The sequence below is a fragment of the Alligator mississippiensis genome, chromosome 1 (genome assembly GCF_030867095.1).
Source record: "Alligator mississippiensis isolate rAllMis1 chromosome 1, rAllMis1, whole genome shotgun sequence".
Classification (NCBI taxonomy): domain Eukaryota; kingdom Metazoa; phylum Chordata; order Crocodylia; family Alligatoridae; genus Alligator; species Alligator mississippiensis.
In genome coordinates this window covers 281,218,349-281,290,437 of record NC_081824.1, presented here as the reverse complement: position 1 = coordinate 281,290,437, position 72,089 = coordinate 281,218,349, and the positions used below count along the sequence as shown (strand labels likewise).

The 72,089-nt window shown below is 42.4% G+C and overlaps 1 long non-coding RNA gene across 2 annotated transcripts; it reads left to right on the top strand.

Moving 5' to 3' along the window:
- The first annotated feature begins 44,077 nt into the window (after positions 1-44,077).
- On the top strand, positions 44,078-71,398 carry LOC132250137 (uncharacterized). 2 transcript variants are annotated; one of them, XR_009461724.1, is made up of 4 exons: positions 44,078-44,137; positions 63,026-63,114; positions 65,423-65,488; positions 69,691-71,398. It is a non-coding gene; the product is annotated as an uncharacterized LOC132250137 (long non-coding RNA). The 2 variants fall into 2 exon arrangements; XR_009461723.1 differs by having other exon boundaries at positions 67,931-71,398.
- The last annotated feature ends 691 nt before the right edge of the window (positions 71,399-72,089 follow it).

The following is a 72,089-nucleotide window of genomic DNA, read 5'->3' as shown; positions in this document are numbered from 1 at the left end:
AATCATCCTATCTGCTGGGAGGGCAATACAGCAGTGCACAGGCAATCCAGAAAGTTTTTTGGAGAATGTTGGGGCCACCTTCCTGGTGCAAGTGTTGGAGAGGACAAATAGGGGTCATGTTCTTCTTGTTCTGATGCTCACAAACACTATACAGACCAGAAGAAATTAGACCAGAATCAATTACCAATACCTGCACACCCAATACACATACACGGATCACTAATTCATATATCATGCACACAGTGACATACATACATATATATTTAGAGAGAGAGAGAGAGAGAGAGAGTTGTACCAATTAGGTGGGTTGTATGTGTGTGAACTGGTGAGTGTGTATATATATATATATTGGGTCTAATTTCTTCTGGTCTGTATAGTGTGTGTAGGTGCTTGAATTGGTGACAGGTGTGCAGTTGCCTAGGCTGGTAATTTTGGATGTGTATGTGCCTGAATTGGTAGTGTGTGTGTGCACACCTGGTGGGGGGTGCATGCACCTAGTGTGTGTGTATGCACCTAGTTGATTTTTGAGTGTGTGCATGTGCAATTGTGCACCACACCCTCCTGTCTAAAAGCTCAATGTTGAGAGTTGTACCAAAAGAAATCTAAGGAAGTTCAGCAAGGACAAGTGCAAAATCCTGCACTTAGGATGGAACGATTCCATGCACTGTTAGTGGCTGAAAACTAACTGGCTTAGCAGAAGCTCTTCAAGATAGGACGTGGGGGTTACAGTGGACAATAGTTGAACATGAGTTAAATGTGCCCTTTTGCAAAGAAAGCTAATAGCATATTGGGTGGGATTAGTAGCAGTATTGGCAGCAAACCAAGGGAAGTGATTATTCCCTTCTATTCAGCACTGGTAATGCCACATCTGTGGAACTGTGCCCAATTGTGGGCCCCTCTACAGAAAGGATGTGGGAAAATTGGAGAGTCCAGCAGAGGGCATCAGAAATGGTTAGGGGTCTGGGGCACATGATGTATGAGGAGAGGCTGAGGGGATTGGGATTATTTAGTCTGAGAGAAGAGAAGACTTAAGAAGGATTTAATAACAGCCTTCAACTACCTGAAGGGTGTTTCCAAAGAGGATGATGTTTGACTGTTCTCAGTGAGAGCAGAAAACAGAACAAGGAGCAATGGTTTCAGCAAAGGAAGTTTACGTTAGATATTTGGAAAAAAAACTCTCTCAAAAGGAAGGTAGTGAAGTACTGGAACAGGTTACCCAGAGAAGTTTTTAAGACCCAGCTGGTCAAAGCCTTTGGTGGGATAATCTAGTTGGGGATGGTCCTGCTTTGAGCAGGGGGTTGGACTAGATGGCCTCCCGAGGTCCCTTCCAACCCTATTTTTCTATGATTCTGTGATAAAAAGTTGAATATTCATTACAAATATACCATACATTAAAACATAAAAAGTCTAATGTAAATATGACAGTAGCTATTCAGAAATACATCAAAAGAATAAATGAATGCTGTCCCAGCATTTATCATTTGAACCATTTCTATCAGAGTCATCACTTGTTAGTTTCAGGATCTGTCTTTCTGTTGTAATTTCCTCTCAGGTATTACACCATCACCTTTTTGCCTTGTCTACTTATCTTTTTTCCTGGTCTTTCATTGGATCTCTTGCCATCAACATGCATCCTCAGTATTCCATGTGGTATCCTGTCCCAACATACTTATTTAAGTCAAATGGTATAGGTTATTAAATACCTTCTCCATATGACTCCTGTACTTAGCACATTGGTTAAAATAAAGGCCTCCAATTCCGAGCCTTATCTCTAAATCATTTTTCTCTGCCAAGCCCTTGCCCTTAGTGTGGTATGTTTAAATATAGATTAATAGAGGGCATGTCTCTCTATTTCAGTCATGTAGCTATTAAGACAGCAAGTATCTTAACAAGAGGAACAGCACTGAAACTCAGTAGAGACACAGTTTACAGTTGGCAAAAAGCAATTTTCATTTTAGTTGAATTCCTGCTGCCTTATGGGTTGTTTATGGCTAGAAGCTCACTGTTTACTCTGCTGAAGATTTGTGGCAATAATTAAGGGATGACTTTCAGGTACCATTGAGCATCCACATAAATAAATATAGCCTATCTCAATAGATACTCAGACAAAATTGAGATATTTATCAAGTGATTTTTTTAAAAATTTATCTGGTACTATAGTAGGACTATCAAACTTATATTTTAACTATTTCTTTTATTTATAAGATGTGTATGTATGTTTTACTTTAGCAGTGGAAGTAAACCAGTGTTTGCAAGTGCATTTGGAAATTTTAAAGAACTGGCTCTTTCTCACCTTTGCCCAGTGTCTCTTTAACAAATCCTCTGGGGCAGTACTGAGAGCAGATTTCAGGATTCAAAAGAAAAGCTTAATTTAATTGCATGTTCTGGGCATAGAGCTACCAAAATAGAAACAGCAGTGATGTCAATGGGATTTTTTGCATGGAGTGGTCTCATGGTCAGTCCCTATAGATTTGGGAAAGATAACTTTCTTGTCCTCTTTTTAAATGTTAAAGATTTTCTTTTTTTTTCTGTAGTTCTTTTTCTTAAATATTGGATTGGGGGGTTGTTTGTTTTGTTTTGTTTTGTTTTACAAGCACACTCACAAGCTTTGAGCTAAATTCCAAAATCAGTTACAGTGATGTAAATCTGAGACTATTCTATTTTGATGGCTTATGTAACTTATTCTGGTTTTCTGCAGGGATAGTCAACCTCACCTTCAGGTAGAGTGAAATTTGGGCAGAACATCTGGGATATGGCCAACGGGAGCGGCATAGAACCTTTGGGGTGTTTGCCACATGGCAGGGGCTGCAATAGGCTGGGGAAGAGCCCAGCAGGGAAGGCAACCAGGTGACGCCCCCCAGATCTCATTCTAAGGAGGTTTGAGCACTTTGAACCTTTGGGGTGCTCACCACTTTAGGGCTCTCACAGGCTCTGAGAGAAGCCTGCTTAGAGGAGCAGCAGGGGAAACATCTCCCATGTACCATTTTAAGTGGGAAGGTGTGTGGCTGGGTGCTGTTGGTGCCTGCCACTTTAAGACCAGAGCCAAGCAGCCAGCAGGTGTTTGATTGATGCAGCCATTTTAGATCCCTGGCTGCCTATATAAACAGTTCAGTTCCCTACTTGCTGGGAAAGTAGTAACATTATCTGGCTGTGAGGTTCTGTGTATCATCTTGGAGGTAAGGGAGGAGCTGTAGGGGATGGACTGGAGGCTCCTGGTCCTGGGCATGACCTAAATCTACACCCTGCTGGGAGTGGGTGGCCTGGGGGGGGGCCAAGAAATGCCAGGCCACATATCACCCAGGTGAAAGGTGGGTAAGGGTGCCTTAACCCTAGCCCTCACCTTTGGGTGTGTTTATGCAATACCAGAGGCAGTTGGGGCCAGGCATGGCTGTGGCCACCTGAGCCCTGTGGGGTGAGAGGCCCTGAGGAGGGAGAGTTGGGGCCAGGCAGGATTATGGCCACCTGAGCCCTGTGGGATGCAAGACTCTGAGAGACCCTGAGGAGGGAGAGTGGGGGCCAGGCATGGCTGTGGCCACCTGAGCCATGTGGGGGTACAAGACCCTGAGAGGGAAAGTTGGGGCCAGGCACAGATATGGCCACCTGAGCCCATCATGGAGTGAAGGGGGTGGTGTGGAGCCCCAAGTGAAGGGGATGGTGTGGAACCCTGAGGGAGGGCATAAGAATGCCCTGGTGAGGGGTGGCCCTAGAAAGGGGCAGAGATGAGGATCCCCTGTGTGGGGAAGGAAAACCAGAGGGCTGAGTGCCCAGTTTGTTTAGGTATATAGAGTTGCCCCTGGAAGGGACTAGAGCAAGCTTAGACCTGGTCAGGTAATTGGCTGGCCACTACCCTGGTGAGGGTCACTGGAGAGGCCCAAAAGATGGTATGTCTGACACCCAAGGGATGGACTAGCTAAGCCAATGGCCTAAGGGGCCCAATCCAAGAGGGAGAAAGGCAGGATGAGTTGCTGAGGTATGAAAGAGACCCTGTGAGAGGGGCCCTAGTGAGAGGAGGGTGGTATGAATGTGTATGGGACTGAGGCCTGACAGTGTGGCCTAAGTTTTGTCTGGCTGTAGGCTGGAAACAGAGTACACTCTGTTTGGTCTGGCTGGAAACATCTGGATGCCATCTGCGAGGCATGGGCTGCAGTGTAGGGGAGGTTCGGAGCCGCAGATGGCGCCCCCTGGCATCAGGGCATAAAATGGGCAGCTTCCTGCCTGAACAACTATTAATTAAGAACAAGGCATAGCAGGTGAGTCAGGTGGGAGCCATACCCAGAGGCAACTGGGGAGCCTAGCACTGTGGCTAGGCAGGGAGTCCCACTTTGCCATACACATGTAGATGTGACCCCAGAGTAATTGGTTATATGGAGAAAGTCCTATAACCCAATGCTGATAAACACCTGCTAACGAAGGGGGCAAGGCAAATAAGGTCATTCTATATTTAAACAAGTAAAATTGACATTGGCTTGGGGGTTGCACCCAGTGAGTGGTGGTGGATGGGTCAGTATTGACCTGGCAGGATGTGGGCAGTGTGGTCCCGCAGGGCTCGATCCTTAGACCTGTTCTCTTAGGTGTCTTAATCAGTGACTTGCATGTGGGTGTGAAGTGTACTCTGTCCAAATTTGCAGATGATACTAAATTGTGGGGTGAAGTGAACACACCGGAGGGTAGGGAATGATTGCAGGCAGACCTGGACAGGTTGGAAAAGTGAGCGGAACACAATAGGATGCAGTTCAACAAGGACAAATGCAGTGCTGCACCTAGGGCATAAAAATATCCAGCACACTTACTGGCTGGAGAATGACCCTCTCAGCAGCACAGAAGCAGAAAGGGATCTCGGAGTCTTAGTGGACTCCAAGATGAACATGAGACATCAGTATGATGAAATCATCAGCAAAGCTAACTGCACTTTATCATGCATCAGCAGATGCATGACAAATAGAACCCAGGAGGTGATACTTCCTCTCTATGGAGCACTGATCACACTGCAGTTGGAGTACTGTATTCAGTTTTGGGCACCATAATTTAAGAAGGATGTCAATAACCTCAAGAGGGTCCAGAGGAGCGCCACTCATATGGCTAATGGTTTGAAGGCCCAGCCCTATGAGGAGAGATGAGGAGACCTGGATCTCTCCAGCCTCTGCAAGAGAAGGCTGAGAGTTGATTTTGTGGCCACCTACAACTTTATTAGGCAGACACAGCAAAGAACCAGAGATGCTCTGTTCACCAGGGCACCTCTTGGGGTAACAAGGAACAATGGTCACAAACTGACAGAGAGCAGATTTAGGCTAGATATCAGGAAAAACTTCTTCATGGTAAGGGTGGCCAAAATCTGGAATGGGCTTCCAAGGGAGGTGGTGCTCTCCCCTACCTTAGTGCTCTTTTAAGAGAAGGCTAGAAAGGCATCTGGCTGGGGTCATCTGACCCCCGCACTCTTTCCTGCTCAGGGTAGGGGGTCGGACTCGATGATCTATTGAGGTCCCTTCTGACCCTAGTATGTATGACATCAGATTATTGGCTTCTATTCTATTGCACATTGTAGCCAGTGTAGTGAAGACATTATTGCTAAGCATGCAAGAACATGATTGGACTGAAATTTCTTGTTACACTGAAGGTCTGTGTGCTTAAGTTCACTCATTTGCTGATGGAAATCTGAGATTAGTCAAGCAAGTAAACCAAATGTAAAAAATTTGAAGGCTCAGTGGCTTCATCATGAAAGTGTTACCCATTTGGCCATACAGCTGAATGGAGACCATATTACTAAGTTTGTATAAACTGAATCATGCCTATTTCTGGATAGATGGAGGGTTGTCTTTGTTTGTTTCTTTCCTTATTCATTTGTTTTTCCTATAGCTGTTGCATCATAGAAGTCTGAACAGAGTGTACTGATTTTCATGCCAAAACATTAGAAACATATTTTCAAGTGTTTGCACAACCCCAGGTAAAACAAGAAGAAGGTGCAGAAATTCAAAGGAAGGTAACTCCATTTTGACAGGGATAGTTTGGGGTGAAATGTCATTCCACGTTTCTGTGATTGCTTTGAGAGTCTAACCTCAAAGTCTTAGATATTGCATTGTAATATAAAAGCTATTCCAAGTATTAATTCACTTAGAGGGGTGGCTATTAATAGTAAGTATTTTTGTATGTAAAATAAAAAAACCTTTCAAAAAAATTATAAGCTGTAGCTTCCTACCTGCCAAATTTGATAGTCACATTATTGTATAATGTGGGAAGTCATCTTAAACTGTCTTATCTGGCAATCAGCTGAGTATCTTTTTTTCTTATTACACAGTTTTAAAATGACTTATGCTCAGTAAAATCCTGCAAATGTGCAGCCTCTTCTAGACTGTAGTTAAGTTCTAGTCAAACCACCTGTGCACCTAGTGGTGCTCTAGTGATTTGGTATATCTACTTGACTTTTTGTTTAAAGCTTTCCTAATCCTACTACAACAGGGGCAGTTCCACTGGTCAAAACAATAGGGAGTAATGCTAAAATAGATAGCCAGCATTAAAAAGAAATATATATCCATATAAAGGAAAGTGCCTCCATCTCTCCTTTGGGACATTTTGCTGCAAGACTCTTATTGTAATCATTCCCAATGTGAACCATGATAGAATTTTAATATTTTCTTTCTGTGGATCCGTGTGTGTGTGTGTGTGTGTGTGTGTGTGCATGCATGCATACATGCATATATGCATGTGTGTCAGGGCAGGGGGTATATTATTTTATTTATTTATTTATTTATTTATTTATTTACTTATAATATATATCTCCATTCATCTAAATGTCCTTGGAGATCAGTGCTTGGGTTAAAATGCCTGCCTATGGTTGCTTTCACCATTCCTACCACTTCCAAAATGGCACCAGCAGCAGCAGTGGGAAATTGTTGAGGGTTGCTACAGAGGAAATAAAAGCAAGAAACATCCTCGCAACGTGACATTATCGTTCATTCTTGTTTTTGCTTTCCTTAACTTGAAATAAATCATTTTGGGCCAAACTTAATCTTTACATTTGGAAATGTTTGTGTTTATAGAAGCAGGCTCCAGGTCATGAGGAGAATATGCTACTGATGCTTCATTTATTATGTCTGTGTCATACTGGGTCTTCCAGGAGTACAGCATGAGTCCATTATGGAGGCAAAGCTGCTTTATTCCTTGAATCAAGTAACTCTGCATTTGAACATACAGTCATTCATAAAGCAAACGAACTGATCGCTATGTTATTGCTGTTTGCACTGTGTTAGTATAGAATTGTGTAAAGCAGACTTTTTTTAAATTGACGGAAGTGCAGTATACGGCAGTGTGGAATTTGAGCAATATCAGTTTGACTCGGCCATTCGCTCAAAATATTTCTCTCCTTTATAAAAGGCTCATTCACTCAATTAAACAATATTCTCTCCTGCTGGCACCAAAGACAGACAGCATTACACATTTGACCAAGGAAGCCCTTTCATATAGTTGCACCCTACCCTGTGGCAAGCAGACATCACAGGTAGGATAGCAGACTTGATGGCAAGTATTTATTCTGCTCATGGAAAACTGACAGAAAAAGGCAGGATACCACATTGTGACCTACTTCAACCACTATGGGTAACACTCCTCTGTCTCTGAACAGAAGGAAAGTTTATTCTGTGCACCCCCTGGCTCCCTTTGCCCATGATGACAATTTATATACTAGCAAGTTTGGGAAACAAACACATATGGCCTCTGGGACAGACCCAGAGGGCGTGAAGTGGCACAGCCACAACCTCCTTTCAAACCACACTGAGGGAGGAGCAGCCAAGAACTTCTTTAAGGTCCCTGAAGCAGGTAAGAATCCACCCCTCCTGGCACCCATTCCCTTCCCCTCTGTATTCAGTGGTGTGTCCCCTCTCCTCCCATTCTTCCCCCTCTTGCCACTGCCACTATCCCCACTTTCTCTGGCTGACATGGGGATGAGGAAGCTTCAAAGACATACCAGTTGGGCTGCACATAGAGTCAAACTCAGATAGGGACAGCAGAAATAGTGGTAGTAGGGGTGTTCTCCCTTCCTGTCCAATCTTCTCCAAATTTTCCCCACTGACCTGAGATCAGAATCAGGGAGGGGGAATCCACCTGATGCTACCACTGTTTCAAGCTAAGCCTGAGTCTCCACACAGCCCATCCTCACAGCCTGGGTTGGCACAGGCCACGAGTGGCTGGGGCAGCAGCAATAGCAGCAGGTGGGTCTCCCTGCACCCAGAGCCATAAGGAGAGAAGACCGAGGTGGTGCCGCTGGGCATGGAGGGGAGAGGCTGCCAAGAAATGAGGGATTCTTACCTGATTAAGGGACTTTAAAATGTCCCTGGCTGCTGCTTCAGCAGCATGGTCTTTCCATCCTGGTGTACAGAAGAGGAAGCTAAGGGCAGAGGTGCAGCCACTCCTGAAGCCCTGGTCAATGCTCCTGCACTTTCCTTTAAAAAATTGTAGATCTACCCATGCATGCCCTGTCCTCACATCAAACATGGTATACTTTCTAGTGCACTTCTGTGCACCAAGACCATCCTTACTTGTCTGTTTGCATGTCCAGAAGAGCCTGTGTTCATCTTCTTTTCCTTGTAACATTTTATATGTCAGTGCGGAAGGATTCCATAGGAGGTATGGACACACAAAGAGAGCAGTGGAAAAGACTTCTTTAATGTAAAATTTATCTTTTTTTTTTTTATCCGTTTTCTATTCTGTTCAGGGTTTTGTATTGCTTCTGTCACTGAGATCTGACCATTTTCACCACAGTCTGAGCTTCCACTAAAGGAGAATTATATTTCTTATTTTTCTCTTGAATACTTTGTCCCCTTTTGGGCTATAAGCAGGGCTACTGCTGTCTTGACTCTGCAATCAGATCTCAACAGGAACCTATGGAATAGTATGAGCTTTATTATTTTATTTTCAAAGTCTATTTTGACTATGTTAGTTTGACTCTTCTTGGCATTACTTATTCAATTTATAATATTAGCCCACAGTACTTAGTGTATATTAATTCATTAACTAGTGGCTAGAAGAACTAACGAGGGAAAAAAAACACCTACTATGCATAAAATCATCCTTTACCTCAAACAGAGTCACTAAACAAGATCTAAGATAAATAATAGTGAGAATAACTTGATCGAGATACAGAAATGTAAACAATAAGATGGATCCAGTTGAAACAAGCCAAGGAAATGAGAAGGAAAAAACTTAGTTTTAGAAAGATTAAGCATTGCAGTGTAGCTACAATTTAAAACTACAAAAATGGGAAGAAGGGGAAGCTGACTGATTATAGCAGAGTCATTGAATATTGTTCCTGGGTACCCACCAAGATTAATCAACTTTAAGCACAATAGAGTTCAACTGCATAATATAACGGAACTGCACATGTTCTCCTTTAACAACTCCATGTTCTTAGATTGCTGCAATAAACACATCATAGCAGCATGGTAATCAACAAAAAATCACGCCCTACAACTGATAATCAAACACAGCTTGGCCAGCATCAAAGTAACACCTTCTAAAGAAATTGGCTTGGTTTTGAGGGTGAATATTTTTTTCCTCCAGGTTAATGTTGTTTAGGCTATATCAGGAAGAACGTATGTGTTTTCCTTAACAAGTAACGTTGAATCATTTCCATAGCTTGACTGTGATACAATTCAATACAAGCTGCAATAACTGCTATGCCCGTTGTGATATATCAAAGGTTTTTCTCCTGAATTCATTCGGTACTCTTTCTGTGAAACAGCCTAAAACCTTTAATGGATTAAAATACTTACAGTTCACCACACAGAAGCAAACTCCCTATTTTATTTTAAACTTGGAGCTGGCTGGTCATGGTAGCATAGATGTTAGAGTGAGTGTGAGATAAACACATGCCTTGTCCTGTGTTATATCCCCTCATCATTAGCAAGGTAACAACTTTTTCCTTTTTCCATAATGTTCAGTAATAGATTAGGCTGCCATGCCTTCCAGGGCTGACCCTGGCCCATTCTAGCTTCTTTACTGCTTCAGCTGAAACTGAGTTATGGACAAACCCACATCTTGTTCTCTTCTGAGTTTGAGGAAAGGAAACAAGGACTACCTGAAAGGGCTTTGCATTCAGGATAGCAGAGGTGGTGCCTGTTTTGAGTTGCTGGTTCCATACGATATGCATCTGATCCTGATCCTATTATTCACTGAGAATGCATTACAAATATTGGTCTCTCTCTTCTGACTAAAAGACTCATTTGTAATGTTTGTGCTTTCTAGAGCTACATTTAGGCCCAAATCTCTGTTGCAATTGGACACTGCATATATTATGAAAATGGGTCTTGGGAACAGTACCAGCATACCAGGCCTCTTCAACCAGCAAAGAGATGCATTAGAGCTCTTAACTGACCTCATCTCACCCTTAACATAGGAAGAATATCAGGAAGTGGGTTCAGATTGGACAGATCTTCCCAGAAGAATACTGTAGCTGACAAGAATGCAGTTTCCATAGGCATTCTTCTGGTGGCCTGTAGAAACCATGAAAAATGGATCATAATTTACAACAGTGCAGAGGCTGCTTTGAATGACACTACTTTCTTCGAAGGCTAAGTTAATAATGTCTGATTTGTTCTAAGTAGATGTTTACTAGTCTTTGGGGCAAAGGTCTGTGAGCACAGGGAAAGAAAGAAAATGAATCACATATATCTTATTTCTTTCACCTACTACTCCAGTTGAGAGAGAGAGAGTGAGAAAGACTGTTTCTATATGGGGAAAGAAGACGCTCAAATAAGAAATAAATAGGGAAGAGTACTAAGTTGCTTTATTTGTTATACAAGTGGCACTCAATCTTTTTGCCTTGTGGGCTGAATGAATAGTGCCTGGTTCAACCACAGGCAGGATTCCGCTGGTGGGCCAGATATGGCACACAAAGCAAGCATGGCTGGGCCTCATTTAGCCCCTGGGAGTGGGGAAAATCCAGCCATGGTCCAACTGCATGGTGGGAGAGGAGTGGCCCAGCCTCTATCCAGCTGCATGGGGGAAAGAGGTATGGCCTGGCTCTAACCTGCTGCACAGAGCTTGGGAATTTGGCAGTGGGTGAGGCAGGGGCGGGCAGTTATTTCAGGCGGAGGGCCGCTTAGTGAGTTTTGGCAAGCCATTGAGGGCTGCATGACAGGCAGCCAGGGGCAGATAAATATTAATTTTCTAAAAATTTTAGGGGCCCCGCAGGCCGGATAGAAGGGCCTGGCAGGCCGGGTTGCATTTTGCCCACCCCTGGTGAGGGATGCAGTATTAATTGCTACTGCTCCCCCTTTGCCAAATTTCCTGATCTGCAGGGTGCCCCACAAGTTGGATACCATGGCTCCAGAGTCTGGATTTGGCTCATAGGCCAGGGGTTGAACACTCCTGTATTTACCATCCATCAGCTATGATCAAGCTTTCCTTCAAGTAAAGAGATCCCCAAGCAACAGCCATGGTTTGGGGGGGGGGGGGGGGGGTTAATGAACTTTGGTCAGTTACAAAATAGAATGACAAAATCTCTGACTTTTCTTTCCCAATTGTACAGCTGGATGGAAAAGCAGAATTAAATTTCAATATCAAATAGATAAATCCATAAATATTGGGTGTTTTTTTTTTTTCAAAATAGCATAATTTGCTTTATGATTCATTCTGATCAGTACCAGATGCATTTTAATGGTTATATATCTACAAAGAATGTAAGCACATAATGGGCATTATACCCACAATGTAGTTACACTATGCATCCTCACAGATCAGGATTTGAATGGGGGTCCTTAATGAGATACTGTAGCTAGGTGGGTAAAAGTGATCCTTAGAGGTATAAACAGAGGAGTAGGGAGTTAGCACTGCCTCCAAATATAACATTTATAAGACTAGTAAAAGAACAGAGTATTCAAATCTAGCGTCCTTGCCTCAAAATGTTAGTTGAAGTAATTGAAATGGTCTTGAGAGAACTATAAGAATGATTCAATACATAGAAATTCTGCATTATAGCAAATACTTAGAAAAGATCAATATCTTTGGTTTATCAAAGAGGGTTAATAGGTAACTTGAGGCCTATAAGTACTTATTGCCAATAGCAGATGGCTCTTTAATCTGAAAGAAAAAAGGTATAAAATCTAAGAGTTGTCCTGTCAGAAAAACAATTCATTAAACATTGATCCATTAGAATTTGACAGTTCAGCAAAACCAGAATGCTTTGCAAGAAATATTCAATTTCAGTGAAGGTTCAACAAAACTCCTGGCAGGTTCTAACAGAAATCTTCCAGCTAGGCAGGATTTGAAAATGCTGAAATCTGCCACAAAACCTTTTCCTGTAAAAAAAAAAATTAATAAATAAATAAAAAAAAAGTGTTCTCTTATTCAAAGCTGAGGGTAAACAAAGCCAGAAATAAAGTAGAACTAAGGTACATTTTTTTTAACTTGTGAAACTAATTAAATATAGTAATGTGGTGTGTCCTCCTCTATTCCATAAAGTATTGATGTTAAAATTGAACACTGTTTTATAGCTCCATTAAAACGCAAGTTTTGGTCTGCTGAAGAAATTGGGTGAGGCTTTGAGACAATTATCATAATCTAGCTTAAAATCTATATCTGAAGTCTATATCACAATTGTGCAGTGAACTAAAATATCTACAGGCACATAAACCCATCTTGCAGATGTTTGAGTTAAGAAAAGTAATTGAATCAAACATCTAAATGAATAAAACCATATTAAAATGCTGATAAATATCTTCTTCATTTTGAAGTTTAGCTTGGCAGCCACAGCTCTCATATGTTAATTAACTTGTACTCATTTTATAAATTTATAATCACGCAGTGGGAATAAAATCACACCAACTTAGTCCACTACAACTTACTCTGACAATAAACTAAGGAACAGCAATCTGTGGGATTTGAAGTGTAGGCTGCAGGGGGTCTTATTGCACTTCTTTTATGAGGACACAAACACTTAACTAAAGATTTGTTTGACATAACCTTAGCGTGGAAATGTGTCTTATGCAGGGAATTAGTACCCAGAGGTATTGGCAAAATCCTGTCTTACAAAAAATCATCAATCACTTGGATGACATACAGTATCCTGGGGAATGCTATTTGGTAGTTAAGGTGATTCTTCCTGACATAAAAAGAATTGAATTAGGTGCCAAACTGGCTTCAAGGAAGGAATGTCTTCCCTCAAGACAGGTGTTTTTCATTCTTCTTTAGAATGAAGAAGAGTTCACAACTGATCAGGTGCTCAGTTCCTCATGATCAGTTTTCCATAATTAAGTGTCAGGCTTTGGGCACACAACCTTCTGGCTTTCTAATTTTTAAACTATATTAAAAACAATAGGGGAACATATCTGCCTGGTATTGCATGTTATAAACACCTGCCCCCTTTTTGGGCAAACCATGGCTAGTCCTGAATTGAAAGTGACAACTCTGACAAATTGTGTGGAGGTCTTTGTGATGTGGACACTCACTAAGCACTGTCTTAAGGCTGGTAAATGCATTTGTCTTGTATCCTAACCAGAATCTGAACATGAATATCCCAGGGGTAGAAAGCTAGAGCATTAACTTTCTACCACTTTCATGTTTAGCTCTTTTTTACGACGACTTTGACTTATGCAGCAAAGAAGTTTAGTAGATTCATTTGCAGTGTTCTCACAAAAATGTAACTCTTGATCAATTACCACCAGCCTGACCTTGAAGTCTTAATTATTAAATTGTTTTATACTATTCCTTGCTGTGATGACACTTAGTCATTAATTTCACTACTTTTCTTTTTCCTAAGATATTTTTCACCAAACAAATAGCAATTTTGTCTGGCTACTATTCTATTGATTTACATGGTAACGTATATAGATTATAGACTGTCGTGATGCAAGGCATTAAAATTTATCACTCAGCTGTAGCAAATAGCTACAAGTGCGTGGTCATTTATTATACTGTAAGTGGTTCTATTTGTCACAGCAATTAGACTATACTAGAGGGATGGGATCCCTGGTTACTGTATATATTTTTCTTTGTAAAATTCTCTTTTAAGCGTAACAGAACTGCATAGCTTTGCCCTCGCTGAATGAAAATGGAAACATAAATAATATTCATATTATATGGTGGTAATCCTGAGGGAAGAACTGGAAGATTTTTGAAGAGTAGGATTGTACAACATATTTGTGTATGTGGGGTGAGAGGGAAGACAATAGAAGTTACAAGAAATTACCACCAGCTGTGGGTCCTGAGGAACCACAACAACAGCCCAAAAAAACCTGATTGAAGGCAGCTGTATTGACAATTGAGATTTATATACATTGGAAATGTATGTTCTGAATTTCCCTTGGTAGCTGCTGTTTCCTGCATTTCCTACTTCTTTGTGAATTCTTTTGGATATAGCAAGCCAGGATTGAGTCATTTCCTCTTGCTTGCCATGCAATATTAAACAGCTCCGCTGAAAAGATTTCACCCAGCCACCCACACATACCCCTCCAGAGACTGGCTCTTTGTTTTCTCTCCTTGAAAACAGCTGTTTCTTTTTCCTTTCTCTCCTCTCTCCCTCCTGTTTTCCCCCATCCTGCCCCCACCCCATGCCACTTTTTCATTTTGCTAGCTCTGTGTCATCCTTCTTCAACATCCAAGGTTAGGCTAAGGCCACTTCCCATTCTTAGTCTAACAGAAGAAGGGGAAAATAATAAGGTTTTTCTGCACATTTCTATTATTTGTAGCTTTATTTGTTATCATGTGACTCCCATCCCTCTCACCCTTCCTTCTAATAGAAGATGCATTACCACACATTAACTGGGGGGTTGGAAAACTCCAGTGTGAGAAGGTCTGTTTCCAAGGATGTTGAATTTGTGTGCATTTATCCTCATCCTTCCATCCTGGAAGCTGAGGGCATTTCACCCTGGGAGAATAACTCACAGGTTTTATCAGAACCACTGTTCCCAGTGGGAAAGTACCTTCATCTGTCCTCTGGGGCAGTGAGCATAGGACTCTTATTTTAATCATACACAATGTAAACCATTCTGGAATATTAATATTTTTCTTTCTGCTGCTTCCTCTGTGGATTCCATTTTTCATATGTCAGATGAAAAAGTATGTTTGTTGAACTTACCTGTTACTATGTGACTGGGTGAGGAGGTTATGAAAATCGCTTACCTACACTTAATGGAGAGTAGTTGCAACCATTTTAAGACTCTCTCATCCATTCAAGTCTAGTCTCATGAATACATTGTGGGCATATAGCAAACAAATCTGAATTTGCCTTTAAACTGCATCAAAGAAAATAGACTTAGAGATTCACTAAAGTTTTTTCTGATAGATCAGGAGTGCCCTCCACAGGGTGAAAATGTATATTTGTGCTACTTAATTTCTTTCATAATCTTGTCTGAAATTATTGCTTTATATTACAGAGAGAGTATGAAATCATAAAGAAATTAAATTTCTTGATTTAGTTGTGATCTAACTTAATTGTTCAAATTACAACTATATATCATGCCTCTCTCTAATTTGACCTCCTACTTTCTGCTGGAACTTGCTGGTAGGCAAAACATGTTATCAGATCTTTGAACAATCAATAGTATCTGAAAACTTAATTGTACAAATATTGTACATTATTCTTCTAACAAAATGAATAATTTATAGAGAATTATTTTAATTATTTTATTTTGTAAATACAGTAGAAGCTTTGTTATCCAGCATGAGTGGGCTAAGGGGGTTGCCGGTTATGTAAAAATTCTGGTTATCTGAGAGTTATACAGAAGAAAGTACCATACTTGTAGTGCAAATACTTGATATGCATGTGCACGCCGGATAGACTCAGCAAAGAGTTTCTAAAGTGAGGATTTGTACTGGGGGACATTGGAAATTCTGGTTAATAGAGCATTCTGGTTAGTAAAATGCTGGTAAACACAGCTTTTATTGTATACAAAAGCAGTTTGTTCGAACCATGCTATTGATACAGAACATGTAGTTTCTGTATTTGTTGAAAGAATCAAGTGCCTCCTACTAATCAAAGTCAAAGTGAGTGCACAGGAAATGAGACTAAAATAGGGGATTTAGAGCTCTGGATTGTCCAGGAAGCTTGACAATGTGCATCAAATACAATTTCTAAAATCAAGCTGATATTCTGCAGACCATACAAAGAGTCATTTCTTCAGGTATTAATCCATAATGTCTCAACTTGTTGTGCTGAGACTCTAATGAAAATAAAATTTGGGGAGGAGTACTGTTTACTTCCTTGAGTAGAGACAGTCCGTTAGAATGACTACAACAGCAGGCTTCCTGGTTACATTTATTCAAGACAACAATGTATTTAAACCATTGAGAATCCTCCATCACACCTTGTTTGAGTGACTGTCTTTTTCATTAACATCCTTAGTATGAATTCATGGACAGTGATGCCTGTAGGCCATAAGGCCAGGTCAGGAAGACTTAGCTTCACAGCCTTACATTCTGTGCAGGGCAGCAGAGTGCATCAAAACATTTAAGACCTGTTCAAGAACATTCTGAGATGGATGGAATCAGTCCCATCTGTGCTAGACAACAGTATATGGGGTGATATGATCAAATCTGAAAAATACAGGCATACTCTAAGTAAATGCCATACTTTCATACACTAAGTAGATACTGTAAGTTCATTAATAATCAGTAAATTGTAATGATGCATGGTTCTATATGGCCAACCAAACATGATTGACCATCTAGAACAATACAACCAAAACTGAGTACAGTAAATATAAAATCCAATGATGATGATCTTAATCAGCAATATTCATTGTATGCCTGATGTAAGCCCTTCTATATAATAAGAAAATAGAAATGCACGTTAGATTGGTGTATGACCCTGCACTATTCCTACTGTCAGCCAGTCTGATCAACTGGCTACATGAAGTTTTGACTCACGGAATCATTACTTTGTGCTTATTTGAACCATGCTGTAGTAGGACCTAAAAGGTCCTTTGGGGGTGGGGAGAGGGACAACAATGCTCTAAATCAGCAGTTCCTCAAATTTAAGAACCCATTTAAAGCATTTGCAGGAAATGGATACTTCAGGACTTTCTTGTAAGTAGACCTACTCAAGGTCCACTGACTCCAAGAAAAATTGCTGCCATCTCTTTCTCTTCTGCCACTTACTTCCACCCTCCCACTCTCTCCATTCTCTCTCGCTGTCCTGTTTCTTCCCATCTTGGTTCCAGATTTCCTATTTCTCTTGGAGCTCGTTTTTTCACTTGTTTGCTTTTTCCCCCTTGTTTGCTTTTTCCCCCCTTAGTGCTTCTGTTTCTCTCCTCCTGCCTATTTATCAATTTTCTAGTTTAATTGGTTCTGCTCATAAAAAGGGGGAGGGAGGGATAAATAGCCCTACCTATGTCACTTTTTCTGCTTATTCTTCTTCTCACTCCATAAATATGTTTTATTCCTAGTGATCTTATAAAGTACAGTTAACCCTCTCCTGATCTTTCTTTGGATTATCCTATCTAGATACAAGTCAAGGGGATCACATTCCATTTTCTGCACTACCAAATCTTATTAGGCAAGTCAAACCTCTAACTAAGAGTGTTTCTGATCCAAATTCCATTTGGTGTGAATCAGAAAAATTTGGAAGAGAGGAAAGTCAGTTGGACAGATTTTTTTTTTTTTATTCTTTTTCAGAATTGGGAGGAAAAAACCCACCATGTAGTGAGAATTTTGATTTCATGAAATCTCATTTAAGTTTCAGTTTTGCAAAAGCAGAGCCAATAGTGGTTCCAGCCACACAGCATAATTATCTTCTGAGATTATTTCTTTGGAAGCAAAGGGCAATCTATTGGCAGCAGGTTATGAAAGCAGTGTTACAATTCAGAAGAGTAGAAGCATATTTACTAATGATAATACATACACAAGAAATCTTCACCTTCAGTGTCAGATTCCAGGCTCAGATCGTAGGGCTGGAGTTTTCAAATAAAGTTAGTAAATTGAGCAGACGTGATCTGGTAAATAATACCAACACAATCTGCAGACCACTTATGGTGTTTTATCCAGTCCCATTTTTTGATTTGTCAAACTGCTGATTACAGTCACATGGGTCAATGCTAAAATAATCCATTGTTTCAAAGATTATTTTCCCTGCTTCATTTCTCACAGAGAATAAATTCCCTAGCATGGGAGTTGTTTGTTTATGCTATTAATCTCTATTAAGTTTGCTGTTAAAATATAGAGGAGAGCTCCAAACTATGAAGCACCAAAAAGGTCTACTTTTGACATTGATTATTTCTTTGCTTTTGTTGTTTCTTTACTATTCCACAGCTGTGAGTGAACCTGCCATCTGTCCACAAAATCACAGCACCTAATGTTTTAGTAGGCTCTTTCTGTACCTTCCTATACTCCTTTCCCTGGACAACTTGCAACTCATTTGGAAAAATGTTAAGTGATGGGTGTTGAAATGAGTTGTATTGATCAGTTATCACCTTGAAATTCCCTGTCTGTATCCATCTAATATCTCTTAGACTCAAATTGTGAACACATTGAGGCATGGATCATCTCTTTTTTTCCTAGGTTTGTACAGCAGTCATCATGGTGGCACCTGGTCCATTATTAAGGCTAATGTCATACAAATTGTAATAATAACATAGTCATTCCTGCAAATATGTACCATTTCCAAGAATATTTCTGAAGGCAAGGGGTATGGAAGTGAAGAAATCTAAGTATTGTAGGAATTTAGACTGGCTTACCTTGGAATAAGTAAAGGTGGCATGTTCTGAGAGGAGGGAATGGATGGGGAACCACTCAGACTCTCCATATTGTATCAACAGCACATGACAAAATACATTACTGTCAGTTTCAAGTTTCATAGTAGCTAGGGTCAGGAGGGACCTGAACAGATCATCTAGCCTGACCCCCTGCCACAGGCAGGAATGAATGCTGGGTTCACAAAACCCCAGACAGGTGATCATCCAACCTCCTCCTGAATATGCCCAAGGTACGTGCAAGGACCATTGTTCCTTGTCACCCCAGGTGGTGCTGGGGAGAAAAGAGCTTTGCCTATTTGCTGTTGATCCCCCTTGATGAGCTTGTAGGCAGCCACCAGGTCCCCCCTCAGCCTCCTCTTACTGAGGCTGAACAGGTTCAGGTCCTTCAGTCTCTCCTCATAGGGCCTGTCCTGCTGTCCTCTCACCAAGCGGGTGGCCCTCCTCTGAACCCTCTTCCCCTTTCCACCTCTGTGCTTTCAAGAAGGGAACTCCCCAGCCTGTATGTATGCTGTGGATTCCTTCTCCCAAGATGCAGCACCCTGCATTTGTTTACGTTGAACCCCATCCTATTCTCGTCTGCCCACTTTTGTAGTCTGCCTAAATCTAGCTGCAGCCTCTCTCTCCCTTTAAGTGTGTCCACCTCGCCCCACATCTTAGTGTCATCAGCAAACTTGGACAGAGTGCTTTCCACCCCCTCGTCCAAGTCGCTGATGAAGATGTTAAACAGTGCAGGCCCGAGGACCGAGCCCTGGGGTACCCCACTGCTCACATCTCGCCAGGTTGAGTACAACCTGTCCACCACTACTCTCTGTGTGCGCCCCATCAACCAATTTTTTACCCATCCAACTGTGTAGGCATCAGTGCTGCAGTCGCTTAATTTATTGATGAGGATGGGGTGAGAGACAGTGTCAAAGGCCTTCTTAAAGTCTAGAAAGACTATGTCCACAGCGACACCATCATCCAAGGATTTAGTTACTTGGTCATAAAAGGCAATCAGGTTGATCTGGCAGGACCTGCCTTTGATGAACCCATGCTGATTGCCCCTGAGCATGATCTCCCCTGCAGGCCCCCCACAGATATGCTACTTGATGATCCTCTCCAAGAGCTTCCCGAGCACCGAGGTGAGGCTTACAGGCCTATAGTTACTTGGGTCCTCCTTCCTCCCCTTCTTAAAAATAGGGACCACGTTAGCCAGTTTCCAATCCCCCGGCACCTGGCCAGATGACCACGAATGCTCATACAGCCAGGCCAAGGGCTCTGCGATGACCCCTGCCAGCTCCCTCAACACCCTTGGGTGGAGGGCATCTGGACTTGCAGATTTAAAAATGTCTAGCCCTTCTAGAAGATCCCTAACTACATCTGCACTGTGATAGAGCTATCTCCAAGATTGTCCCTACCTCTGGTAGGTGGGATATCCTGGTCCCTGTTCAGGAAAACAGAGGCAAAGAAACTGTTAAAAATATCAGCTTTCTTGTCTGGCGTGGCCACCAGATTACCATTTGTGTCTTGCAGGGGCCCTACATTGCCTGGTGCCCTCTTCTTGCTCACAATGTACTTGAAAAAGGACTTCTTGTTGTCCTTAATCCTGGACGCTAGCCAGGAGTTCCATCTCTGCCTTGGCCTTCCTAATAGCCCTCCTACACTCCAGGGCCGAGGAGGAGTACTCCTCCTTGGTGATAGTTCCTCCCTTCCACTGGTTGTATGCCTCCCTTTTAGTCCTCAGGCATTGCTGAATGCCCTTGCTGAGCCAAGGGGGTCTCTGAGCACTCTTACCCCCCTTGCTTCTCTCAGGGACTGTTATCCTTTGGGACTGGAGGATTGCCCCCTTAAGGTACGACCATCCCTTGTGGGCTCCCATCTCCTCTACCTTCTGGGCCCTTATTGCCTCCCCCACTAATCTCATAAGCTCATTGAAGTTGGCCCTTCTGAAGTCAAGGGCTTTAGCCTTGGTGTGAGCCCTAGACACCCTGCGTTAGATAGTGAAATCCAGCAGGTGATGACTGCTATTGCCCAGTGGTCGAGGACCTGCAGTCCCCTCACCAGGTCATCCCCCGTGGCCAGGACCAGGTCCAGCAAGGCGTTACCCCTAGTGGGGCTGTGCAGTTCCTGGATAAGGTGAAGGTCCTGTAATGCAGGCAGGAACCTATGCGAGCGGTCAGACCTGGCTGTCTGCTCCTCCCAGCTAATGTCCTGGTAGTTTAGGTCACCCATGACAATAACACCCCTTGACCTAACTGCCTCCATAAGCTGACTGGAGAAGTCCTGGTCTAGCTCTTCCCCCTGCTTGGGTGGTCTGTAGTAGACACCCACTGTAAGGTCCCTTTCGCCATGTAGTTTGACCCATAGTGTCTTTGCCCGACCCTCCTCTAACCCTAAGCTAATCCTTGATGATGTGAGGTGCTCTTTGACATAGAGCGCAACCCCCCACCTTTCCTCTCTGTCCTGTCTCTTCTATATAGGGTGTACCCCCGAATGCCCACTACCCAGTCATAGGTAGGGTCCCACCAGGTTTCTGTGAGCTCTACTAAGTCTGGGCTCTTACTTACAATCAGGAGGCATAGTTCCTCCGGCTTACACCCAATACTACGAGCATTAGTGTAGAGGCACCTGAGGCCTCCTGAGGGTGCTCGTGCCTTCCTCCCACTCCCAGGACAGTTGTGGCCCCCTGCTCCTCAGACATTGATACTTACCTGTGCTTCCCTTCCTCTTGTCACCCTGCGTGCTGGTGAAGCATCCTCTCCACTTGAAGCGGCCCCTTCCGCCGGTGAAGCTAGTTTAAAGCCTGCCGTACGAGATCAGCCAACCTAGAGGAAAAGATACGTCTGCCATTAGGGGAGAGGTGAATCCCATCCCACCCCAGCATGCCCTCCTTACAAAAACATGAGTCGTTGTCAAAAAACCCAAAGCCTGCCTTGTGGCACCAGCTCCTAAGCTGCCGGTTAACCACGTCAATGCAGGCCTCATGATGCCTACCCCGTCCACTTACCGGGAGAATGGAGGAAAATACCACCCACACTCCCATCCTCTTCAGTTGGTGTCCCAAGGCCTTATAGTCCTCCATGATGTTATCCGGTTTGCCCTTGGATGCATCATTTGTACCCACATGGACCACAACCAGTGGGTAGTAGTCAGAGGGCTTGATGATTTTAGGCATGGTCTCTGTGACATTGCGAATCCTTGCTCCAGGCATGCAGCAGACCTGCCATGACCAGGGCTCCGGATGACAGATTGGTCCATTGGTTCCCCTCAGGATGGAGTCCCCAATGACCAGAACTTTGCATCTCCTTCTTCTCGGGGTATGCCTCTTCTGAGCCAGTGATGCAGGTCGAGCGGCTTCAGTTCCTCTGGGGACCAGTTCTTCTGCCTCCTCCTCGAGGGGGACCAGGGCTGCATACCTGTTCTCAAGGGGTGTCTGGGGAGCAGGCACAGCAGTTGTTCAGACTGCCCTGGCCTTGACAGGAACCTGCTGCCACCGATTAGTTGGGTGCTGTGCATGCGGGGTCTCTCTGGTGGATTCCTGTCCCTGCAGAGAATGGAAATACAGGTTAATTTCATCCTCCACTTCCCAGATCCCCCACAGCATGCTCACCTCAGCCTGGAGCTCTGCCACCTGCCCATCCAGAGCCTGAAGATGCTCACAAGAGGGGCAGGTGGGGGAGTCACCAGACCTCAGGCCCACCCCCAGGGATCCCACCCAGCCACCCCCATAGCTTGGGGGGCAGGTGGTCGCCAGGCACCCCAAGGGCTCCGTCTGGGTGGTAGCCTCAGAGGAGCCCTGGAAGGGTGGCACCATGGAGGCAGGACCCCGAGCAGCACTGCGAGTCCTCACCATGGCTTGCAGGTAGTCCTTACCTCCCTCCATTTTTGGTGGAGTCTGCTCCCTCCTGAGGAAGAGACTCTCTTGCTACCCTGCCTGCTTCTGCCTGTGCGAATGCCAGTGCAAACGCCAGTGCGCCCTTACAGAGCACGCCTGTTTGCGTGCTCTGTTTGCACTCGGCTTGGGAGCGCAGCTGCCTGCCCGGCTCAGCAAAGAGGGATCTAGGGGCTTCCCCTCTGGATCTTCTGCAGCTACGCCGGCTCCTGCCCCACTTACCTTCGGGAAATCAGCTGCTGCTGCCCCCACTTTTGCCTCCTCTTCCTCCTGTTTAATAGACAGAACATAATCACTGAGAATTCTGTCAGCTTTGGGTTTCTGTACAAACCATGTTTCTTGCCTGATTAAATATTAATATGATGAGAGGTCATGCTGTTTTGTGAAATGCCATTAGTAAACTGTAGCTAGTATAAAAAAAAAAATCCCACTTCAGCAATATAGATAATACACACACTTTGGAGCTGTATGGAGAAATTACACTGTTTTAGCACTCTGTCCCATGAAGGTAGATTGCAGTTTCCCCCCACAACCCTTCTGGGCACAAGTTTGAAGGACATGTCAGAGCTAAAACATAAGCCTAATATTAAGAACAGTTGTGAAGCAAATGTGATTTGGAAAGGACCTCCGACTTGTTCTTCAGGGCAACTAGTAAGCAATATGAAACAGACTCTTTCACCAGAATTTCAGAAGGTGCCACATCTATATTAACCTTCAGCACTGATCTTCCTTGGCTTGATTATGAAACAGTATGGGGATCTTTCTTAGTAGCCTGTGCTTTGAGCGTAATAAATATTATTTATAAACATTTGCATATATTTCTATATTTGTACCTGGCACTCTACTAAAAGGAAATGGCTTTATTATTATGAATTACTTATGCTACTGTCAGTAATATCTAGATAATAGGCAGGATTCAGGCTTCCTTAGACAAAGATGAATATAAACACAGAGGGTATAAGAAGAAAGCTTGCATATTTAAAATTTGCAGAATTTAAAATTTGGGTTGGAAATGCCATAGTATTTTTGGGCTCTTCTCATGTTCTTATATATATGATATGATGCACTGATAGAGCAAGCCACTGCACCAAAAAGATAGGCTTGTTAAAATAAGTGATATTCATCAAAAGGTGGGGCTATTTCTCCTGTGTAAACTGTCCAAAATGTATGTGGAATTGTAAGTAGCGAAAAATTTTGAGCCAAACCCACAATGTTCCAATCAAAGGCTACAATATTTTGCTTTAGAGCTACCACCATCCATTCTTGTGAGAATTATAGTTTGGTGACTAAGATCTCCATTCTCCTCTTGGCTAGGGACAGAAGGTACACACAAACCAGTTTAAGTGATCAGAAACTGGTTTAAACCTATAACAGAACAGAAGCTTAGTGCACATAAACCAGCTTCAAAATGGCTGAAACTGGTAAGATAAATTTGGTTGAATGTAGTATCAGACTTAACTAATTAGGGTCAAACCAGTTTATTAAACTTCTGTTTCACACCCCTTCCTGGTTCAAATTCAGTCACAGTCCCCCAACATCCCAACATGCTTTGTAGCCCTGGGCTGGGCTGGGCTGTCTGCTCCAGAGAGCAGGGCTGGCCCCACCACTCTGCTCCCTAGCTGGAGCAGTGAGGACTGGCTGACAAGAGTGGTGGGGCAAGCATGACTGGGGATGGAGCCCAGTCCAAAAGGGGGGGACTGCCCCCCCAGGCAAATTCAGGCTGGGGTCTGGAGCCAGAGAGGGTGGTTAAACACTACTTCCTCTGCTCAAACTTAGTGCTGGCTGCAACTGTGGATTACAAATCCCAGACGCACCTGGAAGCAGGAAGAGGAAGTGATGAACATCCCTACAGAGTCCTGCTGCAATAATTCTGAACTGCAAATCCCAGAAACCTTGGGGGCAGCAGGAAGAAGAAGCAAAAACACAGCCCAAGGGCTGTGCTCTAGTGCCCCCCAGCTTCTGGCTTGACCCACTGCAGGCATGTGGCTCCATTTCCTGAATCAAAGGTAAATGTCTGCTCACTTCTGTTTCAGTTTAATCAGTGCAGCTTAGACTAACCTGCAAAGACTGAATTGAATTAGCCTCGGGCTTTTTGACTGTCTGTACCTAAGCCTCAAGCCTAGACTGTGGCCAGCAGCTTCCAAGAAGACAGCTGGTATGCCTCATGGAAGATGGAGTCCAGATAAGGGATTTTTATGCAATCAGGTACTTTTGGACAAATATATAAATATATATTCCAGGGAGAGCTTTGGAGAAGGGAGCAATGTTTTAGTTGACAGCCCAGTTTCTTCTGTCAAACTGTCAAAACAGTTTAAATAGACCTGGAGAAAAAAAAAATCTAATAATAAGATTATGACATGGCTGCCTTCTTTCCAAAGTATACATCATATCTGTCTATAATTTCAAGAGTTAGTCTGGAAGTCAAGATTCAAGGATACTGTGGAAAATGATGGCATTTAAAGGAAGGAGGGGGTGTCCAAGATTATATACAGGAGCTAGGGGTGAAGGAAAGTGAGAAAAAAGCATATATATACTTGACCAAAATCCAAAAGGGATAAGAGATCATGTGCATAACAGGGAGGGCAGAACTTATACCAGACATGAAAGACTGTTTGAAACAAAGGAGCAAACAAAAATCCCATCTTTTTCTTTGCATGTGTACCATCAATTACCTTTAGGAGGCAAGAGCCTCTCAGATAAATACCTCTTACTAGTGGGAGACAAATCCAATCAGATATTTGGGTTCAGGAGCTCCAGTTCCTTTTGGCCACCATAGAGGTGTGAAGGACCAGAAAGCTGGCTTGAGTGTTCAACTAGCGTTTTTCTACAGTAGCCATAGCCAGATCTTTGCTCCGCTCTTTAAAATTGGTGCAGCAGACTTCTAGGAGGCATGCCTAAAACATCTTTCCTCCAGTAATTGTGGCTGTATGATAGTTCTTCTGGAGCAAATTCTGGCTGTCACAGCTGTCTCTAGGCTGCTTTCAATTTATTTTTGCTTGAAGCATCTCCCTGCCTCTGTGGCTTCCCAGGATTATAAGACCTAAAGGTTCTGTTCGACTATCTGCCTTCTGCCTTCCCAGAGTCCTGCACTCGACACAGCTTGATCAGAGTACAGAATTAGGTTCTTTCACTGCCTTATTACTGCAAACAGGATTAAAATGATTGCAGAGATCGGGGGACAAAGAGCTCGGCTCATATTAAAAGGGTGCTACGTTTAGAAATCGAATATGTACAGGTGTCATATTGTTGTTAATCTCAATGTTGTATTCACAAACCAAGGTGACAAAGCTATAGCAAAGTGATGATTCAAGTATTTCTCATCCCAAGTGGGTACTTCTTACCAGGAAAGTGTTTGGCTTCAAAGGAGAAATCATTAGCAGTTTAGAAGGATCCTGTCTGCCCCCAGTAAATGAGGTAGCCTTGGAGTCACCTTCAATAAAACACAGCCCTGTTATCTTAGCAGTAGGTTAGCATCGCAGTGGCAGCTGCTAATGAGATACTGGCCCACCATGCAGACAAATCTAAAGTTACCTGTGGTGTCTCACTAGGATCCTGTCACGCTAAGAACCTGAATGAAACATGGAGAAATGACTGACCCTTCCCAGCAGTCATGTTTAGCCATACAGACCTCCTCCCATACAGATTAATTTCCTTGTTATGACAGAGAAGCTGGGTTCCTACCAGTGAGTGAAATCCGTTGGCTAATCTACTGAGATAAGTTTTATGTTTTGTTTTGCAATCTTTGTTAGTCCCTGTGTCTGATGAGACACGTGTTCTTATGATGTGGTCAAATAGTTGCAGATTTCAGGTGCGGTTTTTCTCGATGCCTTTTTTCCAGATTAGTCAAAAGGTTTGTTTCAATAAATCTGAATATTTTGTTCTAATTTTGTCTTTTGCTTCTAATATATAAGTAAATTGAAATAAGCCATTTTGAAATAAAACAAAATATTTCGATTTGCTAAATAGACTAAATGTTGTTAGAATGTTCCATTCTGACTGCGTTCTCAAAATCCAAATTCATTGAAATCAAAATACTTTCATGAAAATATTTAACTTTTTATGAATCAGCAATTTTCAGTGGAAACGCATTCCATCTGAAAATTTTTGCCCATCTGTACTGAATATTTTTGAGTTCCTAGAGTTTCTCTTGAAATCATGAATGCTGGTTCTGGACAGAAAGAACAAACTCTGGGAATGCACTTTAACTAGTCTAGAAAAACTGTATAAAGTCCACATATCCTGGCAATTTTCAAACACTAACTCTTACACCGAGGGTCAGGCTTCCATCCACTGCCTGTATCACCATTATGGAGACAAGTAGAAAGCTCCCCAGTGGATGATGTTTTATAATTAATGTAAATATGTACCATATGGCTAATTAAATAACTATCTAATATGTTCTATAGTAAGTTGCATAGAGTTAAATTTTAATCAGTATTTCAGAGGTACTATGTCAAATGCCTTGTAGGTGTCTAAATATATTTTCATGGTTACCTTTATTAAACCTGCTTATAATCAAAGAACAAGTGTGAAAGTCTTATCAACTTAATGTGAAAAGTTATAATTTCCATGCATATCTAGAGAAGACCAGGAGACCACATAAGTACCTAAATTAATTAAGTGCAGGTTTAACTACTTTTCTGAACTGGCACCTCTAGGAAGAAAACCCAATTAAAATAGCATAAGATGCATAGCACCCTCAAGAAACAATACCATGTGGCATTGCCTTCAGTCATCCAATTTCTAGAAAATATTTGGGTGGAAGATGGAAGAAAAGGAGAAACTGGTATGCTGTTCCTGGAGGATGTGATGAATTTACTAAAAACATTAAAATGCCCATTTGCTACCTTTTTGGACTAGTTAGCAAATGTTCATCTCTCAGCAGGCATGTTATAATATCCTGTTGTGCACGATAAATGATGATGATTGTTTACAACCTGTTGCTCATTGGAATCATGTGAGTTATATCATCTATTAAGAATTGTGCTTGGTTAATCATCATTTGATTGGAAATTTCTAGATTGTATAAATTTGGTTACAGAAGGGTAATGCAGTAATCTCTCAATTTAAGGCACTGAGTACCTTTATGGGTCATTTTTCATTTCCACCAATGATGTATATAGATGGACTTTAGACAGGTACTGTTTTCTGAGTATTTACATATAGGATAAAAAGAAAAGGAGAAAGACATTTCTGTAAAAATTCTGACTTAGTTAGGCCAAGGGTAGAATTTGTTATTTATGCCATCAAATATGGGTTTGGTCATCAGAGCTTGGCAAAGTTGCATCTTTAAAAGCTCCATAAATCTCTACACCTTTGCCCAAGGACACCCCCCGCCCCTGCCCCTTCTCAAAAAAAAAAAAAAAAAAAAAATCCTGTTTAAGTGGCAATTTTGAGTACATGGAAGAAGGAAGAGAAAAAAATAAATGTTCAGCTTTGAATGAACAAATGTGCATTGTTAATATTTTGTTTTTGTAGTGGTGCCCTCAGGGACCTCATTGTGCTAAGCTCCGTTCTAACTCAGAGCAAAAGTCATCTCTACCATCTTTCTAGTCTAGGTAGTCAAAAGGTGGGAGAAAAAAAAGTACTAGAGTCCCTATATTCATGTTGCCTGAGGCATACAAAGAGATTAAGGCTTTCTCCTCAGCAGAAAAACTCTTTAAACATAACCTCTTTAATCCATGTAACTTATTTTATAAGTGAAAGAAATAGGTTATACCAGTAAAAAGCACCTTTATATCAGTGTAACTTTGTCCACTCTAAGGGGTATGCTAATATATATTTAAAAAAGAAACAACCAAAAGCAGCAAACAAACATTTTTTTTGTTTGTTTAAATTGCATCCATATGCTGTCAGGGAGTCCTGAACCATTACTTGGATTCCTATCCCCCACAATCGCATGAATAGGTTATAAATAGATGTCTTATTTGAGGCAGATCTGATTGTTTCAGGGTTTAACACCACTGAAAAATGGTGTATTTTAGTCATTTATACACATTACCCTTTCAACCTGCATTACTGCTCTTCTTCCAGTAGGTTGAGGGAGACCATGAAGCCTGGCCTGTTTGTCTCTGGAATGACCCCCAGTAACTATAGATGCATATAACCATGTCCTGGGAAAAAGCTGTTAATGCATTTTATCCTGCATGCTTTAAAGGGACTTAGAGCAGGACAATAGGGGCATTTTGATATGTGTTTCCAACGCAGTGCAGGGCACTTTTACTTATCAAGCCCATGCTAATTAAAAGTGCCCAGGCATCATGTTTATCCACAGCATAGTGCATCCCCATGCTGAGAAAATGGTGGTAGTACACTTTGAACTAAAGTACATCAAACATGTTTTATTTCCAAGCGCACTACTGCCGTTTTCTCAGTGCAGGGATGCACTGTGCCACTGATACATGTGATGTGCGAGACTGCCAGAGTGTCTCAATTTACACGCTCCAGCAAAGTCGATTAATTGAGTCTGCTCTGACACACTGGATTTACAGTGTGTCAGAGCAGGCTCCCTGCATGTGTGTAAGTGTCCTAGACTTCTACATTGGTAGGATCCTGAGACAGAAGGCTTTCTCCTGGGACAAATGTGATGTCTATTTATAATCTCAGATACAAAAGCTGTAGGTATAACTTAGTTAGTGCCAAGCCTAACATCAGACAGTAAGTCTGTGCCAAAACTAGAGATTTAACTCTTCTGGATTTAGCTACAAGGCCATTAATCACATCTCTGGATGTTTATAGACATGTTCTGGGAGCAGATCTCAAAGCCTCTCTAATTAAAGCTCCCAGAGCGTCACGCATATCAGCATCCCTGCACTGAAAAAATGGTGGTGGGGGCACTTTAAATAAAGCTTATTGAAGCAGCTTTAGTTAAAGCACTCGACCACCATTTTTGATCAATTAATTGAGTCTGCTCTGACAAGTAATTGCAACACATCAGAGAAGCCTCTCTGCACATGTATAGGCTCCCTCCATTTTCTACTACAGTTTTGAAGTGTAGGTAGAAGTTCTGTTAATTGAAATAAATGACATCCAAGAGCAAGGAAAAACATTTGACTATGAATTGTCTTAACTCTACCATTGGAGGAGGTGGAGGTGAATTAAGAGAATGTACATTTCTGAGGATGTTCATGTCTTCATTGAAGGGGGCAGATTTAATCGACTGGCCTCTAATCAAGAAACAAAGTACTAGATGCCCTCTTCATATAGAATATAGTTAAATAAATTTCAGTTGGTAGGCTTGTTGACTAATCTGAAAATTTAGTCCTCTATTGACAATGCATTTGAAAGTAAAGAGCAACATAGGCCTCTCTAAAGAGCTTTAATATTTTTTTTATAATACTCAAGAGAAAAGTCACTTTCTCATATTTTACCCTTGTTTAGTTTTTATCATGTTATTCATTTATTTCCAAAGTCCTTTATTTTTCATGATTATTCTGATGACTGCAGATGATATAGCCTAAACCAGTGGTTCTCACCTTTTTAGACTTGAGGCAACCCTTGATAAATTCAAGGCAGACAAGGTTCTTTGGGTGAATCTGATATCTTTTATTAGAACAACTTATAGTTGGAAAACAATTATTAAGCAAGCTTTTGGGTTCAAAAACCCTTTGTCAGGCTAAAGACGTTTCAGCAGTTGGTGTGTGCTCTTCCTGGATGGAATGAAAAGTAAAGAAGCCAGGGGCTGGGCTGGTATGCATACAAGACAGGTAGTCAGTGAAAATGTAGACTGAGGAGTCAATGGGTGAGAGACAGGTGGAGGGAGCGGGGAAAGAGAGAAGGGAATGAATAGTGGAGAGATACCTGAGGAGTCTTTACTTTTCATTCCATCCAGGAAGAGCACACACCAACTGCTGAAACTTCCTTAGCCTGATGAAGGGTTTTTGAACCCGAAAGCTTCCTTAATAATTGTTTTCCAACTATTTAAGTTGGTCTAATAAAAGATATCAGATTCACCCAAAGAACCTTGTCTGCCTATGTCCTTAGACCAACACGGCTACAACCTACACCCCTGTAACTTGATAAATTCAAGGCACACATCAGTAGACTTAGAATTTTTGTTGCAAAGAACTCAGAAAGACCACAACAGCTCAGAATGTATTTCACACTATGGATTCCTATTTGAAAAGTCTGGATTTATCTTGAAAATCATGATTGTACATCTATTAGTGCTAGCATTACATGACACCCTGCAACACTCTTGAAAGTATTTCAAAGTACCCAAGGGTGCCACAGCACCCTGGTTGAGAATCATTGTACTAGATTAAAGTACTGAATATTATTTAAATTCAAATAACTCTTGATAATTATTCAGCAGAATTAAAAATATTTGTGGGTTATACTATTACTAGCATGCTTTTTGTTTTTCTGCAGGCTTATCAAGAACAAAGTGCTTTAGAGGTATCATTTGTATAATAAACTGTTCCTGAGGCCTCTTACCTCTTTGGTGTCTTACTTCTGTCACCTCCTGTAGGGAAAATAAGCCATGTGAGGGAGCATAGGATTGGAAAGGACCTCCTGAATCACTCAGTTCAGTCCCAAGCTATTCTAGACAACCATGCCATCTTCTTTGGCAATCCCTCACAATTGAAGATGTTTGTCTTCCATGATTGTCTTAGCTGTGGGTTCAAAGATGGCTGATGAGGTCAGTCTGGGATCTACAGACTCTGTTGCATCTAGGGTACATGTTTCCATGCACAGTGGCTGGCTCCAGATTCTTGATTTGGTCTGTGCTACTCCTACTTTTCTGTCTCCTGTTGTTGTTACAATGTTTTAAATTACTGAAACCCTTGCAGTAGACACTTGCTCCATTTGGGGTTGTTCTGAGCAATAGTCTCCTACAAGTTGATGCTGATGTTGCATTTTTTAAATTGGCCTTGAGGATCTTCTTGAAGCACTTTCTCTGCCCTACTCTTGATCATATACCTTGACTGAGCTGGGAGAATAAAACTTGCTTTGGGAGTCTGGAGTCAGACATCCAGATGATGTGGCAGGCCCAGCAACGTTGATGTTGGATGATAATCACCTCTCTGCTCATGGTGTTTGCTTGTGAGAGGATGCTAATGTCAGCGTGTCTATCTACCCAATGGATAGGAAGGATCTTCTGCAGGCAGTGTTGATGGTACTTCTCCAACGACTTGAGGTGTTCAGATCCAGTGTTGCAGTCTTTGAACACCCATTCCTCAGGCGTCCAGAGGCTACACTTGCACATTTGAGGTGATGCTGGAATTTTTTGGTGATGTCGTCCTTCTGTTAGAGATGGTCTCCAAACTAAGGGAAATACTCCATGCTCTCCAGTTTCTCACCATGAATCTGAATTAGTGGAGCAGAGGCCTGTTCATTAAGAGCTTGTTGTAGGAAGACCTTAGTTTTCTGAATGTTAAGCATCAGTCCCATTTTCTTATATGCCTCAGTAAAGACATTGACAATATCCTAATGGTCTGCTTCTGAGGGAGCACAGAGTACAGCAGCATCAGAGTATGGTAGTCTGTGATTGAGGTTAAGGTGGTCTTGGTTTTGGCTCAGAGATGGCTGAGATTAAACAGTTTACTATCCATTCAGTAGTTTAGCTCCATTCTGACTAGAATTTTGTTGGTTGTCAGATGTAGTATCATGGTAAGGAATATCAGGAAGGATTTTGTAGTGATGATGTAGCCTTGCTTAACTCCCATCTTAACCTCAAAGGGATCTGTGATATATCTGTTACTGAGAACCACTGCTCACATGCTGTCATGGAGCAGGTATTTTGGTGGGCATCCATACTTCAGAAGGATCCTCCATAGTACTTCTTGGTTGACAGAGCTGAAGGCTTTCATGAGGTCAAACAAGGCCATATAGAGAGGGTTATCTTGTTTCTGGCACTTTTCCTGCAGCTGGTGAGCTGTAAAGATCATGTCAGTTCTGTCTATTGATGCCCTAAACTCACACTGAGATTTGTGGATGGACTCTTCAGCAAGAGGAAGGAAATGATGTAGTCAATCAGGTGCCAATGTTTAGATTGCAGGTGTTGCCATGATGCCTTGTGTTTCTTTTTCTGATGCAACAGGGTCTTGGTGATGGTAAGTCCACGTTCTATGCATTTGGTCAAGAGGATGATGTACTGGAGTTGACCTTTCCTACTCCTCCCATGTTGATGGTTGTATTCCAGACTTTCGAGTCCCTTCTGACTCTGGCATTGAAATTGCAAAGAAAAATAAATCTATCTTTGTCTTAAATGTCAGAAAGGACTTGGTCAAGGTTGGCATAGAATTGCTCCTCAGTTTCATTGGCAGCATCAAGAGTTGGTGTATATGCGCTGATGATAGTGGCATATTGTTCTGCACCAGTTTAAGAGTGAAAGTCATGAGGCACTCATTAATTATTCATAGATTCATAGATGTTAGGGTTGGAAGGGACCTCAATAGATCATCGAGTCCGACCCCCTGCATAAGCAGGAAAGAGTGCTGGGTCTAGATGACCCCAGCTAGATACTCATCTAACCTCCTCTTGAAGATCCCAAGGTTGGGGAGAGCACCACCTCCCTTGGGAGCCCATTCCAGACCTTGGCCACTCGAACTGTGAAGAAGTTCTTCCTAATGTCCAATCTAAATCTGCTCTCTGCTAGCTTGTGGCCATTGTTTCTTGTAACCCCCGGGGGCGCCTTGGTGAATAAAACCTCACCAATTCCCTTCTGTGCCCCCGTGATGAACTTATAGGCAGCCACAAGGTCGCCTCTCAACCTTCTCTTGCAGAGGCTGAAAAGGTCCAGTTTCTCTAGTCTCTCCTCGTAGGGCTTGGTCTGCAGGCCCTTAACCATACGAGTGGCCCTTCTCTGGACCCTCTCCAGGTTATCCGCATACTTCTTGAAGTGTGGCGCCCAGAATTGCACGCAGTACTCCAACTGCGGTCTGACCAGTGCCTGATAGAGGGGAAGTATCACCTCCTTGGACCTATTCGTCATACATCTGCTGATGCACGATAAAGTGCCATTTTCTGATGGCTTCGTCACACTGCCGACTCATGTTCATCTTGGAGTCCACTAGGACTCCAAGATCCCTTTCCACTTCTGTGCCACCCAGCAGGTCATTTCCTATGCTGTAGGTGTGCTGGACATTTTTCCTCCCTAGGTGCAGCACTTTGCATTTCTCCTTGTTGAACTGCATTCTGTTGTTTTCTGCCCACTTGTCCAACCTGTCCAGGTCCGCTTGCAGCTGTTCCCTGCCCTCCGGTGTGTCCACTTCTCCCCATAGCTTTGTGTCATCTGCAAACTTGGACAGAGTACATTTCACTCCCTCGTCCAAGTCACTTATGAAGATATTAAAGAGTATCGGTCCAAGGACCGAGCCCTGCGGGACCTCACTGCCCACACCCTTAGAGGTCGAAACCGACCCATCTACCACTACTCTCTGGGTGCGACCCTCCAGCCAATTCTCCACCCACTGGACTGTGTAGTCATCCAAGTCACAGCCTCTTAACTTGTTCACCAGTATGGGGTGGGATACCGTATCGAAGGCCTTCCTGAAGTCTAAGTATACGACATCCAGCCCTCCTCCTGTGTCCAGGCGTTTTGTAACCTGGTCAAAGAAAGAGACTAGATTGGTCAGGCATGATCTGCCTGCCACAAACCCGTGCTGGTTTCCCCGCAGCATAATTTGCCCTGCCGGGCTCTCACAAATGTGAGCCTTGATAATTTTTTCAAAGACTTTACCAAGGATGGAGGAGAGACTGACTGGCCTATAGTTGCCTGGGTCGTCCTTCCTCCCCTTTTTGAAAATGGGGACCATGTTAGCCCTTTTCCAGTCCTCCGGGACTTGGCCCGTGTGCCACGAGCGTTCGAATATTCCTGCCAGTGGCTCTGCAGTGATGTCGGCCAGTGCCTTCAGCACCCTCGGATGGAGCTCATCCGGGCCTGCCAACTTAAAGGCATCCAGTTCTTCCAAGTGACTCTGCACCACCTCAGGATCTACGTATGGAAGTCTGGCGCCTTGCTGCTGCCTCTCTACAACCCCAGTGAGAGACTTGTCGTGACCCTCACTTAGGAACACTGAGGCAAAGAACTCGTTGAGGAGTTCAGCCTTGTCCCCCGTCTGTCACCAATTGTTTCTGCCCATTTAGCAGGGGTCCTATTCCTCCCTGGGCCTTCCTTTTACTCCCTGTATATCTAAAAAACAATTTCTTGTTGTCCTTTACTTGGGATGCCAGCCTCAGCTCCATGGTAGCTTTGGTCTGTCTAACTGCCTCCCTACAAGCACAAGCAGAGGAGGTATATTCGTCTTTAGTGATCTCACCTTGTTTCCACTTTTTATGTGCTCCCCTTTTGGCCCTTAGGCTGCCCTGGATTTCTCTGGTCAGCCAGGGAAGCCTCCTGGCCCCTTTCCCTTTTTTGCCTCGCTCGGGGATCGTCTTGCTTTGTGCCCGAAGGATCGTTTCCTTAAGGCACAGCCACCCTTCTTCAGCTCCCATCCCTTCAAAACTCCTACTCTGCAGTGCGTCCTTGACTAATCGCCTGAGTGCATTGAGATCAGCTTTCCTAAAGTCTAGCACTGTCACCCTACTAGTTACCTTACCCACTCGACGTCTTATGTTGAATTCTATTATTAGGTGATCACTGTCTCCCAAATGACTACCGATCTGGAGGTCCCCTATCATGTCATCCCCTGTTGCCAATACCAGATCCAGTATGGCATTCCCCCTAGTGGGACCATGCACCTCCTGTGTCAGGTGGAGGTCCTGTACACAGGTTAGAAACCTGCGTGAGCAATGGGACCTTGCTGTCTGCGTCTCCCAGCAGATGTCCAGGTAGTTTAGGTCCCCCATGATTACCGCCTCTTTAGCTTTTATGGTCTCCAAGAGTTGCCTCAGGAGCCCCGCATCTATTTCTTCCCCTTGGTGTGGGGGTCTGTAGCAGACCCCTACCACCAAATCCCTTTCTCCTTGCCCCCCATGTAGCCTAACCCACAATCCTTCTACTTCCTCAACCTTGGATTCTGTCTTGATGAGGGTTGATGTATATTGCTCACTGACATAAAGTGCAACCCCCCCTCTTTCTTCCCCGACCTGTCCTTTCTGTACAATCTATAGCCCTCAGTATGTGCCGCCGAGTCATGGGATGAATCCCACCAGGTCTCTGTTAGCCCCACTAAGTCATAGGTGTTTAGTGCAAGCAGGAGCGCTAGTTCATCCTGCTTGTTCCCCATGCTCCTAGCATTAGTATATAGGTACTTGAGCCCTGCGACTGGTGCCTTTGCTGCCCCCCCCGCTCCGACTCCCAAGGAGCCCATTGTTTCTTACCTTCTTGTTTCTTACCTGTTCTGTAGTGCTGGTCTCCCCATGGCTTTCAGGTTTCCAATGTTCTCCTTCTTCAGGCTGGGCTGCTCTTGTGGGTGCCACATGGTTTGGTGGGCCACAGCTTCCCCTGCCCTCGTACTCCCCTCCCCCCGACGAGCCTAGTTTAAAGCCCACCAGAGGAGATCCTCCAACCTAGAAGAAAACACACGCTTACCTTTGGGGGACAGGTGAAGCCCATCCCAGCTGAGCATGTCCCTCGTCGTGATGTGCGGGTCATTGTCCAGGAAGCCGAAGCCTGCCTCGAGACACCACTGCCGAAGCCGCCAGTTGGTTTCTCGGATGCAGTTCTCCTGCCGTCTTCCTCGTCCAGTCACTGGTAGGATGGAAGAGAAAACCACCTGGGCACCGAACTCCTTCAGCACGCCACCTAGAGCACTGTAGTCCGCCATCAGGTGATCGGGGGTTCTCCTGGCCACATCATTAGTACCCACATGGACTAGGACCATGGGGTAGTAATCGGTGGGCTTGATCCTGGCCTGGATTACCTCCGTCACATCCCGAATCTTTGCTCCAGGGAGGCAGCATACCTCTCGTGCCGAGGGGTCCTGGCGACAGATGGGTCCTTCCGTACCTCTCAGGATGGAGTCGCCTATGACGAGCACTCGTCACCTCCTCCTCTGGGTCCTCGTGGATCTCTTGATCTGTTCGGAGTGTGAAGAACGTGGTGTTTCTTCTTGCCCAAGGGTTTCCTCCTCCCCTTCCATCTCCTGCAGGGTCGCCAGGGCCTCGTACCTGTTCACCAGTCGGACTGGAGAAGCTGGTACCAGTTCGCTGCGAGCTGCTCCGGTCCTGGCTGTGACCGTCTGCCACTCTGCTGAGGAGGGCACTCCCCGGGCTGCTTCTTCCTTGGGTGCCTTGGCCTGCAGGGAAAGGAAATAACTTGTACATCAAGTTCCACAAGGTTCTTCACAGAATGGGACCTTAATCCAATCACAAGGAGGCCAAGACAATTGGAGATCTTGCTCCACTGCAGCCTTCATCCATCTTCACAGCCACAGAGATTCTTGGATCTTCTTCCATCTCTCCTGGTATTGAGGACTTGTAGACCACTGGCTAGGGGCTGGGCAGGCTTATTATAGTGGTGACCTATACTCACCATGTCACAGCACCACATGTCAAAAGATATATGCGCCTTTTCAGGAGGGAAAGCACTGCCATCTGCTATCACATCTCATTTCCTGGTGGTGCTGCTGCTGTTTGCTCCACAACTTCGTATTCCTCAAAGTTGCCCCTGCTTATTTCAGAGCTAGCCATCCCTGAAGGTCATTTCTCTATCTGCCACCTGTGGTCATGTTAGGTAGCCATACAGCTCTACCTCCAGTCATGTCATATAACCTGCTTCATAAACTAAGCAAGCTTCATATTAAAGCTACTCATATTGGATACTGAATCCTCTGATGGTTAAAAGCTCTTCTAATTTCCAACCTCAATGTATTGTTGATCAATATTTGTGTCAACAAAAGTTACAGCAATTAATAGTTCAGCTGTAGACAACATAGGGGCATTGCACTCACAAATTCAAACATTGAGAGGAATAACAGCCTGACCACCAAGGAGAAGAATTAAAATAATTATTTCTTTTTCTAAGTTAAATATGCTTTGACTGCTTAAATCATGTCACCATAATATAATGCTTCCTTGCCCCATGTGAAACTTCTGCCTTCTATTGTATAGAGTACAGATCACATATGCTAAATCTTCTCAAGTCTTCTAATGACTTCCTTGAAAAAGAGACTAATAATCTATAGTATCCTTACCTAACTGATTCTTTTTCCAATTGCAGTCATGATCCAGATATTGGATGAGAACATATGGATGAAGAAATCAGGAAGGTTATTCCCAATGATCTATGTATAATTTGGTGATGACCCAGGTATGATATCTTCCAAGTGATACAGTGTGATTTCTAGGGGACTAAGGAACACAACTGTGTGGAAAAAGACTTTTTAATGTCCCAAGTTTAACTGAAAATTTTAGGCACCAATTTAAATTTTCTCTTTACTGTTTGGAAAATTTCAATTCAGGTGTTTCTTTAAGAATCCATAGATGCAAAAACAATATAAAGTAACTTAATGTTCCAGTGAATGACTTGGTAACTAATACATATACGTATCCTAGACAAAAATTCATTTGTTTAATATGAGAAGCTGGTCCTATTTTTATTATAGTCATTTCCAATTACAAACTCCTGGACATATTGCTGTAGGGTATAGAGTATTTAGAAATGGCACCAATAAAAATCATGAATGTGATTATAGTTAGTTAAAATTACTCCCTTTCACCAACATAGTTTCTAGGTGTTCACAGATAAGTATTGTAATACTAATCATATATTATAAATAAAATATTTAGGATATTCTATTGGAAGAGGTCATAGGCTACATAGAAAAAATAGAAAAGATCTATTTCCATAGGAGTTCAGTTGCAACAAAACTGAAGAGGAAAGGGGAGAGTCAGAAAGACTGTTGATTTAATATTGTTGAGGAATATAAATGGTTGAGTTTTAAGCAAATTCTTATGTTACAAGCCAGGAAGTTCAACATATGATTAATAAAAAGTAATTAAACCTAGATATAAGGGTGTGAGCCAGGTTCTGAATCATCTTTTGAGCAACAGAATATTTTTATCTAATGTACATGTTGTTATTTATGCTGAAGGATCACAAAGCAATATGAAACGTAAAAAAATCAGTTAATGTATTACTGAAGTATTAAAGTATAAGCATTCTGGCTGAAAACATTAGGCATATTTGAATGCCTCACATAACATTTTATAACAGGAAGTAAGGAATGTTATATGAGTACATATGTATTAAGCTTTAAGCTAAGTTACAGAGACTCCTGCATCCTATAGATATATTGCTAGATTTCACAAATTAAGGGTATTAGCCTGCTCTCCTGAAAGAACAAAGAATTTTGCCTTTACCTTCAATACGAGCAAAACTGAGTCCTAAATGGGATTTAAATTAAGGCAGTAAAAGTCTTTCAAAGAGCACCTACATTTTGTGTTGCATCCATGATTAAAGAACTGTTAATAGCCTTTCCTACAGTCTGTTCTAAAACAGAGCCACAACCTGGTATTAAGCAATGCTGAGTGGTTGGATGTGTTTTGCTTTTAAGGAGATCCATAAACATCCCATGATGTTAGTTCCCCCTCCCCCTCAAAGTTAAGAGAACTGACTTTATTTATTAAATGTTGCCTTCATCAAATCCCTTTCCAGCAATAAAATGAAATAGACTATTTATTTACAGAACAACTATCCTCCAACTCACTGAGCTTTTCAGGGTGCATTGAATACAATGCCAACAAAAGCTTCTTTTTAAATATGAAAAATAAAGAGAACAAAAAATAGCTAACAAATTTGGGAGCCATAGTGGTCATATTGGTATTACTCATTCAGGGGGAAAATGTTATTTCATAAAAGTAATGAGAGATGAACAGATATGGCTTTAATAGGAAATGAATCTCATGGCTTACCACATCTATGAGATTCCACAGGGTGACAAAATACATTTTGGGCCCCTGTCTGAGAGGAACTTAGGTAATACATTAGGAATGGCATGAGAGCTAAAAGCCTTCTACTGGGGGTAACTCCACAATGGGGTGATCCCGAGCAGGTGTAGTACAGGAGGGTTCAGCTTTTCTGACCCCCTCACTAAAGTCACTAATAGAGATGACATGTTGGAGTGAAAGGATACATCATGAATGGGAAGGAACAGGAAAGAGCAGCCTGAGTGTGACAATGCGGTCCTTAGGGCTGGAAACAGACATTCAGGAAAGCTACGAGGAAATTAGATTGAGTTAAAAATGGTCACCCAATCTAAGGTAAATCAGGATGCAGGGTGCTAGCAGGTGGAGGTTGCGGGGGATCATAGGAGACACGCAGGCTCCAGTGGGGATGAGGGTGCTGTAGGGAAATTGGGGGAGCAGGTGTGGTCTGCAAGGGGATCATAGATTTTGTAGACATTAGGGATGGAAGGGACCTTGGAAGATCATCGAGTCCAGCCCCCTGCCCGAGGGGCAGGAAGTCAGCTGAGGTCATAGGATCCCAGCAAGATAAGCATCCAAATTTCTCTTGAAGGTGTTCAATGTAGGTTCTTGAACCACCTCCCATGGCATGCTATTCCAGTCCTTGGGGGCTTGGTCAGTAAAGAAGTTCTTCCTTATGTTCAGCCTGAAACGGTCTTGCAGTAGTTTATAGCCATTCGACCTCGTCATCCCTTTGGGCGCTCTGGTGAACAAATGTTCCCCCAGATACTGGTGGTCACCCCTGATAAACTTATAGGTGGCCATCAGATCACCCCTAAGCCTATGCTTTTCCAGGCTAAAGAGCCCCATAGCTCTCAGCCTGTCATCGTAAGGTCTGTTTTCCTGACCTCTGATCATGTGCATGGCTCTTCTCTGGACTCTCTCAAGCTTCTCTACACCCTTTTTGAATTGTGGGGCCCAAAATTGGATGCAGTACTCCAGGTGCAGCCTCACCAAGGCCAAGTACAAGGGGAGAATGATATCCTGGGATTTGCTTGAGAAGCATCTATGGATGCAAGCTAGCATTTTGCTCTCTTTACTAGCTGTACGGGCCGGGGGCGAGCCGGGCCCATCTTTGTGCACGCGGGCTGTGGCCAGCAGCCCGGGCACGCGGGGTCGGAGAAGACCGGAGGCGAGCTAGAATTAGTCACGGATGCGTAGTGGTTGATTTAAAGATTGTTTACTTACACCAAAGATGGTCATGGTGTAGGCTGACAGTTTCCAGGTTCAGCTCCGCTTAAATCCTCGTTAGAGGACTATGACAAATTCGTTCTCTCCCACAGAGTTGTTAAAGCTCCGTGGGTCCATACGACAAGTTCGTTCTTTCCCACAGAGTTGTTGAAGCTCCGTGGGTTCGTCTGTTCTCTCTCCCACGGAGTTGTTGAAGCTCCATGGGTTCGGTAGTTTCTCGTACAGGAAGGGATACGTGTAGGAATTTATCGGCAATGGGGAGAGGCTAGAGGCTGTTCAGGCCTCTGTTGCCTTTTAAGAAATGCGTTGGGTCCGTGAGGATCCACAGCGCTTAGAGATCTTCATGCTCCCTCTCCCTCTCCCGCTCCCTCTCCCTCTCCCTCTCCCTCTCTCTCTCTCTCTCCAATTGATTTCTCTCCAACTTGGGCGGAAACCACCCAAGCTCTTTATACGGCTAGCAAGCCAATCGCTAGCCATCATGTGTGCATATATTAGAATCGGCCAATAATGTGGCACAAATCTTCATACAAATGGCGGGAACTCCTTGCACCGTGCATTTCTTAGATGCAAAAGAAATGCACCCTGCAAAGAAAGCTTCAAATTGGCGGGAAATTCTCCGTTGCACCGGGGTTCTCTTCTGCAGCAGAAAACTCCATCATGCAAAGAAGCTGCAATTTAGCGGGAAAAATAATTTAGCAGTGCCAAAGCACACACAAACAAAAAATCACAACTTTGGGTTGTGACACTAGCCACAGCATTGCATTGCAGGCTCATGTTCATTTTGTGGTCAATTATGACCCCCAAGTCTCTTTCTTCCATAGTGGTAGCCAGCATAGCATTACCGAGCCTATAAGGATGCTGCAGGTTTTTCCTCCCAAGGTGGAGAACCTTGTATTTTTCGGTGTTAAACACCATCAGGTTCTCGTGCGCCCATTTGCTGAGCCTGTCCAGGTCAGCCTGGATTGCTCTCCTGTCTTCAGATGTGGATGCTTTACCCCAGAGTTTGGTGTCATTGGCGAACTTGGTCCACTTCTGACTCCAATGTCCACATCATTAATGAAGATGTTGAACAATATGGGTCCAAGGACAGAGCCTTGAGGGACCCCACTGGTCACAGGTCACCATGACGAATGACTTCCATCAATTACCACCCTCTGGGTCTGACCATGGAGCCAATTTCCCAGCCAGTGGATCATGGTGGACCCAAGGCCACAGTTGGCCAGTTTCGCCAAGAGGTGATCATGGGATACCAGATCGAAGGCTTTTTTGAAGTCAAGATATATGACATCAATCTCTTCTCCCTTGTCCAGGTGATAGGTCACCTGGTTGTAAAAGAAAATGAGGTTGGTCAAGCAAGACCTACCCGCAACAAACCCGTGCTGACTATCCCTCAGGATGTTGGCATCAGTCAGTCCATTAAGGATCAGAGAATTGGAGGGTAGCAGGATCCATGGGAGGGATTGGGGGGCAACCAGAATACCTGGGAGGGATCTGGGTATCAGGGGGGAACAGGCAGGGTCCACAGGGGGTCTTAGGTGGATGGGACCAGGGGCTGTTTAGCCCTCCAACCTCCTCCTCTGCTGAACCCAACCCCTCCCATCCTGCATGCCCCTCCCCACATCCCAACTTACTTGCTGAGCTCCCAGCACTGGTGAATACAGGAAAAATGTCACTGAGAAAAGCTTTGATGATGGAGAGTTTGGCAGGTTCAGCAGGTGGTAGGCTGGCTGATCCACAGTGGGTCAGGGGTTGTCTGCCTGGTGATGGTGAGGAGGAGTCAGGGGTCTAAAATAGCCCAATGCTATGGAGTAGGTAATTAAAGTGCAGTCCCAGAGCTGATGCCAGCAGTTGGGCTTTCCCAGCTGTGGAGCTGTGCTGGGAACTGTACGGAAGTTCAGGACACTTAGGTCTAAGAATGGCCAATCAAATTTAAGTTGAGCCTACCTTGAAGGTAGGGATAATTTAGATGGGATCAGCCATTTTTTAGACCAGTCTAGCCTTTATGGATCATCTGCACAATTTGCACTTAAATACACTGAACTAACATAAGATCCACACCTGGGTGAACTATGTTAAGTTGGGTAGCCATTTTTAACCTAAATGACCTCTCCCTAAACTTCTTGAACATCTGTTCATGGCCTAGGAGCTCAAATCTTATGGCCGCCTTCCTAGGTTATACTTGTTTGGGCCAGGGTTAGAAAGAGATTCCAGAAAAGCCCTCTTCTGTGGCCCTCACCTACCATCCTCTTCTTCTGTGCCCAGTAAAGCTAAGCTAAGCATACTAAGGATTCAGTCCCACAGTATTCTGGGCTGATGGGCTTGCTGAACTTGGTTACAAAGTTACTATTCTTTGTCACAGACAAAACTGCATTAAATCTGCTGAATAAAGAGAGTTTGCATATCAGCCTGGAAAGTCCTTTGGGATCTTTCAGGGTCTCTATAAATGTAAATTAAATAAGTTTCACATGGAGAACAATTTTTGCAACCTTATGTTTCTCTGCCACAAAGCCTGAGAAATTATATTAAATTTATTATGCCCAGTTCTTTGTATTTCAAGTTGATAAAGTAGCAGGATTTACTCAAGCAGATGTAAAGGAGAAAATAAAAATGCCTGTCTTTTAATATGCTGTATACAAACTGAGTTAGTACTTCAAGAGAAATACTGGTGAACATTTGATTGAATAGAAAAAAAAAGCACATGTTGGCTCTGACTGTATTTCTACTTATTTTTCATCTCCTGCCTATAAAATTGACTTCAGTGGGGGTTTTTTCTCTTTTTTTTTTGGGGGGGGGGGGGGGAATATATGCAAAGATACCCACTCAACACATTCATGCAGCACATCTGGAAATAATTCATTTTTTCTGTTCCTTTTTATAAAAGATGCAGTCATTGAATCGGAGAATAGAAAGGTTATTATCTGCTTCATATGACCAAGCATATGCATTGTCATCAAAAAACAGAGTTGAAGCAAGGAGATCGCTAAATAATTCAGATAGTTGGCACCTTTTATTAAAATCAAAGTATGTTTGCAATTAATTAATTAAAATAGGAGAGGGTGAAAACTGGAAACAAAGGCCAGCACTTTCAGAACTATTTATTATTGTTTGATTTCCCCAGATTGAAGTCCATCCAAAGACTCAGGCATAAATGTGTACCTTTGTAACAGGGTGCTAGAAGGCTCTGTTACTTTATGAGAAAAGAGTACCAGGCTGAGCTGAATCAGGGAAGACTGGCAGCTAGGAAACAAGCTAGCTGATAATGAAATAGCTGCCAGCAAACAGATCAGATTGCAAGGCACAGGTAGAAGCTAACTATGGGAAAATAACTCATGCTGGGGAGGGAGGCAGAGCAGTAAAATGTATCAAGGGCAGTGTGGCAGGGCACTGTTTGTGCCTGCCACTTTAAGGGCCAGAAGACAGAAGCTGACAGGTGCCTGATTGGGGCAGCCATTTTAAATTCAGGGCTGCCCATATAAACAGGGCATTTTGCTGCTGGAAGGCAGGCAACAACATTGCTTGGCTGCAGGGCTGCCGGTATCATTTGGAGGTAAGGGAGGAGCTGTAGAGGATGGTCAGGAGGCTCCTGGTCCTGGGCATGACCTAAAACTGCAACCTGCTGGGAGTGGGTGGCCTGGTGGGGCTCTCAGTGGCACGGGAGTCCCCAGAAAATGCCAGGCCAGTTACCACCCCATTGAAAGGCAGGTTGGGGCACCTTAACCCCTAGTCCCCAGAAGGTGGACCCCAGAGAAAGAGAGAGTCAGGCCATAGACTCTTAACCTGTCTTGACATCCCGTGACTGGTCCAAGCTGGGGCCAGGACCAGAAGGGTCAAAGGGCCAGGGGCCCAGTGCGAGGAACGCCCAAGAGTTGAGGGCCTGGGGTTCCGACTGGTCTGGAGGTGGGCCAGGGCCAGTAGAGCCAAAGATCCCAGGGGGACCACACTCATAAGGGGGAAGCAGCTCAGGGAGCTATGCAGCCAGGAATGAAGGCAGAATAGGCTGCCTGAATGGAGGGATCTAAGTGGGGTCCAAGTAGTAGGATTCTGGGGCCCAATGCAGGGCCGGCGATATGGGTAACATCTGTATGCCATCTGCAAGGCTTGGGCTGCAGTGTAGGGGAAGACCAGAGCCGCAGATAATGCCCCCTGGCATCAGGGCAAGAAATGGGCAGCCTCCCACTTTATTAACATTAATTAATAAACATTAATTAACAACAAGGTGTGGCGGGCAAGAAGGCGGACGGTTAGCCCAGAAACAGGTGGGCAAGCCACAGTGAGATTGGCCCCGAGAAGGCCCCCTGTTACAGGCAGTCAGGGAGTCAGCCCAGAAAGACAGAGCTGCAGACAGATGAGTGCAGTTCTAGCAGGGAGAAAAGGCATGTCATGAAGCACAGGGGGAAACCTGTGAATGCCCACAGAGTCACATGACTGGATGGGGCAGGGCTTAGGGGGATCTTAAAGCCAGTGCCTGAGAGCAGGCAGTCAGTCTGACCCTGCTGACTACTGAGTGAAGAGCCCCTGCCCTGGAGCTTCTGACTCCTGAAATGCCCCTGTAGTAACAGTAAGACATGGATTACTTGCTGCAAGGGGGATAGGACCCAGGGCAGGGGGGAAGTTGTTAAACAGCCAGTTGGCTTTGAGTTTTATTAGAGCCAAAATACTTATGTGTTTTGTTTGAGTTTTAACTAATGGACCAGTCTGGGGACTGTAGGAGAGGTCAGGAGGTCCCAGAGTGCCAGGGTGGTGCATGAGGCTGGAGCTTGCTGGAGCAGAGTGCAAGGTTCAGCCTGAGAGACTGAAACTCAGGGCCAAGGGCCCACCAGTAGAGACAGCTAAAGAGAGAGAGAAATGGCCAAGGGCGCAGCTCCTGGAAGAGGCAAACCAAGGACCAGGAAGCCACAGCCCAAGAGGGGCAGACACAGAGCTAGAAAGTCTACATCCCAGAAGGGGATGGAGATTAGGGACAGGGGTCTGCAGCCCAGGAGGGGCAGAAGTAAGAGCCCAGGAGGGTGGGACATGGGCTGGAGCCCAAGAAGCCAGGTCCAATGTAGTGGATCTAGGCTAAAGGAACCAGTCAGAATAGAGGTGTAGAGGCTGGGAAGGCTGAGGCCCCAACAAGGGAGTGGAGGCCTTAAGTGGCCTGGTGGTTTGGGGCAAAATGCCCACTTACGTGATGGTTGGGAACATATGTGAGGCATGGGCACAGCTGTAGGGGAGATGGGAGGCTATGAATAGCTCCTAAAGGGACACGTTGCTGGGAATACATGTGACCCGCAGGGTCCGCCAAATGAGAGAGATTGTTTGGATTCAGTGAGATCTGAGCAAGGGAGATCACTCCAAGACCTGTGAGCAGCTTCCCTTTCTACTTCTGTTAAGACTATCAAGCCATGGTAGGTGACAAGCAAAAGGATGGTACTTTAGACACAGAGCTGGGCAAAAACCTTACAGCCGCCAAAGGGCATCACGGCCACCCCTGGGGTGTGGACCTGTTACTGTCATGTTAAAAACCCCATCACAAAAATGTCCGCAAATAACTGTTTGCAGTAAATAATGTATACAACAGCTATGCAACCAAAGCTTTTGTTAACTCAGCACACAGGTTTAAATTACATAGTAGGAGTTCTTCATCTAAGCCAGGGTTGGCCAACCTGGCACAAATGTGCTGCTTGTGGTACAGGCAGCCTCTGTGTATGTCAAACAGTAGATCAGGGCGAGGGACAAGCAGCATAATTGCAGGTAGGGCAGAAAGCAGAGTGGCAGATGGGTTAGGAAGTGTAGGACAGGGAGCAGGAGGTAAGGGAAGGGGACTGGAGCTTGGGAGAGTGCAGGGGTAATTTGTGGCATGCCTGCCGAAAAGGTTGGCTCCACTCATTTAAGGTTTCCTAAACTTTGAATTGTCTGAACAATAATATTCACAGCAGTCAAGTTTCTTTTTCTCTCCTCTTCTTCCCCTCATGAGAGAGGTACACACTAAAATCTAAGTCTGCTACTTCTGTTCTTTGCATGTGTGAATTGCTGTAGATAAATGAGACATTGGCAAAGAGTAACAGTGCCCTCAAGTGGCCAGATTTATTCTTCACAGAGATAAGATCCTGTGATGTTCCTGAGATTCTTAATAATAGGGTTTTTTAAAAGATTGTCTATGACAATAATGTCAACAAAATATACTCCGGCATGTAAGCCTTCTTACTATCTATTACACATGATAGCAATACAATGTTTTTTTCAGAGAATTCTAACAAAAATATTTCCATACTAATGGCACTAGAATCAGAAAGTACTGTGGAAATACAAAACTATAATGAAAACAAAAGATTGCAGCAGAAAATTAAGTCTTCAGTAAATAATCTATGAACAGATTTGTCCCTATTACAATGAGCTCATTTGCTTTATGTGCAACGTATCTTTGCCTAGACATGTAGAAAAAGGACAGAGCAGCTGTCTTAAAAAGATTTATGACTATAAGGTTTTAAAAAATCATATCATATTGAAATCCATTTTTTTAGCATCTGGATAAAACAACAAACAACCAGGTCTATACAGAAGCTATTCAGAATGAAACAAGGGAAAAAATCAATATGATGTCAATATACCTGGAATTTTTCTTTCCCTTTACCTAGTTAAAAACAGGAAAAATCTTCCACTTCAGGGATCTGCACTGATGTTTTGGAGATCAGATCTTTGTGTTCAATTCTATTAACAAATCATTACTGAGGACATTTTTTTAAATACTGAGTTTTCATATGTTCATTCCCATTTTATCTATGAGCCTACCAATTTTATAGTATTGTAGAAGTGCAATTACATCTGGAAAATGGCATTTTTAATTGCTCGTCTTTATTTTTCTGTTCATATTAATGGGTCACTAAAATGGCATTACTGCTATTGTAAGTATAGATGATTTTGTTAGGTACCTTCCAGCCTACTTTCCTATGGTTCTATGAGCATCATAACAAATGCAGTTAAATAGATATGGAGCTTCAGCTAGTAACTTTCCATGGTCACTTGTAAAGCTAATAATTCAGGATTGTGTATAATATTTGCATTTCACTTGCCTTTGCCAAATACGTTATCTTTGACTGCTAGAGAGTGCTGAAACTTGTCTGTCCTCCTAGGAAAAGAGGCACAATTTGGTTAAAGGACTAATTTACTAATTTTGGTGAAAACCAGTTTTTTAAAAACTATGTTCAAGAATTATGTTTTCCTTATCTCCTATGAGTTGGATATAATTTTGATAGTACATTGAACCTCTTACGTTATTTCCATAACTACGAAATGATGATAATATCTTGCCTGAAGAAATTCAGGTATTTCAGAGTCTACCAATGTACTCAGTGCTCTTATCCTAGCTACATTTAGGCCATCATCAATACTAGTTAATATATTTTTGTAGCTCAGACTGTTCATAGGTCTCTCTCTCTCTCAAGAAGGGAATCTTCTTTGGAAGAGAGTAGGAGTCTGCTGCTTCCCGTGTTGAAAGTGGCACATCTGTTTACATTCAAATTTTCCTATTTGTTCCCTAGTCATTGTCTGTGTACATTTACTGACTATCCTGCTTTATCCTTAGAGAAATCTAATACTTTATGGCTGAAATTCTTCGAAGTGGCTTAAAGTAAGGTGCCCCCTAAACACATGCAGTTAAAGGTATTATGGGATCTAATGCACAATCGAAACAATTAGGCTCTCTGCCATGCAACATGTGCGTGGCGATGTACGATTGTATGGATTATGCATTAGATCCCATTACACTGTATTGCTGCTTCAGGGGGAGCTGACAGGGCTCCCAGTCACAGAAGAGACCCCACTACATATGCCAATTAAAGTTCAAAAGCAACCAGCTCTAAAGTTAGTACACATTTTTCAGGTCTAACTTTATAGGGGGTTAGCACTTTTCATTTTGTGATAGCTACTCTGCATGTGTAGCTGGTCTTAAGGTAATTGCATAATTAATAAGTTAAATGCACAATACCTGTAACATGTAGAGGGGGCCTCAGTAGCTAGCATCAGAATCAAGTTTAGGTTCCTGTCATTGACATTCACAATCCTTACAGCTATGTCAGCATATTTCCTTTGGCACTGATGTGTTTAGTATTCCCTAGCATGCGTTTTATTCCAGTTTCTAATCCTTTCTGCTTGCAAATTAAAATACCAAGCATTTGAATGTTTTGATCTACTATTCTGGCTTTCTTTCTGAAAAGAAATGATGCCAACAGGTTCAGTATTTATTTTTAAAGCTAACCTCCATAGTGATTTATTCAGACATGCATCATGATTTTAGTTTTGTAAGCCCAGAAGTGTACAATATAGGAACCTATGTCTAACTTTCAAAAATGACTTGAGGCCAGGTTTTGAAAGATACTCTCTCATAAAAGTGGTCATGCCCAGACACCTACCTACTATACTACACTTTTGTACAAAAAACCTGGCACTACATACCACATTTAGAGAATTGGGAAAACCTGAGCCCATAATTTGACCAATTCTAACTAAGGGAAGAATCTGGGCATGAAGACATATCAGGAATTAGGTAGTAGGACAAATTCTACCCTGAGTTACATTTTATGTACTCCCAGTGTCTTTAAGATTTTAGGAGGTGTTAAAACAGAATTTTATCCCCATTGCTTTGCTATACTGGTCGTGTCTCAGATTTTTTCTTTCTCTGGCACTGGGTTATGTAATATCTGGTTATATAAAAATATACTGCACAATTACTGTGCAGTAACTGAAATTACTGCACAGTATGGGCATGCATGTACATATGCATGCCTGTACTACGCAGTAAATATGGTGGCATATGCTGACTTGAGCACAGATTTGATACCTGCACCATGCAGGTATCAAATTTCGGCCTGATTAGTTACTGCGTAGTAATGGATTTGTAAATGCATTACTGCGCAGTAATGCAGGAGGCCCCCCTGCTGTGTCTGCCCAGCCACTAGGAGGCTGGCCTGAGCCCAATCCCAGGGCTCCTGGCTGGCTTCCTCTCCTAGCTTCAGCTTGGGACTAAAGTTAGTCCCAAGTGCTGGCAGCTGGCTCTGGCCTCAATTTGGGATGAAAGTTAATCCCAACACCCATGTGGCCGAAACTGGAGATTATTACCCAGTGGCCACAGGGGCACATGGCAGACTGCTCTGACCTAGGACTAAATTTAGTCCCAGGTTGCTTCCATGTGTAGATGCCAGCCTATTCCCATTTATTGCACAGTAATTTACTGTGCAGTAAATTTAAACCGACATAAATGCACGTGTAGATAAGCCCACTGTATTGAAAGGTATCTCTCCACTTTATCTAAATATCCATTTAAAGAGACTCGATAAAACTGAGCCAGAGTTCCAGAAAGAGTATTTTTAGTTTTATTTTTCTAGAAAATTGTAAGAAGTCCAATATAGTCTGTGCAAGATCATAAAATGAATTGGCCTAACTGTACATTCCTTTATGGCCTAATTCCAAAAGCAAAACACTTTTCTTTCAGTCCCCATAAATATCTTCTTTTGTCACTCCCTGGTATATTTACTTTAGGGACATGATGAGTTTTTATCTGCTTTTGGAGGTCCATTCTTGACAGAAGATAATAGTATTTAGAACCTTTTGCTTTCACAATCACTTTAAGTATTTTGAGTAGTGAAATTGGCCTTTTTTCCCTCTTAAATAAAGTGAATGCAGATGGTGAAAGTTGATGCATCAGTCTGTCTGATGCCCAATGGGACACATCAAGAAATGACAAGGCAACAAGCCAAGTATTTAAAAGATCAGCAGAGACAAAAAATGCAAATCTCTTACTTTCATCTAAACTTTTTGTGCAGCTGTGTATTATATATATGTGTATATTAATTTCTCCTAGCACTCATTCTGGGCATTAAAACCTGGCTAAATTCTGAGCTGCTTTTTCAGTTCTGATCAGTCAGCTTTGATTAAGTCTGGGTTCAGAGTTAATTTCAGGATCTGGTTCTTTAAATACCCATAAGTGGAAATAATTCTCAAATATATTTAATCTCTGTTGCATGTAAAAATGTAGCTTATGCCAGGTGGGAGGAGCTGATGGTGGTATGCCTCTTTGATAACATTTGCTAAATATAGTGTAGAAACCGTCCAGCTCTAAAGATGGACAGTCACCTTGCTGGACTGGATGGTCACCTTGCTGGGGTCACCTGACCCCAGCTGTCTTTCCTACCTGGCGCAAGGGGTTGGACCCAATCATCTTCCAAGGTCCGTTCCAGCCTTACAATCTATGGTCATGTCCATAAAACAAAGAGTTTCAGTAGTCTTAGCAGTAAAGTCAAGGACTGACTAAGAATGGAAGATAAGTACCATTTTAGAGATCCTGATGCTCCCTCTAAACTGCAGCTCCTGTTGATAACAGCATGATGTGGGGAATGCTGTACCCCTCTTGTCCATTACTAGAAATGCAGTATTTTATAAATATTCATTATCAGATGACGACTTTAATGAATTTCTTTAAAATCCTGAATTTGTGCTAGTCATCATCCATAATTTTGACATGTGATAATGATCTTCATTGTTACATGCTAGATCACACAATTCACCTGCTCATAAAGGGTACTTACTCTTATTACTCCACCTGAATGCGTTTCCTCAATCTTTGGAGACCAGGTAAGAGGAGCAATGCCCACTTAGTCCCTTCCTTGACCAGACTGTTAGAGTGGATTAGAGAATGGACACTTTCTGGCTTTATCTACTTTTCTGCTGATCAGCAGAAAAGTGTACAGTAATTTGCTGTGGACAGAGTCTAAGTAAAAACTAGTCCAAATTCCCTTCACACTCCTAGAACAAAAAGAAAGCAGATTAGGAACAGTAATTCAGATGTCTCTCTCAATCTGTTCCAGTACTATCTGAGGTTGGTACAATTCATATACCACACCTTGATTAGGGTTACATATGCCATTGCAAGTTACACTACAAACAATAGAAGCAAGCCCTACATACTGTCTTTAAACTAAGACAATTTTTTTATAGTCAAATATATAATAAAAAATCAATTTTAAAATTATCTTTGGAAGCTGTTTGTGTTTCATGATGAATTAATTAAGCCAAAGAATAGGGGGAAAAACATGAAGAATAAAATTAAAGAAATAAGAGTTTCCTAGAGAATGCTAGCTCAATACAGGAAAATAAGGGGAAATCTATCATTAGCATATAAAATTACATTAATACATTTCAGCTTATCAAAGATAAAAAAAAAATAAATCATGACTATTAAATCTAATTACCAAAACATGAAGCACTTGGAAATATCCATCAACTGAATGAAAATTAATAATATTCAATTACATTTTGACTCTAAGTTAGAAAGCAAATGAATGAGCTCATTGATGTCACCATGTAATTATGACCTGAATTGAACAGATGAGCGTATGAACAAAAAATATTACAAAGTTACAAAGAAAAACTTGCATACAAATTTTTTGTTTGTTGTTTTTTCAGACAAAGGGCTTTATGTGCCTATTTTCTGGGATCATACTGAGATTTTCTTGATATTTTTAATGTATGTGGCTTCTAGGCAATGTTCAGTAAATTCATAGCCTGTGAAATGCATTGGATTGAAGACTCCAAGCTTGAATTTATGTGGATGAGGCATTTCCTTTAAGGACGGTATCCCACACCATACTGGTGAACAAGTTAAGAGGCTGTGACTTGGATGACTACACAGTCCGGTGGGTGGAGAATTGGCTAGAGGGTCGCACCCAGAGAGCCGTGGTGGATGGGTCGGTATTGACCTGGAAGGGTGTGGGCAGTGGGGTCCCGCAGGGCTCGGTCCTAGGACCGGTACTCTTCAATGTCTTCATCAGCTACTTGGACGAGGGAGTGAAGTGTACTCTGTCCAAGTTTGCGGATGACACAAAACTGTGGGGAGAAGTGGACACACCGGAGGGCAGGGAACAACTACAAGCAGACCTGGACAGGTTGGACAAATGGGCAGAAAACAACAGAATGCAATTCAACAAGGAGAAGTGCAAACTGCTGCACCTAGGGAGGAAAAATGTCCAGCATACCTACTGCCTAGTAAATGACCTGCTTGGTGGCACGGAAGCGGAAAGGGATCTTGGAGTCCTAGTGGACTCCAAGAAGAACATGAGTCGTCAGTGTGACAAAAGTCATCAGAAAAGCTAATGGCACTTTATCGTGCATCAGCAAATGCATGACGAACAGATCCAAGGAGGTGATACTCCCCCTCTATCGAGTGCTGGTCAGACCGCAGTTGGAATACTGCATGCAATTTTGGGCGCCACACTTCAAGAGAGATGTGGATAACCTGGAAAGGGTCCAGAGAAGGGCCACTCGTATGGTTAAGGGCTTGCAGGTCAAGCCCTATAAGGAGAGACTGGGGCACCTGGACCTCTTCAACCTCCGCAAGAGAAGGTTGAGAGGCGACCTTGTGGCTGCCTATAAGTTCATCACGGGAGCACAGAAGGGAATTGGTGAGGTTTTATTCACCAAGGCGCCCCCCGGGGTTACAAGAAACAATGGCCACAAGCTAGCAGAGAGCAGATTTAGATTGGACATTAGGAAGAACTTCTTCACAGTTCGAGTGGCCAAGGTCTGGAATGGGCTCCCAAGGGAGGTGGTGCTCTCCCGTACCCTGGAGGTCTTCAAGAGGAGGTTAGATAGGCATCTAGCTGGGGTCATCTAGACCCAGCACTCTTTCCTGCCTATGCAGGGGGTCGGACTCTCTGATCTATTGAGGTCCCTTCTGACCCTAGAATCTATGTATCTATGACATGCTGGCACAGAAAGGGCCGTTGAAAACTGACCCAGACATATGGTCGTGGGATCTGCCTAAAGGTATAGAAACATGGCAGTTACTGGTGCATTATAGTGTCCATGTAGGACAAATCTCTAAACCTGAGTAGTTGGGCTACCTGAGGGATGGAGTATTTCACACACTAGCCACAAGAAAGGTGCAATTTATCATACTGTTCTAAATTAAGACTACAGGAACCATGTCAACAAAAGTAAATGCTAGGATTCATCTTTAAAATGTAAGTTTCAAGGCCACTAGGTTCCAGCAACATCTAAAGGCCAAGAGGTACAGCACCTCACTTTTAGGTGCCAATATGCTTTATTAGATCTATCCCAAAAGTATATGCTGTTTGATACCTCATTCTCAAAGCCAGCCACAGAGCCTCTTCCTTAGATTTCCTTTTATATAGTAATGGACCCATGGCTTTACTCCTTCACTGTGGGCCAGAAATCCAGGCTGCAGTATGACTTCCTGGAAAGTAGAAATTTAACAACACGATGTTAAAAAAATCATGAATGATGATCTACAGCTGGCAATTTGAACTACACTTGACAGTTTTAAGTTTAACTTCTCGAGATGCATAGAATATAGGAAGTCTTTAGGAAGTGATATTTTAGGGCTAAATGTAATCCTCAGGATTACTCCCACATCCATGCACTGCTGCCTGCACACACCCATATTTTTACCCTGAAATAGTAACACTAAAAAGAAGCCCCAAAAAAGGGAGATAGAGAGAGGTTTTATTTATGGGGCTTGCAAACTCTTCTTCTCTACTTCTAGCAGCAACATTTCCAGGCATGCTTAGCATTTGCTCAAGTTCTCATGAAAGTAAATGATAAAACTCCCGCTGCTTTCAATGAAAGCAGGGTTAGAAAAATGTTGAAGGTAAACACCCCACCTAAATATGTTTGTATTTTCAGCTACATTCTTCTTTGTTGTTTGTTTCTACCCTTTTCCTGCTTTGGTTTTGATGGCTGGCTGCACTAAGCTGAGAGCACAATAGAGGATTAGAGTATGAGCGAGATTTGCATGCTACAGTTAACATGCACTAACTCTAAGGAATGTTAGGCTGTATTGAAATTATCACATGCTGGGCACGGCCAGACATGTGTGGATGTTTGGTTACCCAGGGACAGGTAATGGGGTTGCACCTTGCACCACCACTTCTTTTCCCTGGGAAAGGGCTGTGCCACATGCTTTGTGCTTGCCCCAGCAGCCTTACCTGGAGTCCTGGGGGCCTCCCAGGGCTGCAGCCATGGTGATTCTGCCATGAAGAGCCTGGCTGGAAGTGGAGTGCAGCTCTGGGTGGGCCAGCTCCATTTTTCAGCAGCACACACTGGCCAGGCATGCATTGCGCCACTTTTTTCCACAGATGTTTTTGACCCCTGGATATCCAGGGGTCAAAGAAACCTGCGGGGGGGGGGGGTGGAACCTGGTGCAACACGTGCTCAGGCAGTGCGCCCTTGCAGCATGGAGAACACTAGACTGTGCAGTATGTGGCACTGCAAACATTTTTGCAGCGCCACATACCGCACAACTGTACTTGTCTGGACATACCTGCTGTGAGCAGTTGCACATTAAAGATTAATACCCTCTGTAATGTGCACTGCTCAGAACTGCAGCTAAAGGGCTGGCAAACAGGGGTGTGGCTAGGATCTGCAAGTCTGCTCCATACCTGCTGTGCTTGCCTGCTCTCTAGCCACAGTATAGGCTGCAGGAGAGAGAAGAAGGGCTGCTCTGCATCAATTGGATCACATCCTCTGCACCCACAAATTGCCCCCCTAATTGGCCCCCAGGTTGCCCCTTCTTCCCCCCTCTGCCTGGATGACTGCCTTGCTATCCTGATCACCACTCCCCTCCCCAAAATTGCCCCCCAATCACTTGAATCCTCCATTGAACTCTCCACCCCCAGATCATTGCCCTGCCATCCTGATTCCCCGAAGAGCAGCAGGTGCAACAGCTTGCTGGGGGGAGGGCATCCGTCTCACTGCCTGTTTCCAGGCTCCCTGCAGCTCATGCTGCCTGAATGCCCAGATCCAGCCTTAGAGGCCCTATGGTTATACAGTAGCTACCCCCCACCCCTTCCCCTTTTTCCCTTGACCCTGGCTCCCCTGCCTCTCTTCCCTTTCTCCCCCTCCCCACTCACCTGCTTCCTGGCTGTACCCAGCTGTCAGTACAGAGTTGTAGACTCCTGGGTAATAGCTAGCCCACCTGGGAGAAGTGCCTCCTGTGGTACCAAAGGACTGAAAATTGGTTTTATCTCAGTTGAACAGCCAGACATTAACTGAAGCTGGGTAGCACAGATCAAAGATAATCTTTGCCAAAAGTGCAGTCACTTTAGGATGCCTAGGAGGCATGTAGCACTTGTTAAGAAGCTTTAATGTGTGACCATTCAAGTTTTAAGTGCTCTTAACATGGTCTACTTGTAAAGTCCAATCTCATCCTATGACATGACTGACCATTATGGACTATGGAATGGAAGAAAGGAATGTGTGTGGGAGAAGTGTACACGAAATCTGGAATCAGAAAGTCCTAACATTAGTACTCTGATCCTCACTCATCAGTAACTCTGTACTTGGGTTAGTTTTTCATTCTGTCAACTCTTTCCTATATGAAAGGACAATTGTATTATTAACCCAACTATCTCACAAGAATATAGTGAAAATTAGTTGTAGACATATGCAGTGGTGTGAACCTATAAAAGTTGACATATTTGCTAGGAGCAGTTCATCCCTTAGAATAGTGGGAACTAACCTTTTTGGCAGATGTGCCAGAAATTAGCCCCAAACCTTCTCCGAGGGCCAGTCCAATCTCTTTCCTGAGCTAATTCTGGGCTAATTTAAGCTCATGGTAGAAGCTACAAAAAATATATGGCACAAAAACAAAAGACTGTAGCACTGAATTTTATTATGTGCTGTTCTTAAACTGCAGTAAGAGAATTAGCTTGTTGAGTTATTTATTACCTTTTTTTATTCATGTGCTAAATAATAAGTAAATAACATAAGGAAGAAGAACCAGATGCCATCCACCAGTTACTCTGCTTCATTTTACAATGGAATTTTTATTGTAAAGTCATATACTAATCACAGTAAGCCTGTTCACTTTTTAGGTTTAAATAAACTCCTCTCTTTTATATAGAACATATTTCTTTCTTGGTTAAATAAGAACTTGATTTTTCATTAATTTCCTTTTATGTTTTAAATTCAGTACCCTTTCAGTTTTAACTTGCCATCTTTGCATTTTGATTTAAATATCTTTCCAAATGCTTTTCTGCTCAAGAACATAGTCAGTGCCAAACACTAACAGATTTTGTGAAAACAGACTTTTAGGGTTACTGAATAGACATATACTCCCAAAGAGAGTTCTGGTATTATTTTCTTACATATTTATCTTCTGTAGGATGTAGGGAAAAAAATGTGGAAGTATAATGTTTCATTATGAAAGTTACCAGGAAATGTGATTGAGAGATAATTTATTTAATTTTATTTAATATATAATGCTGCATGAATGATTCTATAATTTGGACCAACACACCTGGTACTAATAAGTACTAGTTCTTTAATGACACTATGGAACACAATAAAGTGCAACTTACATTACTACTTTCCATCATCAAGACGTAAACTAATAAAACATTCCTTCTCGTGTGTCACTACTATTGAGTTTTGTTTGTAATGGAAGAGATAAGTGCCATAATTTTATGTTGGAGGGAATAAAAATGTACAAAGTTCAAAAACGATCTTTTGAGAAGGCAAAAGTTCAATCAACAGTAAGTTTTCAATCAATATAATTGCCCTGTTGACAGTTTATAATATATAAACTTTGCCTGTGTATGTGTATATTTATCAGTGGCTTTCAACCTGTGGTCCATGAACCCCCTGGGGCTCCGCAGACTATATCTAAGGACTCCTCAAAAGATGACTATGAACAATCAAAATTATGTGAATACCCATACTTACAATTCAACAGGGTCTACACCTCCATTTGAAACTTCTAAAGGGGTCTGCTGCACCTTCACTCAAAATAGTTTTAGGGGTCCATAAATAAAAGGTAGAAAACCACTGACCTATTCTATCTATCTAGCTATCTATCTAGCTATCTATCATATCATTTTAAAATTATATCCAATTCATATCAGTGATGAGGTAGATGATTACTACATACCTGATTAAAAACAAGCATGCACAACTGCAGACTGAGGAATGACTGGCTAGGCTACTGTACTGTAGAAAAGGACCTGGGGATTACAGTGGACCATGAACGTGAGCCAACAGTATGCTCTCATTGCAAAAAAAAGAAAAAAAGCGAGCAGCTTCCTAGGTTATATTAGCTAGAGTATCGCTTCCAAACCAAGGGACTTCTGCTACGTTCATCACTAGTCACCTGGAGTATTGTGTCCAGTTTTGGACATTTCAAGAGGGATGTGGACAATTTGGAAAGAGTCCAGGGCAAGGCAAGAAAAATGTTGTAACCTTCAGGATATAACAACCTGAAGGTTCCAGGTGAATTTTGCAGTAGCTCTGACCACACCTTGTACTACGTGGCTGCAAGCAGCAGCACTGAGCAGTGGCTGTTCTAATAAAGATCCACGTTCTTGCAGTCCAAACAGAGTGCCTTTATTATTAAACAGAGCTCTGTACATGAAACGTAAGAGACAAGACTTATGAGGAAAGGCTGAAAGAGTGAGGGTTATTTAATTTGGAGAAGAGAAGACTGAGGGAGGATTTGATAACAGTTTTCAATTACCAGACGAGTGATTATAGAGAGGATGGAGACAAGCTTTTCTCTATAGCTGTAGGAGACAGGACTAGAAGCAATAACCTCAAGCTGCAATGTGGGAAATTTAGGCTGGAGATCAGGAGGAATTTTCTAAGATGGTGGTCAGCCTTTCAGGTGGAAAGGCTACCTAGAAAGCTTGTGAACTCTCCATCCATTTTGCCACCATGCTGCTGTAGCAGCACCTGAGGAGTGTGCCGCTACAGTGACGTAGCTGGTGATCACATGTAGAAATACATGATCACTACTGTAGTACACTGTATGGCAATGTAGCAGATTCCAGTGCCACCTTATGGCACCCTATGGCAATGGAGCTACATTGCCATAGGGTGGCATGTAAATGTGCTCCAAGTTTCTTACAAGCCACACACTATATAAGATATCTCCTTGAAGTCAGGTTATCACTTAGTGGTCCTTTTAACAAGTCCAGTGTTTTTATGGCTCCACAGTCTTTATTGCCTATGCAAGAAAAAATGTTTGGGTTTTTTAATTGCACCCAGGAATCAACAGTAGAAATTAGTGAGTTTTTCATAGTTTCATATTTGGTAGGGTCAGAAGGGACCTGAGCAGATCATCAAGTCCGAACCCCTGCCATGGCAGGAAAGAGTACTGGGGTCAAACAACCCTCAAATTTTTAATTGATTAAAATAAGAACTGATCTAATATAGGCAAATTCTAAAATTGAATGGACCTGAGTAATTTCTATGGATTAAAAAATTAGTAAACTTTATCTTCTCCTTGCCATAATGGAAACAATGCCTTTCTGTTAGTTACCTGGAACTGGAAGAAGAAATCAAATTTTTTTCCATCAACTCTTCCTGAGAGCATTAAGAGTACAAATTGTGCTGTGAAGCTTTTGTGTGATAATGCTTGTCTATCTTAGTAGCTCCAGTAAGAAGTCACCAATTGCTCACTTCAAAGGTAAACCAAAAACTTCTAGTATTTTATTACTAATCCTCTGACTCATCTGGTTCCCCTCCAGGTTAATGTAGCCAGAACAGTGGTTTTCAACCTTTTTTCATTTGTGGACCACTTTGGAACTTTTGAATGGAGGTGTGAACCCCTTTGAATTGTAAGTGTGGGTATTTATTGCTTTTGATTGACCATAGTCATCTCTTTTTCTGGACCCCTTAGACATATAGTCTGAGGAGCCCCCAGGGTCCAGCTAGAATCATAAAAAATCTTTTCTCCTGCCTTCATCTTCATACCACATATTGTATGTGGCTTATAGCACTTTTTTGATTTGTATAACCACAGACATTAACAGATATTATATTTCATATATCATATTTCAAAATGTTTTCAAAAGTTTTGTCAAGATTGTACTGAGAGTAACCAGGGGCTGAATTTAACAGTATTGTTTATTGCAACACTTATAAAATCAGCTTACCAGTACATCATATGCAAGTCGAGTGGCTCATTTTCTGAGATGGAACTTACAAAGTATATGTAAGATTAAATCTTTATGACTGCATAGTAAAATAACCAACAGCTAAATTAATCCTGGGGTAAGTTAAAGCATAACTTTGCAGGAGTTTTACTTATTAAAGTACAATAATATGGTTTGCTTTTTTGCATTATTCATTGCTTTTCCTTTGAAATATGATAAAAGTGAAGATGTATACCATGAAGCCTATAAGATCTTTTCATTACCTCTCCATCTTGCTCTTGTTATTGATTGGCTTCTTTCCTCCAGTCAGTGATATCAAAATCAATCTTAAATAACCACTTTTACAGGGGAGATTTTACTCATGCAACAACAACCATTTTTTCATGTCAAGCTATTCAGTCACCTTTCTGTCTAGCATTCCTGTTCTTTCTGTAGTTAATGAAATCTCTTTCCAAAGCAGGTTCTGAACAAGGCAATTTCATCTTCAATAAAGGCCTGTACCACTTTCCCTATATTTTTTTTTTATTTCCTGTTTTTGGTGTTTCATAGCAGCCCTCTGCTATTACTAGCAAATCTTTTAGTACTGATTCTTTTCTTCCAGGCTCTAAACATTATCATTCACATATTTATTTGTATTGCATCAGTGCTTAGTAGTCTTGGAATGGAACCAGGCCCCCATTTATGTACCTATAAATATAACAGGAAAATGGCCTCTGTCCCAAGGGCTTACAAATGAGATCTAAAGCCAGAGTGAGAGACATTCATTCTGTGCAAATACTATTCTAAATGGATAAAAGATTTTATTTCTGATTTGTTTTTGTTTTTGTTTTGTTTTTGTATATGGGCTTTTTTTCTATTTTAACTCACTGTAGAGTGAGTTAAAAAAACAATAACAAAAACACTGCATACCACCCTGGAACAGGACAGGTTGGTTTTAACCAAGCCATTACTGTTAAGTGAGAGAAACAACCATTGTTTGCTTGTATTAAAATAGCATCCATATGTCCTAGCCAACATTAAAGCTAAGTACCAGGTGTTAAATGAGTACATCCATAATCCTTTGTGATCTAACTGTTTTTTAAATGTTAATGAGAATTAAACACTTTCCTGAAGAGAGTCATGCACTTAAGTGCTCCTGACCTGAGCAAGGGTTTGGATTAGCTGACCTACTGAGGTCCCTTCTAGTTCTAATTTTCTATGCTTTTTTTAATTGGATTTTCAAGCTTTGGTATTATAATCATACCTATGGAGACTGATCTCAGGGAGTCTCATTAATATCAGTGAGGATTAAGTTCAACCACCCTACCTGAGTCCCATGATTTGGCCAAATACTCAAGGCCTTAATGATAATTCACTGTAAAACTATACCATAGGCAGCTAAGCATTGCATACTACTTGATTAAAATTACTTAATTAAAATTCCTTCCAAGGGAGCCTTTTCTTCATCCTTTATCCATGAATTCAGTGGGAATTTTGCTTGTGTATGAATAAGGACTGCTGGGTTAGGGTCAAGAAAATATTCCTGGTTTGCTAAGCAGAACAAAGCTTTAAATATTTCATTTAAAAAGACCGATCAAAGAGCATTTTTCTTTTCAATATCTGTGTCCTAGTGAGAAGGAGCAGATTATTCCACATCATCCTGCTAGGTTGTTATAACTGAAGCACCTGGTAATGGCCAGAGTGAGAACCAGGATATTGGGCTAGGTGAACTTCTGGTCAAATGCATTTTGGTGAATTCTGATGTTTCTCTTTATTCCAAACCTTTTTCTTTTTTGGAAAATGAAATCTGTACAGATTAGGCCAGTCTTTCAGGAAGCAGCTTAGCTCAGTGGCACATAAATTAGGAGCCTGTTCAGGAAATAGAAGTGATACTATTCCCTTTGGTTTCCATTTGTAGATGTATGAAGCCCTGCTGCCAGAACCTGACCTCTTATTTTGATGTTATATAACTGCACATGCCACCTCAATTACTTCACTAGCCTAAGTGATATATTCGGAGATAGGGAGCCTGGCTGTGACAAAGTTCAGCTGACCTTTTTCTCTACTATTTTACAATTTTCTTGAATCTTCTTTACACACACACTCCAAAACATAGCACCAAAAGAACTTAATAAAAACTTCAAAATCATCCAAATATTTTGTTTCTCCTATGTGAGTTTATTGGCCACAGGTAGGCCTGGAATGCTATCATTTATGAAACAAGCCTGCTATACCCATCCTTATTTGACAACTAGTGCATAAGTCTGGGATTTATACTGCACATCAAAGTTTGTCATTTCTCTTTTCAGCTCCCTGAAGAACCAGGAATGGAATTGTGATGACATATATAAATAACTTTTTCCCTCCTGGTTTTTTTTAACTGAGACTTAGAGGAAGCTCAGTGTTGCCTTAGTCTTTGTTTTGGTCTCAAATGCATATAGTCTTATATTTTTATCTCATTTTAGTCTCCCTCTTACAATTCCAACAGATATAGTCATCCATGCTTCACATAATTAAAAAAAAGAAAAATAGGGACACAGAAAGAGTTAAAAGTATTTTGCCAGAAGTTGTTGGGGTGCCAAAAATAACTTAGAAATGACCCTGACCTTGATTTATTTAAATCCACTATTATAGATACTGCTCTCCTGCCTGGCAGAAGCGGATCATTGCCTTGAGGCATAGGAAAACAAATCAAGGCAGCTAGAAGAATAGTTGAGGATAGCTAAAGCAAAAGAGGGATGACTGTGACCTTCATAACATGTATTTGCTCTGTTCACAGAAGCAGATAAAGATGGTGACTCAATCAAATCTCCTGTCTGATTTCATCAAAGGGAAATGGAGGGAAAATCAGGTTGTTTCTGTAATGCAAAGAAACCAGGCATGCCTCTCTTTCCTACTAAACAAACTGAAATAATCAACCTTTTCCTCAAAGGACTCTACCATAGGGGAGAGAATCATATTCATTTGTATGAAATAAAGTTATAAAACCACTGAGGAATTCTAGTGAAAGAGTAAACCACAAGGGCAAAGACTTTTGACTAGCACAGCTGCAATTGCTTTTAATGCTTGCTTTTTATTAAATAACCTAAGGGACATGATTCTTCCTTGGGTGCACTAATGGGAATTTCACATTCAAAGGAAAATAAAAACCAAAATTGGGAGTTGATAATCTCCCAATTTTTTTTAAATAGAGCATAAACTTTAAAAGTAGGGCAACCATGAAGATAGCATACTAGAAGCCACAGACTTGCCATACAATTTCAAATTAATGTTTAATTTAGAGAATCAATGGAGCTCCCTCTCGAGGCAAGTTCATACTGTGGGCACATTTTTTTTTTTCCAGTTTCACCTACCATTCCCAGTGTCTGCCCCTACAGAGCCAATTAATTTAAGGATTTTTTTCAGAGTTAATGTCATCTTCAAAAGGCATGTAAAGCAAGATGATTGGTAATCCCAGAATGACCCTTGGAAGGGAAAGAATGAAGTGGTAGTTATGTTTTCTAAAACTGTATTTTAAACCATTTCCTTTCCAGGGGGATTCCTGCAGAAGTGATCCTGCTTTAGTGGTATGATATAGAGGCAAAGGTAATCCCTTTGGTGGGCTAAACTCAGGCCATCTGGGGTAAGTACAAGTGTTACATTTCAACCAGTGGAATTGCAATTCCATCAATTGAAATGCTGTGTGTACAAGTGTTCAAAGCACTTCAACTGGAAGTCTCCACCAAATTGGGCAAGGTTGAAGTGCTAATCAGTTGGGATCCCAGTGCTAAAATAAATGCTTGCAAACCACCTCACCTGATTGGGGCTGCAAAGATTCCTTAGGGCAGTGGTCACCAACCAGTGTATCTCGATCCACCAGTACATCTTGAAACCTCTTGCAGTCTCTTGTAGTCAATCTGAGGCTCTGGTGGAGGGGTTGAGTGCCCATGTGCATGTATGCATGCACCTCAACACAACAGGTCAGTCCGTTGGGGAGGGAAGGGGCAGGGGCTAGATAGATACCCCTGTGTTGAGGGACAGTGCTGCAGAGGCAGGAGCAGAAGTAAGTTGAGTAGGGCCCCGGCTGGGTGGGACTTACCTACTGGGGAGGCACATCCCCAAATAATTTTTCTCCCTCTGCCTTGATCTGCCCTCCCCCCCACCACCTTCCCACCCCATAGACTTACCTGCTGGGTGGGGAGAGGAGGAGAGGTGGTGGCAATACACATTAGAACTTGGTTTGCTTTTAAATGCCAAAGGTGATCTCCTACTTAAAGAGGTTGGAGACCACTGCCTTAAGGTATCCAATTGTTCCCTGCTCTCACCCCCACATTGCCTCCAGGAAGACACTCTGCGACTCATGTTGCAGTCTACTGCTGCAGCCCAAGTTACATTAAGCTCATATCCCTGACAGCTGTAGGGCTTGGAAAGCCTATCCCTGGGGCTATGAAGCTGTCAGTCCCCCAACCCTGAGCTGGTAGGGAAAGTCTCCAGCTACCCAAATAAAAAGTGCCCTGCCCACATGTGATGAGAGCTGGGACTCCGGGCATGATGAAAGGGTAGAACTATGAGTTATGGTGTGGGTAAAGCCCCTGTCTCTCACCCCCTTGCAGCTGAGATTGTGCCCACTCCATCACAACCAGAATTGGAGCTCTGGCTGCCTGCAGCAGAAATTTGCCCCACTATGGCTGTGACCTACTATCCAGCAGCACCAGACCCCCAACCTGACCCTATTTCTGCCATCCCCAAGCTCCCTTACTGCCCGCAGCCTGGACACTGACTGGCTTACCTCCACACCCAGAGTCCCAGAGATTCTGGTCAGGCTGTCCTGCCTCACTGCCCCCAGCCTAGACACTGCCTAGCCCACCTCCACCTCTCACACAAATGGACCCTACCAAGCAGCCTGGCCATATCCTTATGAAGACGAGCAGGTCAGAGGTGGCAGCCCCAGTAGAAAAAGGATCCAGACACTTTGTATATTGGAGGGGGTGGAGGTCCGGCAGATATGTGTCCTGCTCAACTGGTTGCAGATTCAGCAGACCCTTCCCCCTCTCATACCCCAAATGGGGGATTCCTTCCCCATGGGCAATGGTGACCCCAGACCTGGCCTCCATATGGACACTGACTGGTCTTTCATGGCCTCCATTCCTAGCCCCCAAGATACTACCCCATAGACCCTACCTGAAGGGCCAGAAAGCTTAAGAGTGAGGATTTCCCACCTGATCTGCACTGGATCGGACAGCTAGTTCCACAGGGGTAAGGATCTACTAGGCTGCTGGAGAGGAAATTCACAGGATTGATGAGCAGGTCAATGTGATTGATGTGCTGTCTGACAGCCTGGCAGCTGAGGGTGGGAGGGAGTGCTGTGGGGAGGGGTGGTGTGGCCCCTTCAGGCAGTCAGTCCTGAGCTGTCTTTGGTTGATGTTACCTATGTCCAGGAGGACAGGGGAGCTTGTAAAATATACTGGGATATATGTTCTGGGTGCTTTTAGCATTGCAGGCTATCTACAGAGCATGTGTATGTTTCACCAGTTGAATTTCAAACAGCTTAAACTAAGTGGCTGAACTTCAACCAGTTGAACTGAATGCTTGTACACATTCTGAATGCTTTTATGGCACAACCAAACCTACATATATAAGCAGCAGTAGCTTTTAGGTGTAAACACTTAATGCATGATCCAATATGTTTATGTGCTGTCAGTGATATAATGATCCCGTTTTGAAAACATTTTTAAGTTATGGGTTAAATAGTCTTTCAGGAGAAATTCCCAAATATAAGTTCCACCACTAATTTTAATAGGGTCAGGGCTTCACCCTATTTAAAAAAAAACAAAACAAAAAACAATTGGCCCAATAGGTCTGTAGGGTACAAATTGAAATAACTACAAACATGTACTGAAAGTGCAAAGTGAGGTGTTCAAATGAACTCAGCTGTGCTATTTTTTGTGCAGGTACATGGAGAGACAATATCACAGATATACCCCCATAAAGTATCCTAACACAGGCATTGTTTGAGAGTGAGTATTTGACTGCATTATATCAGTATATCAAACTTGAAAATGATATTGTCTTTTATATTTTTTCCAGACATCGCTACTCCATTTTCCTAAATACCACAGCTAGTGTTATGTGACCTTCTCCTGTCTGAGTCATTTTGTCTTTAGGGGATGAAAACTGTTTTCTCCCATGTTATCAGTATCAGAATGTAACCACCTGCCCAGTCAACCTAATAGTTTATGATAAGACCATAAGTGAGGTTAAATGGAAGCAGCAACAAGCCCATAATTAAACTGCGTTCAGGCTACTTGCTACTTTGAATTGTAAAGTAGATCAATCCAACCTGTTTTTAATTTATGTGCTGAAAAAAGTGTTTTACAACCCAGCACATAATGTATTACAAGAGGTTCAGTGATCCCATATAAAATATTGCATTCTCCATTCATTTGATACAGATGGTAGCATTGTGTCATTAAATGTTAACTAATTTTTTGTGAGAATCTCCCTGCTATTAATATTTTTAAACAGTAAGTGATAATATGAAATTCAGTACATGAATTCACACCACTTATATTTAATTTAGTGAGACCACACATTCCTTTAATTTGGTTACTGTAACTATGCTTTTTCTCATTGATTTATATACAGATCATTTCTATAATTGAGATCATTGAAAAATCTTAGGCATTCTAATGTGTTATGAATGATGCAATATCTCTTCCTGGGCTTCCAAATTCCTTTTATTTGTCAGCATTGTTCTATCCTCTTGGTTGCTTACCAGTAGCCAACAAAGGCATGTATCTGTCACTGCTGAGTGCCTGGGCTGAACACTAGTTCTAGCTAGAAAAGACTTCATAAACCAAAAAAAATCTTACCTGCCAACCACCCACTCACTGCTTATCTCACATATAAGGGATTCTCACCCCATTCCTCTGTTTTAAAAACTAAATCTACTAAACTACTACTACTAAATCTACTAACTAAAACCACACTCTCAACCCCCTTGTAACACATTGGAGCATTAATACAGTCTCCCATTCCCTGATTTCTGGTTCTCAATAACTGCCCATTCCCATCCCTGAATCATTGAATTAGCCAAGAGAAATGAAAACCCCCTTTCTTCTAACCCTACTGGTGCAAAACACTTTAATTTCAAGTTTCTCTCAGGTTATGTCCACACAGTACAATTAATGTGATGTGTCCTCCTGGCACAAGCTGATTGTAGTATGTGCACCTTTATTAACTTAATCTTGCAAGCATAGGTAACAGTAGCAGTGAAGAGATAGCAGTGCAGGTTTTAGCATGGAGTATAAACTCTCTGGGGACACAAGGTATAGACTGTTATATTTGTGTCTTTCATGTTCTTGATACCCTTGTTAGTTACATTAGGCTAAAACAGGTCTATTACCACATGTTAAAAACCTCTTCACTTTGCTGCATAAACACACTTTCAATGTTAAGGCTTTCTGGGCTCATTTGCATACAAAACTGACAGCTCAGTAGCATTACTAACAGGGGGACAACCAGGAAACTAGCTAGAGGGCACCCAAAAACAGCAGGCACTCTGCTGCCAACCCAATCATTGCCACCACAAAGCAGCCATTGATGCTGACCTGTGCACTGCTGCCATTAGGGCACAGACATGCCTAGGTATACCTCTGGCACTATGCTACTGTATTTAAAGCACTATGAAACCCTAGCATAGACAGCTGTTATACTGGCATAACAGTGCTTGTACCAATATGGGTTATTCTGTCTGTCAAGCAAATAGATCTATCAGACTATGGTACCTTGTTCTTTATAGTGATATAATTGTGTCCACACAAGGTTCTTTCAGTGAAAATAGTGTGCCGCTAACAAAAATAGTTATGCCGGAACAAAAACTGTGTAGATTTGGTGACAGGTAAGATACCCGTGGAGTATGTCTTGATCAAGAAACAGAGTTTGTCATAAAATTGGCTGGTCTATTCTTTGTTACCCACCAATGGACTCAGGCATTTCAAATGCTCTTTTAGTGAAAAAGCAGAAGAGAACATTTTGACTTCTATTTATACTGAGTTCCTACTTGAACAATACTTCTATTAAGAGTAATGAAAATGTTGCTTGAGTAAGACATTTGGGATTTGCCCTAAGTGATTGACATTTTCCTCCTGGAATACTGTTGTTTTTCCTTGTGGCAAATTTCCTTGGTCAATTTCTAAAATAGAATTAATTTGTTGAAAGAGCTCCTCAATAGACATACAACACTTGAATGGCTAATAGCATATGTCTTTCTGCCAATCTGTTAAATTAACATAGAAATGTCTATAGCTGTTAATTAGGGAAGGGGCACAGTGATTGGGATAAAATAAGAATAAATTCAACATGTCATACATTCTTCAAAAACAGTGTTTTGAATGTTTGAGATCCAAAAATGTTCAGTTCCATTTCTTACACTAACTTTTTTTTTCACTTCTTCATAGAACCTACCTATCCAAAAACAGATACTACTGGCAGAGCAGTGGTTTACGGGTAGCCCTGTGGGCTGGTCAGCTGACTGGGGCTATCATATGACTAGGAGATGGCTCAGGACAGACCTATATAAGCCCTGGATTGAACTAGTCAGGGCAGATGGTCAACATAGGCTATGGTGGAGTATGGGGCTCCTGAATGCCTACAAAATTGGGAGAAAACACCTCTGCAGGCTGGGGAACAGGACAAGTGACCCAGAAAGAAAGAGACACTTAGTAAGCAGGAACTGCCTGTTGTTTTTCTTCTTATGTTATAGCCCAGAGGCTTAGTGTTTATGTTGCAGTTTAAACCTGTGGTTTGGGTTGGGACTGTAGGGGAGGTTTCAGAGGTCCCAGTAGTGCCCAAGGGGCACATGACCACCTTGAGCCCAGCCAACTGCAGGTTTAAGGTTTGATCAGTTATTGAGTCCAGAGTGGGCAGAGAGAGAGTGCTAGACAGCAAACACACAAGAGGGGTAGAGGCGCAGAGGAACAGCCCAGAGAAGATGCAGCCACACGAGGGCCTGGGGCCCAGCAGACAATGGCCAGGGGCCCAGTGCAAACATGAGCTAGAGCCTCAAAGCCAGGCCCAATGCAGTGAGCCTAAGCTAAAAGTCTACCTAAAGCAAAGGGTCAGAGGCCAGGGAAGCCAAAGCCCCAGCAGTGACTACAGTAACATCTGTGAGGCATGGGGCATGATGTAGGGATCATATGAGCCATGCAATGAGCCCTGAAGACAAGAGCTCCACACCTATGGTAGTTCTTGGGAGCAAGAAGCAGGTCTGGGAAGCCCTGAGGCAGCCTCCTCTTTGAGAACCAGAAGGAAAATCAAGACATGGCAGGAAAGTGAGGGGGAGAGTAAGTCGGAATAAGGGCAACTCCAAGGTACCTCCAGGGGGTTTTGACTGCCCTGGGAATGGCACCCAATTACAATAGGCATGCAGAGAGCATGAAGTGCTCAAAAAAAGGCATGGCCAATTTAAATTGGTTTACCTGAGTAGGTGCAGTAGTTTAGATTGAGATTGGACTAACCCAGTCTAAGAAAGGGTTCACCTGATCTTGCAAATGCCTGTATGAGATCTGGAAAGCCCAGCTGCTCACTCCAGCCCCGGGGCTGAGGTGTTCCCACCCCCATGACCATGACTGGGCTATTTTTAAGCTCCCCCACCTCCCCAGTCCCACTCACTCCTCCCTCCACTTCTAGTTACTTGCACCAGTTTCACTGTAAAGCTCCTAGGAATGGCAAATAGCTAGATGTACTGCTCTTGCACTATGTTCAAGTGACTTAAAGCAAACAGTGTGAACAAAGACCAGTGAATGGCTGTATGCACCTTTTGGGAATATCATGAGAAAAACCCTGATCTCAGCCAAACCTGTTCAGCTAATTTGAATAGCAGAAAAGGCTTGAATTTTTCATTAGGGCAGGATATTCCTCACTGTAGAATCATAAGGGCCTGAGCCACTATATCTTCTTGTAGGAGACAGCCTCAGGTAAGTATCCTTATTCAGGGCACTTATTTAAGCTTTCAAACAAACTGAGATTTACCCACTAACTGTAAAGGTCAGTCTGTGACAGTTGCCCTCCTGAATGCTGATGATCATATACTCCTGTTTGGTTTATATAAAGTCTGTATTGCTACTACTCTATTAGAAATCGCAATAAATTTTTGTTTGGATGAAAACAACTTTTACTGAGGCTGTTGTCAAAACAGGCCCATAAATCTGCATTATAGGAACCCTGCAGGCACTGGGACGATTATCAACAGTACTACTGGGACAAGAATTGGAGGAGCAGACACAGTGGGACCTGTAATTTATTTGCTATTACCACCACAAACTCAAAGTGGCAGCTCAGATAAAATAAGGAATAGAACAAGGAGTTTGCCACAGATGTTTAAAATGTAGGTAGAGCTAAAGACACAAATGGACAGATTCTGATCTGAATTGTATGCATTGTATCAAACATGACTCCACTGAAATCAATGGAGTTGCTCTGCATTTATACTCTGTTATACTTTATCACTAGCAGGAGAATTTTGCTTATTAAATATGAGTTAGCCCTACCCTTCTTAAAAAGATATTTGTAAAATGTCTGGGTTTGCTAAGGTGATTCATGTTATAGCTGAATTATTATGATTATGACAGTGCCTTGTTTCTTTAACAGCTAGGGGATTTAAGATGTATAATTTGCTTTAGGTAAGCTATATGGAGAAGACAGCTACATGATGTTGTAACTTTTAAAATGGGCTTTTATTTTTTTTCTGTTTATATGAATCTTTCTTACATGTGGAGACCCATTACACTTGGTCCCATTCCTTAACATCTGCAGAATTGCATCCTAATGTTTTCTATGAAATGCCGTAAAGGAAAAGCTGTTTGAAATACTTAAAATGAGGTTCAGTGGTCCTGGCAATCATGTAACTTGTGTAGGTGGGGAGGGAGGGGAATAGCAGAGCATCAGCATCAGATGCATGGACAAATTCTAGTGGCACCAAAATGACTGTCCTACAGACTCTACCCTGGTGCTACAACTTACGCTGAAGGAGTTTCAGCTGAGGAAGCAGCAGCCCACACCACCACAACTACAGCATCCCTTGTGTGATGAGGTAAGTGCTCACTATTCCTCTGTCCATGCAGCCCAAGGCACTAAAATTTTAACTTATACCTCTAAGCCTAGGTAACAAATCATACACTTCAGTAAAGACAGAGCAGGACGCTTCAGCAAAGGGCTTAGTAGACATCTTACAGTGATTCATTGTAGACTATCTTGAAACGGAAAATATTAGAAAAATCCGCCAAATCAATAATGAGCATTGTAGAGAACCTCAAGAATTAAGTTTCCTGTTGTGAATATCTAAAAAGTTCTGTAATAGACTCTACTTTTTATTTACAGTGTCCTCATGTCCTGAATTTTTATTTTCTTGTGCTTCGTTAGCTTTTACATAAAGCAATCGCAGCATTGGCCAGCCGTTTTATCTCTTCTCACATACAGATACAAATCAATCTGTCCTTTTGAAAGAGCAGTTGGAGAACAATTAAGAATTCTACAAAAGTATTCTGGTATCTAAGCAAAGGGAGAAGATGACTACAAAATGGGTCACAGTCCAGAACTGGGAACCTTGGGTTCTTCCCTGATTATATACCTGGAAGTTCAATCATATAAAGAAAGAAAATGTGTCTAAAGCCTAACAATACAAAAATAATTAACCAAGAGCCTAGGAGGCTTCTTACAATTAACCTCTAATTTGTTTTCAGTTAAACCCAGATTCAAGAGACAGTTTTGTTTATGTCAAAGGGCACAATTCAGAATGCACCCCTATTCAGGAAAGAAGCTTAAGTACATGCTTAAAGATGAGCAGTCCATGTGGTTTTGCTCCTGTATATTTGTATGAATTAACACAAATTGATGTACTTGTATTTTTTAAAGGTTTTATGACAAAAAAAAATCATGACTAATGGATTTTTCTTATTTTTAAATGCTTTACTTCTAAATTTTCATTTACTTACACAATATTACTTACAGAAAATGTAGTATTGTTCTACTTAAAACAATGAGGCACATTGTTCACATCAAGAAAAGACAGTTCATATTTAGATTATTTAATGCCTGTGTTAATGTTGTTAGTTCACAGACCACATTTTTCTCTCGTTACATGAATTCACCTTTAATTCTTTCTACCTTACTGCTCCTGAACATATTTTATAAAATCTATGATATGTATAATTTTCTTTTGTAATATTTCTTACTCCTCTAATCATTATCTCTTTTCTCCCAAAGAATTACAGTTTCCTTGCTCTGGCCTTTTTTGAGGTTTACAGGCCTGTCTTTTAAGTATGTTGTGTTTTTTATTTCCTTATTAAATAAATTATTTGTTGATCCTGAGACTCGTTTTGATTAATTCCAAGCTAACATAACACATCCAGATTCGCTACATTTTATGCATCCTTCAGAAAATAGTCCACTCTCAAGATATAACACATCCTGGGAGTGCACTATAATAACTGACCTGAAAATTCATATTAGACTTCATTTGACAAATGTATCTCTCTCTTTTCTTGACATGTCTATGAATGGCTACGTCAATTGGCAAATTTCCATTGATTACCACTGGAAGAGTTTGAGGGTTTTTGA